The sequence below is a fragment of the Cupressus sempervirens genome, chromosome 8, assembly GCF_028749045.1.
Source record: "Cupressus sempervirens isolate cs-2001-9-10 chromosome 8, ASM2874904v1, whole genome shotgun sequence".
Taxonomy (NCBI): domain Eukaryota; kingdom Viridiplantae; phylum Streptophyta; class Pinopsida; order Cupressales; family Cupressaceae; genus Cupressus; species Cupressus sempervirens.
In genome coordinates, this window is record NC_143125.1 from 846,563,452 (window position 1) to 846,635,540 (window position 72,089).

Genomic DNA, 72,089 nt, shown 5'->3' on the forward strand with positions numbered 1-72,089 from the left:
TCTTCATCCTATTCCAAGTGGTGATAGTCTCCTTTCCATCTTCAACTCTTTCATTTTGCACAAAGTTCCACCAACTAAGTGCAGGCCCTTTCAATTTGGCCTTTGCCATCTTCACTTTTTGGCTAGGAGGGATATGATCACATTCAAAGTGATTATCTAAGGCTTCAAGCCAATCAACGCATTCATCTGGGTTCAACTTCCCATAGAAGGTAGGAATTTCTCCTCCTTTAACCCCCATCCTCTCCAATGCTTGCAAAAGGGGTCTTTGGTCTGGTGGGACTATGGCTTCATAGTCTTCTCTCTCCACCTCTCCAGCCTCTGACTCATAACCATCTCCTTTCTTAAATTTTCCTTTCAGTTTCTCCAATTCCCTCTTCATGGAACAGTTCTCCTCCCTAGTAGCTCTACTCTTTGCCATTTGTTCTTGCACCAACTTGGCAAGCTCCACATTGGTGATCCTAAGAGGTATGGTCCTCTCTTGCTCACCTTCTCCCTCTGACATGTCTGTAACCACCAATCACCAGGCCTAACCTAGCTCTGATACCACCTGATGCAGAGGTGGTAGTGGAAACGTTTCACAAGATGCCCAATCACTCTAGGCACTCCTATCAAGGCAAATTCACAAACCAACCTTGGTTTTGGTTCAGAAACTATAGGAACTCCTTCTCAAATGAACTATGATGATTTCCAAGCCAATCAAATGATCACAAGACACAAATCAATTCAAAGCAAATTCCTTCTCTAGGAACACAACTCCTGAATTTTGGCAAAATGGGAATCTAGAGTATAATGACTTATCCAATTGCAAAAATGTATTCCAAACACCTTAATATTCCCAAATGACACAATCCAACCTATTAGATTGGTTCCCAAAACACTACATTGACAAATGTGGGTTTGGACCTAGAACTCCTTGTAGGTCTCCCAAACCTATTTTAGGGCAATAACTTTGTATTCTTTTGAATGACTCTGCAAATAAATCCTACTTTCAAATACCCTTTTGGATGTTCTAACAAATCCCAAAGACTTAGATTCTAGAGCTAATCCAGCATATGGCAAATTCACAAAGTTCAACAGGCCTAATGTGCACCTTAGGCTTGGATTTCAAGGGAAACTTGCTAGGGATGGGTTCTCAACTCCAAATCTGGTCTTAAGATGACTTATCTTGATCAAACAACAACAATTCCACCAATTTCTAGGATCCTAACAATCCCATACACTCAAAATCTGCAAATCCTACAATTCCGGGTCCAAATCAATGGTTAGATTTGGCCTAGGGCTTGAGTGTTCTGATCCTCCTTGCTGAAACTATGACTCCTACTCCTAAAATGATAAAGTACATTCTGTTTGCTAGCAGATTCATTGGGTTTGATCCAATTTGAATGGTGCAGTCGCGACCTACACATCCATCTTTGACCAAATCCTGGTTTGTGAGGGTTTGCAGGCTGTTTGGAAAGAAATGAAGATAACTTTCAGCACCGATCTCCTTTTGCCTCCAAACCAAGTGCAGAAGAGAGGTAAATCACCAAGGATTATAAAAATGTTACTGTGCCTTCATCTGGTGTCCGTACCACACGTGTGGATCCCAAACAGCAGAGAAAATGACAAGAAAACAACTGAATCTTTATTATTTCACAAGCAAAATGAGTACAATGTCATCTGTTCTGAAGGGGAAGATGACTTAGTGTTTAAATAGGCCCATAAGACTGATCAACTACTCAGAGGATGGTTGGAATCAGTTCCATACCAATCTGAGCAACTTTTCCAAAAACTGCTCAGCAACTTTTCAAAGTTGCTTGACAATGTTTGCAACTTTTTGCAATTTTGTTTGTTTGATCTTCAAACCTTATGAAACTTGCCCAAACCTATTCAAATGACTCTAAAAACATGAGAAATGACATTTTCCACTAAGTGGAAACAAAACATAACTTATTTCCTAATCTAGCCCTCTAAAGTACTATTTAGCCCTTTAGGCTACTTGGCACATGGTTTATAGAACACCAAATTGTACCAAGTGCCTTTACAATATGGGCACATTATTCCAAGACTAATCAACCTATCTACTTTCCATTTATACAAGGAAACAAGATCAATTAGCATTTATAGGTCCATGACCCATGATGTCTAGGTTTCATTGAGACCTTGCCTCCTTGTCATCTTCTTTGTATGCCCTTTGGTGCTCTGCACCACAGTGACTACAGTGTAGTGGGTTCAGATGATGATTATGAGGATGTAGTTGTGCAGGATGGTGAGATACCTAGTAGAGATGAGAAGACATTGAGCATTCATGACTTTGCTGAGAAAGAGTACCAGGTACAGTTAGATGCTTCATCACATGAGGTTGAGGCAGGTAGTACTTCACATGATTTATCCCGCCAGCTGAAGGTGAGTGAAGATAGTATTGTGACTTCATTACCTCATCATGAAAGGTATGTGGAGTTAGTTGGTATTGGTCATATTACTCAGGTGAGGAGTTTTCTTGAGTTACCAGTTGATTCTAGTTTACGAATATCGACTCGAGATTGTTATATTGGTGTTTGGGATTCAGTTGACTGGAGATCTTTAACACTTTTTGGTAGCAGTGTTTGTTTGGGTGCTATCATGGATTTGATTAGCAGATTACACGACGTTGTCTTTTCTTGTGCCAGTATCTTGTCTGATGTTGGTATTAGTTCTTATACATTGGTGTTGGGCTTTGTTCATATATCCAGTCGACCATACTTGCTGGAATGTGTTGATGATCTTTCATATTTGGCAGTGTGTACAGATGAGTCCCAGGATCATATTGGCATTAATGACATCCAGGAGGATGTAGTGGGCAATTTTGAAGACTTAGTTTCTTCGGGTACAGAGGAGTTGGACAGCAGTGCTACAGTTTTTGATACTCTGTATGTTGATATGAGCTTTAGAGTTGATTTAGAGGACATGGATGGTAATACTCTAGAGACTAGTAACTTTGAGGATACTCCTTTAGACAGTGCATCAAAGGAGGTTTGTAGGAGACAGTCAAGCCAATGCCATCATGTGTCTAATCAGTTGAGAGTTAGTGACCGAGACATTGCTATCACTTGCCAACATTTTGATGCTGCTCGTCAGTTATTAGCAATTTATGGATGGGGTTCTCCTACTAGTGATGAGCAGGAAGGAAGTTATCTTTCCTTGACAGAGATCCACTCTTTATGGGAGGCTATTCGGATTTTGAGACATAATTATATGCAATTGGTAGCTGACAGAGATTATCTTATGGAGTGGGGTAGTACAACATATGATACATTGTTGGCCAAGGAAGATGAGGTGAGTGAGCTTACTGAGCAGCTTGAGGTGACTTCTGAGATTCTTGAGAGTACACAGTTGGCTTTCAAGGAGTCACAGTTTCATTTGGCTAAGGTGACCATGGAGTTAGAGCGACTGCAATCTTTATCTAATTCTATACAGTCACAAGCTATGGTGTTTGGTGATTCGAGGATGTCCATGGCTGAGATTGTCAGAGACAGTGGAGATGGGGATGCATCCATCCTTGATACTAACATTGGCATATCAGGTTCATTCCCACTAGAGTCAAGTTTAGTTGAGTTGGGTATTGTAGCAGATTATTGTATGCCTGACAGGGTGGTGGCCTCTAGTACTGAAGGCACAGAGACTAGAGATGTATCAAAGGTCATGTGTGATGTTGGTGAGTCGACAGTTGGCATGGTTCCTGCTAGTAATACTACTCCCTTGGTGATATCTTTGGAGGTAGTAGTCAGTTCCAACATGGTTGATGATCAATTGCAGTTAGTTTCATCTAGATTATAGTCTGAGCCACTGACTGAGATTGGTGCATTCTATCAGCATTACACTGTGAGGTATGCTCATCAATTTACCTTTGATGACCATGTTGATGAGATTATGATACAGAGATGTACTTTGGTTCCTAGTGCTTATCATCAGTTATGGAATAGTTTGATGCCTCGAGATGAGAGTTGTGATGGGCACGACATGGCGACAGGTTCTGTAGTTGATAGCTTGATAATACATGACTTAGAGAAGGAGTTTTGGAGTGATGCTTCAGCAAGTGTTGTTATTGATTCTACTCCTTTGGCTATGACATCTCCTAACTTAGCTAGTGATCAGTCATAGTGGGTTGTATCACTTGTTCATGGTGAGCTGTTGACTGAGGTTGGTTTTTTTAATCAACATTATATTGCAGGGTATGTACATCAGTTAACAATTGATCCTTATGCTGAGGAGTTGATGGCAGGAAAATTTGGTTTGGGTTCCATTTCTTGTTGTTTATCTTATGATGGCTTTTCACCATCAGGGGTGCATGGGAGTTATGGTTATGAGACAGTGGCCAATAATCTACAGAGTTGTGTTGACTGCAGGAGTTGTACAGTGTGTGGATTCTCCATACTTGGTATAGTTTCATTTGAGAGCATTCACCATTGTTGCGGAGTTAGATTGTACATTCCATATAGGCCAGTGGAATGCATTGATGGTATTTACTATGTTGGTAGTCCACTTTACTTGGGTTTTGATATTCTAAGAGTTTGTGTCTCATGGGTTTTTGACTGTGGTAATGGTGATTTTGGAGTTTGGTTGAGCTATAATTGCCAGTTTGATTATGGATTCCTCTTGGTCATATTGCAGAGGATCTTGCAAGAGTCTGTGTTAATTGGTAGTAGTATAGTTCATGACTACATTTGGGATCCAGGAGGATTGATTGGTTTATTGTTCAGCCATTGCTTAAGGACAAGCAATTTTTGGGAGGGGAGGACTTGTCATGTCCCCTTTTCAAATAATTAAAAAATAATAATCTTTGCTAAGACAGGCAGGCCCAAGAAAGTGAAGTTTCGGAAAAAGGGAGTTAATCTTTGGAAACTGTTGGACTAATAAATGATAATTATTATTAAAATATGTTTCATTAACCTCTCTTGGATGTGAGTTACAGTTATGCCCTTTTTAAAGAGGTTTGGAGGCATTTTGGGGGGGATTCCAGACTTGATTTTCGCTCATTCTTTGTTATTCTTCAGAGGCTGCCAAACCTATGGAGAAGGAGACCCAAGAATGGGAGTTTGCAGGTATCCAGGGAGACCCAAGAATGGTAGTTTGTAGGTTTCCAGGAAGGCTAAGGATGGGAGTTTGAAGCCATTCCATGTGCATGCTCATACAGAGTTTGCCTTTGTGCTGAACAGTGTAGATTTGTGGGTTTTTGGGTGTGTTTTTTTGCATGAGTTTGGTGTTTTCAGTTGAGCACTTCATATCAGTTTTGGTTGCTGCTGTATTTCATAATTTAAGCTGTTAAAATAGAGCTGAATATATGTATTGGGATGTGATTAAACTTTTGAGATAGTTTATTAGTGTTTTTGTGGTGTTTCCGGGCATTTTGTGTTAATTTCGGGAGCCCGATGAGCATAGTTTTTGTCCTACATTTGTGAGCTATTGTGTAAAGGATATATAGATCTGGAAATTTCATTTTGTAGGCTGTTATACTGCTGAACTTTCTGTAAAAATTTCCACTTTCAGATTTATTAATAATAGGTGAAGCTGTGAAGCTTTTTGGCACTATTTTCGGCATACCCGATTTGGGGTTTCTTGAGAAATTTGGTGGATCTTTGTGATAGCAGTTGTTTGATTTTGAAAATCTGATTAGAGGTGTGAAATACCATATCAAATCAGAAAAGGGGACATTTCACTATCATTCCTTGATCATATCCTTCATATTCCAAGACATCCTTGGTCCCTTATCATGGCTCACGAACTGGTTAATATCCTTTGTTACCTTGCCTAAGCATCACCAGTCTGAACACACACTTTTTCATTGGCCTCTGTACATAATTTGCATCTTGTTTGTGGGAATATTACCTACATGGTGCGTAAGTTTGAATTTGAACTAGGGGCATACCTCTAAGTTCTTTTTATCCATTGGATCTATCGCATAATGGATTGGAGCTAACACTTGTATATGCTTATATGGTCTTGAAAAAATCCCTAAAAATCATAAAATGTCCTGAAAAAATCCCTAAAAATCATAAAATGTCGTGAAAAAATCACTAAAAATCACATAATGTCCTGAAAAAATCCTTAAAAATTCAAATATGATCCTAAAAAAATCACTACAAATCACATAATATTCTGAAAAAATCCTAAAAATTCAAATACGATCCTGAAAAAATCCCTAAAAATCATAAAATGTCTTGAAAAAAACCTAAAAAATGTAAAATGACCTAAAGAAATTAGATACACAAAAAAATCAAATATCTCCACAAAACCCTAAAAATCACAAAACTCATCAAAAATTGGCAATAAACCTTGTACATACTCACTATGGATAACCACCCCTTTTGCGTAAACACTCGCACTTTGTAGGTTGAAATCCAAAGCACTACACCTTCAAGACAATCATGCTATCTAGACAACGTGACCAACAATCAATCCAATAAATCACTACGAACCTATCAATTGAATCAACAAATAGTGCTATCACATTATCAACCTGTCGAACACCATCTAAACACCTAACACACTAAAAAGCAAGTGATAATGGACAAGGATAGCTGTTGGCTCACACTGTTTAGTGAGTGATTTATTTTTTTCTTTTTTTTTCTTTGATCATGTTCCTATGCCACTCGATGATATAAAACTAATCTATGAGACTGGCTGGGATGCTTCATCGTTATCTTTTTTCCATTTTTGTCTGTTACAATGTACCTTTGAGAGTCTGGGGCATGTACATATGCTTCAGGAAGGACAAGGTCATTCTCTGTTTGCATCGTGCTTGCTTATGCAAAAGGCTTGCATTTGCGCTCTGGCCTTTTATGCCATGATGCATTGCATTCCATTTGCCCTATAAAAATAAAGCTCCATTTGACATATAGTGCACTTTCTAGAAGCAAAAGTCTTTCCATCATACTAACATCTCCTCATCTCATATTTCTTCTTCATCTCATGCTCTATCACCATAATCATGTCTTCCAATCCACCAAATCATCTTCATCTCACATTCATGCATTCTTGCATCATCCTACACTGTCAATCAACTTTCTGTGGCTTTCCACTTGGTTCAACCTCAATCTTACATTTGTCTCATCATATTTGACCAAATATGACCATTTTTTGATGATTTCACTCATGATTTGACATCTTTCCATCATTTTGGGCATCCATGCACAGTTTTGGGTCATTCTGAGTCCAATCGGGTTGATTTTGGGCCCCGGAGTCTTCTCGGGCACATTTTTCACTTTCTGAGACCACTTGGGCTTGCCAAGTGCATCATTGATGCACTTGGTACTTTCATGGCACACTTGGGCTTACCAAGTGCATCAATGATGCACTTGGTTGAGTTTTGGGCACAGTTGGGGGACCTAGGATACCTAGAACTACTCTCGTAGCCCCTATGTTGCACTCCGGAGCCCATAACTTTTTCTTTTTAACTTGGAATTGCAATTTGTCAGTTGTGTTGGATTCATATCTTTGTTATGGACAACATGAAATATAATTTTCATCATTTTGTGTTTTTCTTGAGCGGTAACCCATGCAAATATTCTCGGGCTACAGATTGACCCTATTCTACACTATAGGCCTCATAACTTTCACATTTTAGCTCTAATTTTCATTCTGTCAGTTGCTATGGTTTTGTCTTCTTCTTGTTGATAAATTAACTTATCATATGCTTATCTTAGTAAATTTCTTTAGGGGGCACCCATATATATCATCCCTACTGGGGCATGTTCTACCTTTCTCATCAGTTATTCTTTGATACAACGCTCTAAATCACATTGTATAAAAGAGGGATAAAATGTAGATGCTCAAAAATGGTTTGCATCTACAACCTCATCACTTCTTCATACTAACTTGTCCCATTTTCTCATTCTACTAACTTTGATCTTTTGGCCAGATTGACCATATTTCATCATTTGTATCCCCTTTCACATCAATTTCATATCAACTCGAAATCATATCAAATCAACTTGGAATCACCCCAAATAAATCCTAAATCACTCAAAATCAGTCCTAATCAACCCAAAACATATCAAACATCCCAAATCAATCATCATTTATCTGCTCCTAGGCATTGTTGTGGCTTTCAGTGCCTTGGAAACCTATCAACTTATCAATCTTATCAATCTAACCTTAGTACTGTCATGACTCTCAGTGCTAGGTCAAAATATCATTCATGTCATTCAATATTTGATGTTGTTGAGGCTTTCAATTTCAAATCATGGCATCATCAACCATTTTAATAATATTGACAATGTTTGTTAGTGTTATTATGATCAAACCTTATCAATCAATTTCAATCCTGTAGAATTTACAATGTCAATTAAATGTTACATATCAACCAATTAATGTCATGTTTCCTTGGCATATTATCAACTTCAATCAATCAATCTAATCATGGCTTTGATCTACTGGTCATCATCTTATTCCATAACCATCATCATTACATTTTCATCAAAGGATACTGTCGCATTCATTTAATCAATTTGGCCAATCATTTACTAATTTTCTCTATAGGATTAAATAACTCATAATTTAATCCTATTATTCCTTCTAATTATTCTTCCTAATTATCATCCTCAATTAATTAATTTCATTAATTAATTGGTTTATCATCTGCAAACCATGGAAATTCTTAATTTCCTAAGTTCCATTTTCCATCATTAATTCCATTTTCTACTAATTCTTATTTTGTGGAATAAGAGGATTTTTAATTCAAATATTCCATAAAATATTCCATCATCATGACACTTGGATATGACACCTCATGGATTCTCCTTTGACATTTGGCTGATATTTTTCATAATCAAATATTATTACCTCTTACGCATGTCTCTATTTGGCTTCTTCGTCATAGATTCCTGGCTTTAAGTGGGTTGAGGAATCTTATGACATGTCATAGATTCTCTTCCAAATTTGACTTGCATGTGTCATAGAATCTTACTTTTGGCATATTCTGTCATATGCATCATAGGAATCTCTTGCCACATCACATGTCTATGGGTGATGAATCCAATGCTCTCACTCTACATGGAAATTATAAAATGGACACCCTTCCTCTCATTTTCAGATCCGAATGCTTAAGTTTTGAAAGTCCAAATCTTTGAATCTTTGAGTCTCTACTTCTTTGCATGTTGCGTTCTCTCGCTCACATAAAATCACACTTCAAGTATTCTCATGGCATTATCCACATCATAGACTTTTGCTTCAATTTTGTGTGCACTATAGGAAACTTTGGAGCTACAATCATTTGGAGAAGAAAGAAGGACATGGGAGCTACAAATTAAAAAGGGGGTTTCTATTGCTTTCTTTATTAGTTTGGATTTCATGGTAGACAAGTGGGTGCTAACGTATGTTGATTGATTTTTGTGATTTTCTCATAGTATGTTATGCATTTAACTCATTTTCTGGTCCTACACATCCTTCAAGTCCTTTTTTCTTCTTTCCCTCCTATGATCTTCTTGTTGTTATTGTACCTTCTTTCCATTTACAAAATTATCTCATATTTATAACAATACTCTACTTTATAGGGCTTGTTGGTGTTAAAAATCTGATTGAAAACCTCATTGTTGTTGAAGATCAAAGAGGGAGAATGTTTTCAATCATTGTTTTGTCATTGATGTCAAACTTGCTATTTATAGGGATGATATTTTCTTATAAGATCCAAGTACTTTCATTTAGTTTATTGATGAAGAGGACTTGATCAACAGGATGTAACAAGAGCACCTAAAGGAAAGGTTGAATTATGATGTTGTAATGAAGTACAAGGATCAGTTAAGACAAGGGTTAAGTAATGTATTGATGACATACTAAAGGATGCAAAGGTTGGTCAAACTTAGAAACATTGGAGGAAGAAGTTGTAAAAAGGTTGACTGCAAAGTTTGAACAAAGATCATTAGTGGGTGTCGAGAAAGTTAGTTGAAGCCAAGAAAATTCTCAGTTTAAGTTGAGTAACATAAATTTATAGTGTGTGCTGAGTGATCTTCATGTGCCAAGTGAAGATCAGGTGATGAGTATCAGAAAAAATTTAGTAGGTCCTGAATAAAGATCAGGCACTGAATATTACAAAAAACATAGTTGATGCTGAGTAACACAGTATGTGTTGAGCACTAGTATTTCAATAGTGTCAATTTGCTACATTATTTCAAAAGATGAAGATTTGCCAAATCTAAGCTGACATAGTGGTTATATTGAATTTTTTGAATCAGTTGGCAGATAAGGATGATGAGTTGGTGTCACAGAATCCTATGTAAATGATTTTTGGATAAATTCTAAAGGATTATTCAAGAAGTTTCTAGAGAAAACATAATATGGGTTAGATGCAATGAATCCTACCTAATCCATGCAAATTGAAATTGAGAAATGGAAGAATCAAGCAAAAAAAGGTCCTCCAAGACTTATATTTAAGAATTCATAGACCAAGATGCAAAGAGATGCTGATACTATTGCTACTGAAGAGCCAAATCTGCGAAGTAGTTAGAAGCGTGTCAAGGAGGAGACGTCTAGGAGAAGGAAGATTATAGAGGCTCTTCTTCTATGAGTGGTCATCAAGAGATGATTGCACTAGTACATTGAGCATGGAGACTCAATGAGACAAAGCTTGAAAGAAGGGCAAGCTGTCAAGAGTTGCAAAGATTGAAAGCTAGGTAAGGGTATGAGCTAAGAAGAGATCTGAGATCTGCAAAGATAAGTTGTATGTTGTAGTCAAGTCAAGATTTTCTAATACTCTTTAGCAGTTGTATTAGATTTGAAAATCTTATGGACATAGGTTGGCCTAATAGCCATTTGTAAATCCTTTAACAGGGTGACATTCCAAGCAAATGTTCTAAAGTCCTCTAACTAGGCCCATTTCTAATAAGGTGGTTAAATCCTCTAACAAGGTCACATTTAACAGTGTGTTGTAAGGCTTTAACAAGGTAGGCCTTTCATTGGGCATCACTTTAGAAGAGTGAGAATTGAGTAGCATGTTACTAGTGGTTTTTTCCAAATTGAGTTTCCATGTAAATCATTATGTTATGTGTTGATTTCTTAATGCTTGCATGTTGATTTATAGTAACTTGTTGAATAGATAAGTTAAAGCTTGGATGAATGAATGGTTGAATGGGTTCAATAAACTTAGTGAAAAGTTTGAATAGGACATTTGGACCTTGAATAAATGATTCACCAGCCCCCCTCCCCCCCTACCTCTCATTTATTCTAAAGAAATTCTAACAATTGGTATTAGAGCCATCTGTTGATTTAGTTTCAAGGTACTAGAAGCAAAAAGATCAAGATGTCCAAGAGAGAAGTTCTCAAGCTCAAAAAAGACAACTTTGCTGCATGGCAAAGTTTGATGAAATTGCACCTTAGATCAATAGGTGACTATGCACAAAGATCAATTGGAACAAAACATGTAACTCTAGCAAGACCTCTTACTGCAAATGATTTAAACAAAAAGAAGGAGCATAACCAAACAATGTTGGAAATTGCCTCTGCACTTAACTATGCAGAATATGATGACATCAAAGACTATGACACTGCATTCAAAATATGGAAAACCTTGTCAAAAATCTATGGAGGAGATTAGAATGTCTAGAGAGAAAAGAGAGAAAGCCTAAGAGGAAAGTTTGATGACATGAAGATGGAAGAAGGTGAAAATGCTACTCAATACACTGCAAGGATGAAAGAAGTGGTGAGTGAAATAAGAAGTCTAGGTTGACAATTGGAAGAAGAAATAGCCATCAACAAATACTTAAGAACTTTGCATCCTTTCTATGCTATTAGAGTTTCAGCCATCCAAGAGATGAGGTGTGTACAAGGGAACACACTAACCTTTGAAGGAATAGTGGGAAGACTTATTGCATTTGAGCTATTCAATTTGGATAACTATAGACCTAATAATCTTGAATCTACTTTCAAGGCTGAGATGACAATAAAAGAAACTAAGGAGGACACATCAAACAAGAAAAGAAGAAAAGGAAAACATGCATCCAGTGATAGCAGCACAGATGAGGAAGATGTGGAACAATCAGAAGCACTACTGGCTAGAAGATTCTATAGAGGCAAAGGTAAATTCAAAGGTAAGCTCCCTATTATATGTTTCAACTACAATAAAGTAGGTCATATTACTATAAGATGTCCCCAGAAGAACAACTACAAAGAAGGAAACAAGTACAGGAATAAAAGAGAAGATGACAGCAAAGAGAAAGGCAAGAGATGCTACATTGTTGAAGAAGACTCTAATGAGAATGATGATGAAGTAGTCTATGTAGCCATGAATGATGAATTAGATAAAGATGAAGATGAAGAAACAACATTGGTTACCTATGTGAACAAGAATGGCAAGTGGATCATAGATAGTGGATGCTCACATCACATGATAGGAGACAAAATTAAGTTCATTACCTTTACTCAATATGATGGAAATAGTGTTAAATTTGGTAATGATGCCCAATGTCAAATAAAAGGAGCAGGATCTATCAAACTTACATAGAAAATTTCATGTGATAATGCATACTATGTTGAAGGATTAAACTAAAACTTGTTGAGTGTATCACTGTTAGGCAATGTAGGTTGTAAACTTGAATTTGGAAACAAAACTTTTAAGATCTATGATACTGCTGGAAATCTGATAGGAAAGGGTGAAAAAACTAGGAGTAATTTGTTTTACCTAGATATGGAAGATGAAACATGTCTTGTTGTTAGACTCGATGATGTGTGGTTATGGCATAAAAGGCTATGTCATGTTAACTTTGATAATCTGATTAGCATCAACAAGGAAAAGAAAGTCAGAGGATTGCCCAAGTTGAAGAAACCTGAAAACACAATGTGCAAACAATGTCAACTAGGAAACATAACCAAGTCTAGTTTCAAAAAAAAAATAGACTTCCAAAGAAGTACTAGAGCTAGTCCATACAGACTTATGTGGCCTAATAGAAGTGCAAAGCTACCTAGGACATAGATACATAATGCTATTTGTAGATGATTATTCTAAGATGATGACTGCTATGTTCTTAAAGCAAAAATCTGATGCATTCCAAATGTTCAAGTGGTATTGGGCTAGAGTTGAGAAGGAAACATGAAAGAACTTGAAATGCCTAAGGTCAGATAGAGGAGGTGAGTTGACATCAAGAGAGTTTAAAATATTTTGTAATGACAAAGGTATCAAAAGGCAAACATCAGCACCAAGAACTCCACCACAAAATGGTATTGCTAAAAGGAGGAATAGGTCAATAATTTACTGTGCTAGAACCTTGATGATGGAGAAAAATGTTGCACTAAAGTACTAGAAAGAAGCTATAAGTACTACAATCTACACACTGAATAGAGTTCAAGTAAAAAAAGGTACAAATGCAACACCTTTTGAATTATGGTATAGTCATTCACCTAATGTCAAACATTTCAAAGTATTTGGTTGTAAATACTATATTCTAAAAGATACTGGAAATAGAAATTTCGATGCAAAAAGTGATGAAGACATATTCCTTGGATACTCCACTAGAAGTAAGGCATATAAGTGTTTGAATACTAACACTAACAAAATTGTGGGGAGTGCAAATTTAAATTTTGATGAGCATGCAAAAGTTTAGGTTGATGAGTCAAAAAAAACATAGGATTATAGATCCTTTGTATACTTCTATGAAGGAATGACAGTTGAAGACAATGTAGCAAATCAAGTTGGGAATCAACAACAAACTTTAGTATCTGTTGATTCCTAGCCCATGAATGCCGAACTGCATTCAGATGCTGAGTTGCAGAATGAAGAAAATGCACATTCGAATTCTGAAAATAGCATGAAAGAAAGGAATGATGAAATTCCAGATGAAGAAGAATGAAATGACTCTGAAGCTAAAGGATCAAACATGGAAAGAAGGATTGAACCTAGATTAGCCAAGTATGTGAGAAAACATCACCTTACAGATCAAACCATTAGTGATAAGAATGGTAGACCAATGGCAAGGAATAGGCTCAGAAGTGAATCATGTCTGCTGAGCAAGGTTGAACCCAAAATAGTGAAAGATGCACTACAAGACAATGACTAGTATAAAGCCATGAAAGAAGAGATAGATTAGATTGAGAAAAACAAAATATGGTCTCTAGTTCCTAGACTAGCTAATAATAATGTGATTAGTACAAAATGGGTGTTTAGAAATAAACTTGATGAGAATGGTGAGATAATAAGAAACAAAGCTAGATTAGTTTGAAAAGGCTATGCATAAGAAGAAGGACTAGATTATGGAGAGACATTTTCCCCTATTGCAAGAATGAAAAGAATAAGAACATTACTTGCATATGCTGCATATAAAGGTTTCAAAGTTTACTAGATGGATGTGAAGTCTACTTTTTTGAATGGTATACTGGAAGAGGAAGTTTACATAGAACAACTAGAGGGATTTGTTGATGAGAAGAACAAGGACATGGTCTACAAGCTACATAAAGCACTTTATGGATTGAAGCAAGCACCTAGAGCATGGAATGAGAGACTGCACAAATATCTTGTGAAGATAGGATTTGAACAAGTAGATGACAACAACAACTTGTACATCAAAGCTGAAGAAGGTAGAGACATTTTGATATCAAAAATCTTTGTTGATGATATAATATTTGGAGGAAAATATATTTTGTGCAAAGATTTTGTTGATCAAATGAAGCATGAATTTGAGATGTCAATGTTTGGAGAAATCAAATTCTTTGTTGGATTACAAGTACATTAGTTAAAGGATGGCATATTTGTGACCCAATCCAAATACATCAAAGAAATAATCAAAAAATTTGGGCTAGAAGACTCAAAACTAGTCAACACACCAATGTCAATAGGCCATAAACTATCCAAGAATGATGAATTTGCTGAAGTAAATCAAACATTGTATAAGTCAATGATTGGAAAGCTGCAATATGTTGTACATAGTAGACTAGACATTGCATTAGCTATTAGAATAGTAGTAAATTTTTTTGCAAATCCAAGAGAAAATCACTTAATGGTAGTGAAGAGAATAATAAGATACTTGAAAGGAACTGATGACTTTGGTTTATACTACAAGAAAAATGAGAAGTTTGAATTGAAAGCATACACTGATGCAAATTGGGGAGGTAATATTGATGATAGAAAAAGCACTAGTGGAGGAGCACTTTTCTTAGGAAAAAGGTTGATTACATGGAGTTGCAAAAAGCAAAGTAGCACCTCACAATCCACTGCTAAAGCTGAATATGTGGCAGCTGCTATAAACTGCACTAGTATTGTATGGATCAAACATTTGTTGTAAGTTATGAAGGAAAAGGTAATTGAGCCGGTGATACTTTATTGTGATAATACAAGTGCTATCAATATATCAAAGAATCCAGTAATGCACGCTAAAACTAAGCATATCGCAATCAAGTTCACTATGTAAGAGAGCTGATGGAAAAAAAAAGTGAAGATGGAATATGTTAGCTCAAAGGAACAAATTGCTGATATCTTAACAAAAGCACTACCGAAAGATGCTTTTGAGGATCTTAGAGGTAAGTTAGGGGTGATACCCCTAGCTAAGGCTACTTGAACCAAAAAGCAAGTATGCCCTACATCAAATAAGTTGAATGTTGAAAATTTTATACATTGATGCAAAGGATGTTTACTTTGGGATCCATGCCTAAATTAGTAGAAGTGCTAAAATTTCAAATCAGTTACAAGCAAGGTGACAGAGGGAGACATTGAATAAACCTATAAAAGCTACACTTGCATATTAAAGATGCTAATATGTATTTGGCATTGTTGTCAAAGAGGGAGAAGTAGATAATTGATCAAAAACTGTTGAAGATAAAGAATCAAAAAAGAGGGAGAAGATATTTAAAACTAATCAAAGAAGATAGAAGGATAAGTTGTAAGATGTTGATCAAAATAGCAAAAGTTGAGCAATACTGAGGAAGAAAGTCAAAGAATAGGGATACAACAACAAAGAGGGAGAAGTTGAAATAAAGAAATCAGAATTATAGAAGGAGATGTGATGTTACAATTTAATTTTTGGCATTTGACTCACTATTCTAACCTAGCTAGCATTTGGTTGAATAGTTTAGTCTGATGGTTGATCAGTTAGGTTTTCCATCAATGCCAAAGAGGGAAATTGTTGGAAATCTGATTGAAAAGCTTATTGTTGTTGAAGATCAAAGAGGGAGAATTTTTTCAATCCTTATTTTGTCATTGATTTAAAACTTGCTATTTGTAGGGATGATATTTTCTTATAAGATCCAAGTACTATCACTTAGTTGATTGATGAAGAGGATTTGATCAATAATATGTAACAAGAGCACCTAAAGGAAAGGTTGAGTTATGATGTTGTAATGAAGTACAAGGATTAGTTAAGAAAATGGTTAAGTTATGTATTGATGACATATTGAAGGATACAGAGGTTGGTCACACTTAGAAACATTGGAGGAAGAAGTTTTAACAAGGTTGACTGCAAAGCTTGAACTAAGATCATTAGTGGGTGCCAAGAAAGTTAGTTGAAGTTGAGAAAATTCTTAGTAGAAGCTGAGTAAAAGAAATTTATAGTGTGTACCAAGTGATCTTCATGTGTTGAGTGAAGAACAGGTGCCGAGCATCAAAAAATTTTCAGTAGGTGCTGAGTACAGATTAGGTGCCAAACATTAGGAAAAACACAATTGATGTCGACTAACATAGTATGTGTCGAGCACTAGTATTTCAATAGTGCTGAGCTGCTGCATTATTTCAAAAGATGAAGATTCACCAAATCTAATACAACATAGTGGTTACATTTAATTTTGTGAATAAGTTGGAAGATAAGGCTAATGAGTTGGTGGCACAAAATCCTATGTAAACCTTTTTTGGGAAAATTCTAAAGGATTATTTAAGAAGTTTCTAAAGAAAATGGAATATGGGTTAGATGCAATGAATCCTACCTAATCCATGCAAATTGAAATTCAAAAATGGAAGAATTGAGAGAGAAAAGGTACTCCAATACTTCTATTTAAAAATTCATAGACCAAGAAGCAAAGAGTTGTTGATACTATTGTTGCTAAAGAGCCAAATCTGTGAAGTGGTTAGAAGGGTGTCAAGGAGGAGACATCTAGGAGAAGGAAGAGCATAGAGGCTTTTCTTCTATGAGTGGTCATGAAGAGATGATTGCACTGGTACATTGAGCATGGAGACTCAAGGATACAAAGCTTGAAAGAAGGGAAAGTTATCAAGAGTTGCAGAGATTGAAAGCTAGGCAAGGATATGAGCTGAGAAGTGATCTGAGATCTACAAAGATAAGTTGTATGTTGTAGTTAGGTCAAGATTTTCTAATACTCTCTAGCAATTTTATTAGATTTGAAAATCCTATGGACTTAGGCTAGCCTAACAGCCATTTGTAAATCCTTTAACAGGGTGGCATTCCAAGTGAATGTTCTAAAGTCCTCTAATCCCACCCACTTCTAATAGGGTGGTTAAATCCTCTAACAAGGTCACATTTAATAGTGTTTTGTAAGCCTTTAATAGGGCAAGCCTTTCATAGGGCATCACTTCAGAAGAGTGAGAATTGATTAGCATGTTACTGGTGGTTTTTCCCAAATTGGGTTTCCACGTAAATCGCTGTGTTATGTGTTGATTTCTTAATGCTTGCATGTTGATTTATAGTAACTTGTTGAATAGATAAGTTAAAGCTTGGATGAATGAATGGTTGAATGGTGCACTACACTTAGTGAAAAGTTTGAATAGGACATTTGGACATTGAATAATTGATTCAACTACCCCATCCTATCCACCCCCGCCCCCCCCCCCCCTCTTAGTTATTCTAAAGAAATTGTAACAAGTAGGGGCTGAAATTTCTCAAATTGATGGTGCCATGCTTTTTGCCATTAACTTTTTCCTTGAGATCTATGTAGTATCATAGCTTGCACACCTATCAAGTTTACAATTTGAGTTGAACTCATGATGTGTCTTATTGATTCCTCTTATGTTATATTTTTTTCTTCTTTAGCGTACTCCACATAGCTTGAGGTCTGGAGGAAAGGAAAAGAAATCAACAAGAACACCAAAACAAAAAGAAGTATTAAATACAAGTCAAGTTTATATTTTTAAATTTAATAAGAATGAATGTATATACATGTACTCAATATTGATGAATACGTGTTGACTTGTTTGTTGAATAAATGTAGAAACAATTTAGTTTTGTAGAGTTGATGAATGCTCCAAAGACTATCGATGTTAAGTCAATGGAAGAGGTAAAATTTCATATTTTCCTTCTCATAAATTTTAGGTTATAGTATGCATTTATTCTATATACATATTAAATAGTTGCATTTACAAATGAGTACATGCTTTTTTGTCCAATTTTATAATAATTATCAATAATTTGTCTTATTAACATGCGTTATATATCTTTTACCTATTAAACCAATCTTTGAGACTTTTTGCAAATCCTTTCCCATTTCATTTTGTTAGGAGTCTCGAGCATCAAAGATAGGGTCAAACATAATAGAGGCCAGAGGTATGCATGTAGAGTATTAGTTGAAGCCCTTTTGTGATCTCAATTTGGATTGCTTATGTGTGTGATAGAAATCCCTAACACCTACTCTACAATTCTAACATTTTAATGCTTACCATATAGGTTGTGCCTCATAGCAACATTGATTCATTAGTGTTTGTACATCCTGCTAGCACTAGAGATCTAACTTAGGATGCAATACATTTTTTGTTTTTAACTCTATTTGTAATCCCTAATGCCACTCTATAATGCTAGCATTTTATTGCTTATCATACAGGTTGTACCTCACAAGAGCATTGATTCATTAGTGCTTTTACCTCATCCTAGAACTAGAGATCTAACTTAGGCTACAATACATTTTTTGTCTTTTAAACTCTATTTGTAATCCCTAATGCCACTCTGTAATGCTAACATTTTATCACTTATCATATAGGTTATGCCTCCCATGAGCATTGATTTATTGGTAGTTGTGTCTCCCATCGTCACTCTACGTCATCATTTTGTGAGGAGTCCCACCCATCAATGAAGGAGCCCATTACCACTTTCATTCAGTCCAACTATGGGAAAAAGGGATGAGCTAATGAACAACTCAACTATCCACAATTTAGAACCCAATTTCTAGTTATTTTCATATTACTTATACATAAGATATTTGATAGTGTATTTTAATTTTTCTTCTATAAACACTTGGTAAGCCACAAACTCCATCAAAGAGGCTCAATTTTGATGATTCTGCACAGTCATAGATATTGATAGTGATATACATATGTAGTTGTGGTCATCACATGACATTGACATATATTTGACTTTTGTATTGTATATATTCGAGATTTGTATTGTGAAAATTTGACATTTATATTGTACACATTCCACATTTGTCAGGTATTCAACTTTTGTATTGTATATATTCGATATTTGTATTGTGCACATTTGACATTTCTATTGTACACATTCAACATTTGTCAGCTATTCAACTTTTTTATTGTATCGATAAGACATAACATCTTTTTGTAACTATATAATTGATATGACATAATATATTATTCATTTTGATATACATTAAACTTGGATTTCCATCCAACTTGTTAAATGTGTGCATACAAACTTGTATTTCACCTTACTTTCTTGCAATTAATCAAACACATGAACGTTAATTATTTTATATAAAAAATGTAACAAGTTTATCAAATTCATTATAACATGTAATCATATGTCATTTATTTCGATGCAATCAGATATGAAAAGTAAAAATATGTCATATTTTTTTATTTTCGTCAAAGATCATAGCTCGATGGTGCTTAGAAACCCTTAAGGATGCTTTTGTTTAGTGTGGTCGATGTCTTCAGAAGGACGATGTGGCTAAAATGAGGTTGGTCCTAGCCCAAACCTGACATATTGGAGCTAATGGAGTAGATGATTCAATCTTAGGACCAACAATTTGAAATATACACAACCTTGCTCATTTTAACTAAGCAACATTGCAACTTTTGGCAATAGGTGAGATACAGGTGTCAAATCCAAACAAAGTGGAATCTCTAAAAATTGAGATAGGTTGTTGTGCACCTAGATAATGCGATCCTGTAGCACCTAACAGTTTTTCAATATCCTACACAAGCTCAAAGAAATTCTCAATCAAAGATCACAACCCAATGGTGCTTAGAGACCCTTAGGGATGCTTCTGTTCAGTGTGGTCAATATCGTCAAAGGGACATTGTGGCTGAAATGAGGTTGGTCCTAGCCTAAACTTGACCAACCAAAGCTAACAGAGAAGAAAATTCTATCCTAGGACCAATGATTTGAAATATACACAACCTTGCTTTTAACTGAGAAACATTGCAACTTTTGGCAATAGGCAAGATGTGGGTGCCAAATCCAAACAAAGTGGAATCTCTAAAAACTAAGATAGGTTGTTGTGGGCCTAGATAACATGATCCTATATCACTTGACAGTTTGTCAATACCTTGCACAAGCTAAGAGAAATTCCTGATCAAAGATCATAGCCCAATGGTTCTTAGAGACCCTTAGGGATGCTTCTACTCAATGTAGTCAATATTGTCAGAGGGATTTTGTGGCTGAAATGAGGTTGGTCCTAGCCTAAACCCGACCAATTAGAGCTAACAGAGCAAATGATTCAATCCTAGGACCAACGGTTTGAAATATACATAACCTTTCTCATTTTAACTGAGCAATATTTTAACTTTTGGCAATAGGCAAGATATAGGTGCCAAATTCAAACAAAATAGAATCTCTAAAAAATAAGATAGGTAGTTGTGGGCCTAGCACCTGACAGTTTGTCAATACCTTGCACAAGCTCAAAGAAATGCCCAATCAAAGATCACAGCCTAATGGTGCTTAAAGACCCTTAGGGATGCTTCTAGTCAATGTGTTTGATACCTTTGGAGGGACATTATGGCTGAAATGAGTTTGGTCCTAGGCTAAACCCAACCAACTAGAGCTAACAAAGTAGTCGTGGATTGCTAGGAAAAGCCAAAATTGCTGATTAGGTCCTAAGTTGTTCAAAAGTTTCTCAATGAGCTAAAAGTTGTTGAATAGGTTAAAATTTGTTAGGGATGGGCAACTGAGGTATTAGGTTACTTAATACATCCTAAGAATCTTAACCAAGGTCCTAGAATAGTCCTAGATGGACCCATTCGACCAAAAGATGTCAAGAGCAAAAATTGCTCAAAAGTTGCAAAGTTGCTCAAAAAGTTGCTTAAGAAACTTTTGCAATTTTATTGACCCTACCTTAAACTTAACCACAAACCTTACCTATGGAAAAAATGTAACCCTAACTCTTCATGGACCCTATTGAACTCATGATGATATCATCATCATGTCTTGTGCCAATCAGAGGGCAATTTTAAGCCTAAAAAGAGGTGACATAGTGTGACAGCAAGGACATGGTCCATAACAACTCTATCCAAGTTTTGCATATGTTGTAGAGAAACCAAATGGGTATCCAAATCTATAATTTATTTTCCTAGTGTTTTGAAAAATTTGGAAGACAAATGCAAGAAGAAAACCATCTAAGTCCATATAAGTTGAAGATAATTAAATATTTTTTTAAGGATATCATCAAACCCATAAAAAGGAATATATAGCATACAAATATGCACATGTTACATGTTTTCTCTTTTTTTATATACAGAATTTGGCATCTAAATATGCACATGTGACATCTCTTATCATATTTTTATAGAAAATATGGCATACAAATATGCACATGTTTTATGTCTTCTCTTTTTTATATACAAAATTTGGCATCTAAATATGCACATGTGACATCTCTTATCATATTTTTATACAAAATATGGCATACAAATATGCACATGTTACATGTCTTCTCTTTTTTATATACAAAATTTGGCATTTAAATATGCACATGTAACATCTCTTATCGGATTTTAATACAAAATATGGCATACAAATATGCACATGTTACATGTCTTCTCTTTTTTATATAGAAAATTTGGCATTTGAATATGCACAGGTGACATCTCTTATCAAATTTTTATACAAAATATGGCATACAAATTTGCACATGTTACATGTCTTCTCTTGTATATATATAAAATTTGGCATCTACATATGCACATTACTATGAAGTTACGACATTTCGCATTACATATATACAAAATTTTCAAAATTATTCTACCATATGTAGAATGATTCAGCTATATAGCACACAATCAATCAAAAGAACCTTCTAGATCAACTCTAACCCTTATTGTATCAAGTATTTCCTCGTGATCAAATTCACGTACTTTCCACAACTTCTTGTTAAGAGGCCTACCATGATATGATATCAATTGAATATTTTTTGCAACAATAAGGTTAGAGTAATGAAAAATATGTCTGTCTATCTCAAAATCCTCAAATAACCATGTGGTAGATTTCTTGATAGGGTACCTACATTTAATTATAAAGACAATTTAAAGTCAGAATTTCAATAAATTATACATAACAAATTGACTTAAATAGATATTCATGGTAGGGGATAAAAATATACTACCTTCTAAGCCATGTTCCTATCACAATGACAAAGCCTGATGGGTACTCAATATCCTCACTATCAATGACTGCAGAGCTATCAGTTTCTTTTTGGGCACAATACACTGACATAGAAAGTAATATGTTCCTTCATCATTATTCTCATATGCAATAATTGCATATACATAACCTGCATTATATAGAAGGATAAGTTAATGGAAAAATTGGAAGTAATCTATTTTAACCAAGTATTAAATTGATAACTTAGTACTTTGTTCAACTAGGTTAGATACATGCTCAAAATCTATCGATGCTTCAACCTGGTTGAGTTGTAGTGCTGTAGGAAGTTGATATTAATCAATTAGATGCAAAGGTCAACAAGACCATTAGTCAACCCACTCTTTTGATTCACATTCATCCCATAAATGATACATACACAAAGAGAAAAAGCATGCAAGCTTTCTAGTATGAATAGCTAGTGACGCTACATTTAAACTTCAAAATGAATGTATCTCACTTTATCCTGTAAGTGTACAAAAATATTGCAAATTTTCAATGTTAGGTTTACGTATCAACAAAAAATATCTAGAAATGATAGACTTACCTGTATTACCTGGTCCTATCATATAATTGCACCATTGAAGAATTATTTTAGCATTTTCTAATATTGCACCACCTTCATACTTTAATTCCTCTCTATTAAGGGCTCTTTTCACACATGCTCCAACACCATCATGCTCTCCCTTTCCATTTCCTACCTCAATGAAATTCCAAAAATGTTGCACTCCACTTGTCACATGCATCCTACTCAACCAATAGATCATCCTTGCATTCTTGAATGGTGCAATGCAATTGTCTAACCATATAATGTGTTGATTGTATCTTTCATCTCTTTCCCTCAAATTTTCATAGAAAATTCTAAAACATCCTTTCACAAAATTTGATGAATGAGTTCAATAATTGTTGATGTAGAAGTGATACTATCTTAAAAAATTTCTATCATCCTCTGTGCTATCATGTGCATGAATAAATGCTATGTGTACAAAAATTGACACTTGTATAGAGTTGTAATACATTGGTTGTACTCCATTTTGAGGTTTTAGTGTGTAGTTTTTAGTGAAGTCAAAAAACAACACAATTGCACCCAAGGGAAAAGTGTCCTTACACAACTTGAATTACTCATCTAACCATCTAGCTCTATGTGTATGACCTATGTAGTCATAAACTATTTTCTCTTGAAATAATTTCATCAAATCAGCTACACATACATCACTTTTCACTAATTCACACCTCTTTAATTCTTTTCCATCTTTAACACCATATATAACTAATTTGTACTTTCCAAAAGAAACTAGTGTATTACCAATTTCATGTGTGCTATCTAGATGTAGGCATCTATGCAACTTTTTCAAACCACCACATTGAGGGAAAAAACTTTTCAAACACATGGTCTTATAATAAATGCACGCATCATCTCATTTGCATAGTACACTTGCAATAAATTCTCTCGATGACTTAGGAGGTAATTGTAGACCACATTCCTGCAATATTTTGTTAGTATACAAAGTACAAAATATATAACGATAAACATCATAATGCATAGAAAACTCAACATGAAACCTACAACAACATGTAGTGCATGTATGATTTATCTTAACATAGAATGGTTTTGTCATCTCAATAAACCTTTGGCTGATTTTAATTTGAGGAAATCTTTGAAGAAGCATTTCATAAAATTGTGTTTAAGTCATATCCAATTTTTTTTTTTGCATGTGGCTCACGGTTTGTTTTTCCAATTCATCTTTTGACAACATCTTTTTGGTTTAGTGAAGCCCTTGTGTTGTCATGCGAAAATTTTTCTATTAATATTTTTAGTGCATCAACAATAATTTTATCCTTACATGGAAGTCTACCTTGGAGTGACAAAAAAAAAGTCTCATTAGAGTTCTCAATTTTCTCTCACCTCACTAAGGCTTTGACTAATGTTGTTCTATTTATCCTTAATAATTTACTTGTTTTTCTTACCATATGATTTTTTTCCATTTCCTTTCCCATTATGGTTTATGTGAGGACTTTTCGAGTTGTATTAGCATCTTTACGACGTTCTTTTGAACCAATGGATTTATATGCATCAAAGAAATTTCTAACAATGGCTCTTTCACTACTATTTTCAGATGTTCCTAACCTCAAAATTCTCATTGTCTCTCTAAATTTCAGATTTTTAACCATTTCAATAAGTTGGCATCTTCCACTTTGATTTAAAATTTGAAAATAGTTATTTCAAATCTTTTGAACAATTCTCCTACAATTTCTTTCTAACATTTTATCATGCATTGGCTTCAAAATATTTTCATCAATGTCAATTAGAAACTTTTTTTTTCTACGAATTATTCTAGGACATGTTGATGTGCACGCATGCTCTATATTTTCATTACTTACATCATGTGCATTCATCATTTCAACTTGAGATGTCACATTATGGGCATCAAGTGACGTACATGTATTTTTCATAATCATTTAAATTGGGGTCTGGTGAACATTTTTGTTTGTCAAATTAGGTGCATTTTTGACATCAATATCAATAGGTAGATTTTCATCACTTTCATTGGAGGAATTTGATGACATACCTTCACGTAATCTCCTAATACGCTCCCTTGCTTTTGCCTTTGCTACCTCTCATTTTTCAATCATTCCTTTCTTGTTCTTTCCCATGATTGTAGATGCAAATTACCTTACAAACAATAACATGAATCAAATAAATAATAAGATACTAATATGATTATTTTTATGCTCAATCATAAGATACTAACATAAAAAAAGATGTTGGCACGTGAAAAATATAAAGTTTAGCATATCAAAGCACAAAAAAACTTAAACTTGCATACTTGGTATACAAATACATGTAAACAATAGTAGAATCTAGTACAAACCACACTGAAACAACATAATAACTGTTGACATGCTATTTTATTTACAGTTTTCAATAACCTGATCGAGTTTTGTATAACTCGATCGGGTTATTCAGTTCTAATTACATTGGACAAATAACCCAATTGGGTTTTCTATAACTTGATCGGGTTATTGAGTTCTAATTGTAATGGACAAATAACTTGATTGAGTTTTGGTTTACTACTGCAAAAGGGTAGATAAAGAGATAGAAGGGGATACAAAGAGGGAGAGTGAATGGGGGTGAGTGAGAGAGAAGAGGATAGGAGAAAGAGAGAGATAAAGAGATTATGGGATATGAGGGATGGAGAGAGAGATAGATATAGAGAGATTATGGGATAGGAGGGATAGAGAGAGAGATAGGTTAGGGGATAGGAGACAGAGAGAGAGGGGATATGAGAGAGAGAGAGAGAGAGAGAGAGAGAGAGAGATAGAGAGAGAGAGAGAGAGAGAGAGAGAGAGAGAGAGATTAGGGAATATGATAGAAAGAGTGAGAGAGATGGAGAGAATGAGAGAGAGGAAGAGAAAGGGATAATAGAAAGAGACGGGGGATAGGAAAAAGAGAGAATGGGAGAGAGAGAGAGAGAGAGAGAGAGATTAGGGGATATGATAGAAAGAGTGAGAGAGATGGAGAGAATGAGAGAGAGGGAGAGAAGGGGATAGTAGAAAGAGAGGGGGGATAAGATAGAGAATGTATGTGAGAGAGAGGGGGGGATAGGACAAAGAGAGAATGAGAGAGAGGGGATGGGATAGATAGAAGAATTAGAGGATATGATAGAAAGAGTGAGAGAGAGAGAAGGGGATGAGAGAGAGAGGCTAGGGGATAGGAGAAAGAGAGAGGGGATATTAGAGTGTGTGTGAGAGAGAGAGAGAGGGTGGGAGAGAGAGAGAGAGAGGTTAGGGGAGAGAGAGAGAGATGGATATAAGGAGAGAAGGGGATAAGATAAAGAGAGGGAGGATAGGAAAAAGAGAGAGTGTGGGTGCACATGCATGCATACCTCTATGTGTGTGTGTGTGTGTGTGTGTGTGTGTGTGTGTGTGAGAGAGAGAGAGAGAGAGAGAGAGAGAGAGAGAGATTAGGGAATATGATAGAAAGAGTGAGAGAGATAGAGAGAATGAGAGAGAGGGAGAGAAGGGGATAGCAGAAAGAAAGGGGGGATAGGACAAAGATAATGAGAGAGAGAGAGGATGGGATGGAGAGATGGGGGATAGGACAAAGAGAGAGAGGATGGGATGGATAGAAGAATTAGATGATATGATAGAAAGAGTGAGAGAGAGAATGCGATGAGAGAGAGAGAGAGGATGGGATGGATAGAAGAATTAGAGGATATGATAGAAAGAGTGAGAGAGAGAATAGGATGAGAGAGAGAGAGGATGGGATGGATAGAAGAATTAGAGGATATGATAGAAAGAGTGTGAGAGAGAAGAGGATGAGAGAGAGAGAGAGAGAGAGAGAGAGAGAGAGAGAATGGGATGGATAGGAGAATTAGAGGATATGATAGAAATAGTGAGAGAGACAGGATGGGATGAATAGAAGAATTAGAGGATATGATAGAAAGAGAGAGAGATACAAAGAGGAAGGGAGAGAGTGAGGTTTGGGAAAAAGATAGAAAGTGTGTGTGTGTGTGTGTGTGTGTGTGTGAGAGAGAGAGAGAGAGAGAGAGAGGAGGGGGGGGGAGGGGAGATAGGAGAGATAGAGGATGAAGAGAGAGATTAGAGGATAAAATATAAAGAGTGAGAGAGAAGGGGATAAGAGAAAGAGAGATGAGAATAAGATAGAGAGCAAAAATGTGAGAGCGAGAGTGATGCAGAGAGAGGATAAGATGGAGACAAGGATAATAAACACTTTTTTATTAGAATACATAACATGATAGATCTCTCTCTCTCTCTCTCTCTCTCTCTCTCTCTCTCTCTCTCTCTCTCTCTCTCTCTCTCTCTCTCTCTCTCTCTCTCTCTTTCTCTCTCTCTCCCTCCCTAAAACCTGATTAGGTTTTTTGAAATTAGAAAACCCAATCGAGTTATGGCTTGGTGATAGCCTAGGAAAATAACCCAAAAGCTTGGGAGACTATTTTCCCTCCATTTTGTTTCCTTTAGACATTTTTTCATCTTCTAAGATGAATTCTTGTCTTTGCCTTCATCAGGTGTTCAAATGGTGAAGTGGGTATCTCTAAAATCACCACCATAATCTTACACGTCTTCTTAGCTTTCTAACCATATCAAATTTTCTTTTTTTGGACAACATTAACATTGTTAAGTTTAATTACTTTTACCAATGCCTTGACATTCCTCACAAACACATGTCTACCATTTTAAAATAAATTTTTATATACTTAACCAAATTCAAAATAAATTATATATTACTGTTCTACACTTGATTTTGTTGGTGTTTTCAAACTACCAAGCAACAAAATGCTTAATACCAAGATGATAATACTCACACAATCTAAAGATTAGCCAATTCTTATTAGCAATTATATGTGCAAAAACCATTTGGGCCCAATTTCAACAAAACCAAGGGTGGTTTTCTACTCTTCAGGCTCTACAAAACTAGGGTGGGTATACCTTGGGATGATTCAAGACTATGAAAACTATATGAGGATTAGTTTTAGTTTCATTCTAATTCTCATCTCAAATCCTCAAATACATACACAATTCTTGATAACTTGATAAACACATCCCATATAACAGATATGGCCAAAAATTATTTTATAGATCTGCAGGTGTTCTCAGCAATAGTGGCTAACTAAAGCTAAAATATTCCATGCAGACAAGTACTGGCCAACTTTTAAGATCTATAGGAAATAAAGTAAATTTGATTTAATTCTACATTTTTTGAAAACCATTTGTGACACATTTTTCTTACAGCTGGATCAAATTTTGATTAGTGCCTAATCCATTGGGGTTCATAGTCTACAGAAAATTCTTAGATCTAATTTGTTGCCTTACAACAAATTTCATCAGCAATTCTTATCAGAACTCATCATTCAAAATCCTTTCCCCTACTATAGTAATCTTATCATATTCATCAGATCTTTTACTTAATCCATTGAATTAATAGTAGTGATAAACAGATATATAACCTAACTGGATTGCATTCAATTGCACAAGCCTTTACCTATACAACATCAAGATAACCAAGTAATCAAAAGGAGACAAAGTTCTGAAAGAACTGATATGGGGATAGTTCATAATTTGTATTCATTTTCCTTGAAAATTGTATACAATTTACAATAGACTCAGAATGACCTTCAGAAGAAACATAGCTCATTCTATATTCATGTATTCTCAAGATTTGATAGAGAAAATGCACCACCAATTCATTCAAAAAATAATGGGCCAAAAATAAACTAAGTATATCACTTAGAAAAATAGAATTCAGACCCTCACATTGCCTTGAAAACTCACTTATATAGGTGTGAGTTGCAACAAGAAAAGGGAAAATGTGACTGACAGATGTCCTTCCAAGAGGAAAACACATAAATTTGTCAAAAAGAAAATGACTAATAGGAAGTTATGCCAATCACACATTCTCTTGCAGGCTTTTTTCTATCACCTCCTTTTGTTTATTTTACTCCAATGGTGATTTTTTCGTATATGTAACTGCTAAGCTTGTCCCTAACAAAATCTATTCTGATGATTGCATTCTATCCTCAACCTATGGGTTTTGTCAAGATAAATGCTTTGTGAAATTCATCTTTACTTCCCACTCTTCACTAATCATGCCAAGCTTCAAAAATAATGGAAAAATTACTTAGTGTGCAACCCTTGAGCAGGGAGACAATGTGGCTATCAAATATAACAAAATGGGTAACTTCTGATTCCCAGCCACATCTGCTTTCTTAACCACCTTTTGACCAAAATTTTCCATCCACTGACATAAAAAAGGTGCATGCTAACAAAAATCAAGAATGACCATACTCATGAGTATGAAATCTTCTTCACCTTCCTCAAAAACTATGCAAAGGATCCCACACATTTCTGTTACCCTGGCATCAAGCTATGATATCTTGAAAATTTGTTTAAAGGATGATGTTACCACTAAGAGGGTTGTTATCTTACTAGGTTCATTCATTATCCTTCTCAAAACCTTGGTTACTTGACTATGACATCTTACCATAGTTTCAAAGAGATGAAACTTTAAGAAAACACTGAGGATTACTAGTTTTCCTCTATCAAAAATCCATATACTTCTATACGGGACAAAACACTTCTTTTCTGCAAACCAATTTGAACTAGTATGTGGGATATTACAATCCCAAGCCCAAGTATTTTTACCTAGTAATCCCTCTGCTATCCACAACCCAGGATCTAATGAACTCTTTAGAACCATCCTTTGATTAAAATATACAAGACTAATTTTTTTTCGAAAACTATGGCATGAGAACTTACTTGGAGTTTTTTTCTCTTCATAACTTTGCAATTTATCTTTGAACCAATCACTTCACACTCATGCTAGATTTATCTCAATCCTTGGAGTAATTATCTTCATTTAGAAAAGATTTCAAAATCTTTATTCGTGCAAGGTGAAACTAGGAAAATATTTCCTATTATACTCTATTATTAACTTCACATGCAAAAATTTTCACATCTTATTAATGTGCAAAGTGCCACCACCTTCAGTATTTAAAACTTTTCTTTCAATCTTAAAAATCATACAATCATGGGGTATAAAGAAAGACAACTAGGTGTTGCACTCAACAAGTTGGCCCTCTAATCCAATGAAAATTTCCCTTGTACACTGCTCTTTCATTGGTGGCATATCCACTTGGATCCATTAGTGACTGAGGATATGTGTCAACACCTCGCTACTTCACCATACATAAAGAATGAGCACATTGCCATAGCAAAGCAGCGATATCCATTGATTCACTCTCAATCTTGTAGATGATATGTTGTTTGTATTTCTTAGAAGATAGCGGTGAACCCTCGTTCACTATCTTTCTATACATATTGTTCGAGCAACTTTTTATGGTGAGACAGTGATGACTAGTGATCTAAGGTTACATCAAAGGTGGAGAAACTACACCAAGTACCCTAAGGAATAGTGGGTCCTACACTCACTATGTTGCAAAGACTAAACATCATGAAACTCTTTATAGCAAGATGGTGAGGATCGTAGATTGAAACTTGATCGGATGATTGGGGTCTCTTGAATTCTTTATGAGTGAGGAATGAGTTCGAGGCATTGATGATGTAGGAAGTTCTGCACTGCTGGCAATCAAAAAATCCTTTGCTTTAGTCTTAGTCACCATCTACGTCACTTGAGGTCCCATTGGATGTTCATTTTATGGAGCCTCTCTACTTTGCTAATGGTGATATGGAAAACTTTTCCGATAGCAAGATAGCGAGACATCAAAAAAATTATCATTCCGGCGTCGATTTCTAATTGTCTCCAACTGGGTCCCTTTTCCTGTTATAGCAATATTTTCCAAGTGTCCATGACTGAATGATCAGTTAGAAAACAATTTTTTGACTATCGTGTCTTCATCTTGTGGTCCCATCTTACAACTTTTTGGCACTCGCTACCTCGCTATACATAAAAAGTGCCCATGTTTTCATAGCGAGGAAATGACAATGGTTGATCTACTTAGATCGGATGGTTGGGGAATCTAGAAGGAAAATTAGCTCAGGGCACGAAAGATATAAAGGGAACAAAATATTCGCCTGATTTAAAATTTCAAACATTTTGTGCTTGACTGTTTACGAATGGAAAGAAACGTAGGGTTTTCATAAAACTTTCAAAGGCTTTCAAATAGACAACTTATCTAGAAACCATATTATCTATTAATGGGCACAATCTAAAAATTTCTATTCCTAAATAGAGGACTTCCATCATGTGAAAGTTCAGACCAATAGATTCTATACACTTAAAAAAAAAAAATCATTTTCAATTATTTTGATGCAAGTTATGCTCAGCACATGAATTGGTACCAAAATTTTAAGATGTAGTCAGTTTAATAATTCATAATCAAAAAAATACTCATCAAAAAATTACAAAAAAATACACAACTTCTAGATATGACTCTTAACTATCATCCTGAAAAAGGGATATGCAAGATACTAAATATGACTTGGTCTTTTGTATTGCACATGAAAACATCTATGTTATGTTTTTTTTTTTAAATCAGGAAATATTTTCCATGTGTGCAGGGTTTGACCCACCTAATCTTATCCATTTCATAAAAACTCTAGTAGTTTAGAAAGTAGATTCCATGTACTACAATTTATATGTTTTACAAATCTTGTTATTTTTAGTGTATGACCCTCAAATGTCTTGTCCAAGTTCAGGTTTACTTGATTTCAGAGAAAAGGTGTCCACTTATACCCCCCTTTTTGTACTATAAAAATTTGGTATAGCTTTGATACCATGTAAGAATTTTCTTAAGGCAAAAATTCAATGCCAAGATCAAGAAGCTCAGTAGATAGCACAAGAGAGACAAATTATGATCAAATGAGAATGGATTGATCAGATAATTGGATATCAAATAATTGGATGAATATATTATAGAAGTGCCTTGTATATAAAGGCAACTAATATGACTAGGAGTCAGCAAAGAGATAAGCATAACAACTAAGCACATGTCCACCAAGAGTGGATTATCCTCCATTGTGCATGAATGAGAGGATAAAAATGCAACAGTTAAGCACATGTCCACCATAAATGTACATGCAACAATGAGAGGATAATAATGCAAAGGTGTATCCCATAAAGAGATGTAGTAGAAAACATCTGCTCAATTGGAGTGCAAACTACTGTGTTGTCTACATGATAACTCATATGAATATGCAAACTCCTAGGTGTCTACATTACAATTAATATGAATATTAATTATCCTAAGTAAACTTAAGTAAAGTGTAAATAGTAAATACTTATTTACACCAACACACCACCTTAAGTGCAACTTAGGGGAATACACTCAAGCTTACAAAAGCTAGATGATAATGTAAGATGGATCCCAGCTACTAGGCCATGTTAGGTACCCATGTACAATATGCAAGTGCAAATAATATGCAATGCAATCTCTCATAAAGAAGAGAAAGAGGGAAAATGACATGGGAAAAACCCTCCCCCAAAAAGAGAGAAGAAAATAAAGTAAGATGCATGTATGGATGGAGTAATAAAGACCCCCCTATTAAGACACACATCATGCATATACAATAGAGAATCCCTCAATAAGAAGGAATATTTAAGGAGAAATGAAATTACCCCCATAGTGAATGATATCCTACAAGAATCATGAGTGCTTGAAAACAAAAGACAATCCAATGCCTACAAATGAAATTTCTCCCTCTAGGAAGAAGATACACCAAATAAAAATGCAAGAAGGCTTCCCATTATGGATAGGAAGATGGAAGGGGAATCCATATGAATTATGTTGTCTCTGAAGTCTGAAGATGTGTCACCATGTCCTTGAATAATAAAGATGTCATGAACAAATCAAGATCAAGTCCAATATAAGATGGTGACAGACAAGGAACCAATGGCAACTGCTCCATATAGGAATGTGGGTCAAACTCTAAAGACCAAGATGCCTCCTCAAAAGAAGAAGTAGGAAGAGAAATGAAGAAGGCCCCCCCTCAATATAGAATCTATACCCATGAAATATGCTCCTAGATTAATGTAGAAGATGCACCATGAAAACTAAATGATATTTCTCCCTCGAGGAAGAAATGGTGTCATGGGTGTACAAAAAAATCCTCCCCAATCAATAGAAAGTACTCTTAGAATGTAATCTGTCTTAGCAAATTGTATAGGAATCTACAACACATGAGTATGATCAACCATGCAATTTGAGATCTCAAGTGAAGTTTTTGATTCATGTAAAGCAATGTCCAAAGACTCAAGTCTATTCTATAAAGTGAAAGGGACCTCCTGCAAATATTGTAAGAAAGTATCCACAATCATGTCAAACTCAAAAGAAAGATCAAGTGGAGAATAATGAGGGTTAGAGTGTTCTCTCACAACAATTGAAGAAGGATCATCCGTAATAAAGAGAATATGTATATCATCAATAGTGTCTCCAATATCCTCAATGTAGGACTTCACAAACAAGCCTACAATGTTTGTCAAGAAGTCATCCCAAGGAACTGAGTCTAGAAGACAATGAATATCTTGTTGTAATGAATCATGTGAATCCACGACTATGTAAATACAAGCATCATCAAGAGAAATAGTAAATGAAATATCAATAGGAGAATTAGTAGTTGTAATTAGAGGTAAAAGAGCTTTTGGGAATAAAGGAACATGTGGAACTCGATACATCTCCCAAAGATAGATCCAAATATCATAAAAATTAGTTGACTTCATGTCATCAAGTGAATCCATAACCTCCATATCCATATGTAGAAAGAGTGCACGAAAAATGATTGTAATAATGTCACCATTGTATGAAAGTCCTTTCACATATGGCAATGCATTATTCTCACTAAGGTAAGTGAGAACTAATTCACTCCATTGCTTATAATTTTGTGTTGTCAAGGTAATTAAATCTTCCTCATCAATTCAAGTCCCCCAAAATAGATGCTTTGGCACTTTATACTAAGTGTTTGTACAATTGGCCACTTGTAAAAATGAACCAAAGTGGACTTCTAATTTTGATAGTTACAACAAAAAATATGAATCTATATATGACTCATAAAGATAAGACACAAGATCTCTCAAGGATCTAATTAATTACAAGTGCCAAAAAATGGCCAAAAATGTCCAAATGCTGAAAGTACTATGTCCACTCAAAATTACTCCAAACTAACCAAAGGTAATGTACTAATCAATTCAAGGCCCCCAAAATAGACACTTTGGCACTTTATACTAATTGTTTGTACAATTGGCCACTTGTAAAAATGAACCAAAGTGGACTTCTAATTTTGATAGTTACAACAACAAATATGAATCTATATATGATTCATAAAGATAAGACACAAGATCTCTCAAGGATCTAATTAATTACAAGTGCCAAAAAATGGCCAAAAATGACCAAATGCTGAAAGTACTATGTTCACTCAAAATTACTCCAAACTAATACTAGATCTGGAAAGTAGACAAAAAATTATACACTTTCAAAAACAATAGCACTTGAATATGTGTCCATATGAGCCCGAACAAAGCCTTTGAAGTTGTAAAAATTGGGATTGGCAATTTTAAGAAAAATTTAGGAACAAAGATCACAAACAACCTACACCAATGTTTAGATCACGAAATTCTACCCCAAAACAAAAAAAAAATGTCTTGAAAAAAGGAGTCCATATGAGGGAGATATTGTTGTTTGAAAATCACCTTTGTAATTATTTTTTCTGAATCATCGCCATTGCACCTCAAAAATCAAATGACTCTAGATTTTACCTAAAATGTTCAATTTTGATGAAACAAAAGTTGATTTAGGGGTTTTTTGACCTTCTAAGTGTGATACCAATATCTAATTTGCACCAATAGGCTCCAATCTTGACTTGAAAAAAAAACTCTTCAATGGGTATGTAATGAAACTCCTATGGCTTTGATACCATGTAAGAATTTTCCTAAGGCAATAATTCAATGCCATGATCAAGAAGCTCAGTAGATAGCACAAGAGAGAAAAATGATGATCAAATGAGAATGGATTGATCATATAATTGGATATTAGATAATTGGATGAATACATTGTAGAAGTGCCTTGTATATAAAGGAAACTGATATGACTAGGAGTTAGCAAAGAGATAAGCATAACAACTAAGCACATTGTTGGTGTAAATAAGTATTTACTTATTACACTTACTTAAGTTTACTTAGGTTAATGCATTATTTAAGTATTTTGCATTATTTTATTATTAGTTTAGGTGAGGCACTTAGGAGTTTATGTACTCTCATTGAGTTACACAACTCTAATTATGCACATGGTGTCTACAACATAGGAGTATGCATCATTCACTGAGTTGTCATGATGACAACATAGTTATCTGCACTCCTTATTTAGCACATGTTTTCTACACCACTGATTTACGTGCTACACCATTGTAGGCTTATCCTCACATCATCGCACTTAATCCCATGCTTAATGGAGGATAACTCATATTTGGTGGACATGTGCCTGGTTGTATGACATATCATGATGCTAACTTCTATGCATTCTAGAAGCTCTCTTGAGGCCTTTATATTCAGGCACTCCTAGTGTACTCTAAACTAGTTATTGAATGAATATCATCATTCTGATCATACTCTGTTTATTTTGGTCTACTGTGTGCTTGTGTTGAGTTCTTTAGTTCTTGGATGAATTTTGGCCTAAGCCAAATTCTTACATGGTATTAGAGCTAAGGGAGATTCCCATCACATAGCCATTTGAGACCATTCATGCTTCAGCACCTCGACACAAATTTAGAGGATCTACAAAAATTAGGAGCGTCTAGAGCCAAATTTGACCTCACTATTGCATCCAGAGTGTCAATTTGGTGAAGATCAACTATAAATTTGCCTATATTTGGTGAAAGTTGATCGTGAGGATAAATTTTTTTGTGAACCAGCACCTGAAGGCACCGATTTACAATCCAGGTATGGTCTTTTTCGAAAATATTTTTGAATTTATTAGCCAGGTGTGGAGAAATTTTTTTGACTGAACCAGGCAGTGACACCCTAGCTCGGCTCTCTATTTTGTTGGTGGAATTTTATAATTATGGTAGGGGTTATTATTCATAACGTGGGCCTCTATAACCTACTCCTATGGGTCATACTCTGTGATCAAATCCGGCCAAGCCAACCTCAGATCGGCGCTACCACAAATTTCATCGACTGAGTCAAGAGACCCATTGACAATATTCATCGACGTACTTGCATTCTACATTAAGCCCATGGCCATTTGCTTTGACATCTATGGTGACTATTATTTAAATAGTTAGCAAATCCTTCACCCCATGAATGTGGGATTTTGCAAATAAAAACTCCAGCAGTGAGAAGGAATATCCGGTGCTGCTTTGCATTTCTAGCACTTGCAATGACTAACAGGTGTCGACTCCACGTCTAGTCACTCCACCACGTGGAAAACCACGTCATAGCTAGTCATCTGCTAAGTGAGCTACGATGCTGTATTTTTTGTACCTTTTTCATAGATCTATATAATGATGATGTCATCATAACATTATGCTGATGTCATTCGAGGCCAAAGGGTCACTGACATCATCAATTCATTTTCTCAAATTTGATGCTTGTTTGGACATCATTCAAGGGAAAATTGAACTGCAATGATGGTTGTATGACCATCAAATTTAACCCCGTCATTCACTAATGCAACCCCTCTCCAGGTTGATTTTGGTGTTTGCAGTCTGACTTTGGGAGGCCATTACTCACACATGTAAACTCCAAATTAGCTGAAATTTTTTTTGAAATTGGGTGGAATTTTCTAATTTTTTTAGTGGTGTAGCTATTTTCTAGTTTTGGTTCAAGAATTGTTCAGAATTTGCATTTTTTGGCGACTATACATGGATAATCCTACATTTTGCAACTTCAAATGCTCCATTTAGGCACATTTTTAGTCAAAAATAGGTTTCATTTTTTTTGAAATTATGTATGTTTTTGTCTACTTTCCAGATTTGGCATCAAATTGTAGGGTTTTTTGGACAAAAGTGTCACTTTCAGCAATAGGGCGTTTCTTTTCTTTGTAATGCTTCAAAATTGTAGCACATTGTAAAGTTTCAGATTTGTACTTCATTAAGAGGTTGTAACAAGTAAAATTAGAAGTCTACAAAGGCCAAAATTGGCAAGTGGCCCATTGTAATTGCACTACTAATAAAGTGCCCAAAGCATCTATTTTTTTTTTTGGGGGGGGGGGGTCTTGATTTAGTGACAAGGGGGGGTGTTCTTAGTTTTGTGTTCTCTCTTTTTGGCACTTTTCTTTCATTTTTTGCATTATGGGCAACCTTAAATTTCCTAAATTAACTTCTCATAACTATGCTTTGTGGTCAATCAAAATGTTGTATCACTTAATGCATAATGGAGTTTCACAATATGTAGATGGTACTCTTCCTAAAGCAGCAGGTGATAATGTATCAACAAGTGAAATTTTAGATTGGGTAGCCATGGATAGGAAAGCCCAGGTGATATATGTTTGGTGGTAGATGATAAAATCATGTATCAAATCAAGAAATGTACTACATCCAAGGAAGCTTGGGATACCCTCAAAATCCTTTATGGTAAAGTGTCTAAAGAGGATGTTTTCAAAATTGAAGATGAGCTTGTTTCCTTAGATCCTAAGTCATATGACTCCATACAGGACTTCATCATCAAGGTGAATGAATTAAGGACAAAGCTTACTGATTGTGGGAGTTCTATCAAAGATGACAGACTGATCTCTCATCCATAACAAATTACCATTAGAATATTCCACATTTGTATATTCTTTTAACACCTCTAAGACTATCTTAGGGTCTGCCTACAAGAAAGTCACTTTTGATGAATATGCTAAACTGTTGGATGATGAAGAAAAGAAGTTGAAATCAATGGGGATTCTCAAATCACCTTAGTCCAAAGAATTGGTGGCCAACAATGAGGGTTCTCAAAATTCAGATGCACCATCTTCAAATAAAGGTAAAGGTAAGAAGTAGTGGAAGAAAGATAAATCTGAGGATGCAAAAAAGACAACACCTCAATCCAATCAACAAGGCAAGTCCTCGAATTCCAAAAAGAAAGGGGACAACAATAAGGAGAAGAAGAAGTGTACTTATTGCAAGAAATTAGGTCATGAAGAGCATGAGTGTTATCTCAAAATGATTGATGAGTTGACCAACATCATGAAGAAACATAATGTTCCATTTCCTAATGCTTACAAGGAGAAACGGTCTTCTTCAGATTCAAAGAGCAAAGGGCAAGCACTATTAGCTAATTCAAACTCTTCAAAGGAATGGATATTTGAATCAGGTGCCTCTTATCACATGGGTTCTTCAAGGGATGATTTTTCTTGATTGAATCACTCAAAGGTACCACACATCTTCATAGGGAATGATAGCAAAATGGAAGTTGAAGGAAAAGGAAACATGGAGATGGAAAATGAAGAGTTTCAAGAGGTTCTCTATGTTCCAAACCTAAGTTCAAATCTCCTTTCAATCTACCAAATCACTCACCTTGGAGATGGTCATAGAGTTAAGTTCCTTCTAGACTCAATAAAGGTGCACAATCTTCAAGATAATTCCTTGGATGCAGTGGAGAAAGTGAATGATAACAAAAGGTTGTACTCTTTATCTCATTTTGTACCCAAGTCTCCTTCAAAGGCCTTGTTATAACAATCTAATTCAAACATGCAATTATGGCATGAGCAGTATGGTCATCTTGACTACCGCTAGCTTCAACAACTTTGCACATACCACATGGTGAAAGGCTACCTCAAATCAACTTTTCTAAGGGTGAATTTTCAATAGATTTAGTGGATATGCATCTAGAGGGGAAGTTACAAAGAGGGAAGTCTTCTAGAGCAACAGGTGTTCTATAAATGGTTCACATGGTATTAGCAGGTCCTTTTGCATTCAGCCAAGGTCACTACATACATACCTTTGTTGATGACTTTTCAAGGTTCACTTGGGTCTACTTTCTTCATAACAAAAATGAAGTGTTGGACACCTTTCTAGACTTCAAGACTCATGTAGAACAAAAATCTAGGAAAGCCATCAAAGTACTCCACATGGACAATGGAAACATGGATGTGAAAAAAAGACATAAAGACTTTTGTAGACATGAGGGCATTGATCTTTAGACTCCTTTAGCATTCAGTCTGCATAAGAAAAATGTTGCCGCTCTGAGGATTAGAACTCTTAAGTCTATGGAAAGTTGTGTGATTCATGCCAAGTCTCTCAATCCATCATTAGAAGTTGAAGCAATCTCTAGTGCCACTCACATTCTTAATCATTCTCCTCATCTAGTCTTAGATGGAAAAACTCCTTTTGAGGCATGGTGTTGTAGAAAACCTATTGTGACACACTTCAAAGTCTTCAGTTGTCCTAAATGGGCAAAGACATCTTCTAGGGGATGCAAGGCACAACCATCTTGGCCTTGTACCTTCATTGGTTATGAAGATAATGTGAAGGCATACATACTTTTGGATCTTGAGACACATCAAATATTTGTGGAGAAGGATGTACATTTTGAGGAAAGTTCACCTAGCTTGTCCTCTACTCCTCTTCGCAAATCATACAGTGTGGTTACTGATAGTGATTTCAGTTATAGTGCTTCAACAGATTCAGACACATGGGGTTCTATCAATAGTTACAATGAGAGGTCACTTCATTGGTTCAGTCCACATGCATACATTGCCACAATGATAGGTCCAGAACATCAAGGTACATTCAGTCTTTTGGATATAGGTTCAATGACAGGTTTGGGGGACAGTATTCATGATCCACCTCTTCTTCTTGATGCTGAATTACCTTCTTCAGTTGTCATGAGGGCTCCATAAAACTCTCTTGTTCATTCTCTACATGATCAATCATCATAGGTTGAAGTTATTGTGGATACTTATGATCAACAGTTGCAGTAGGGTTCTTCATCAGGTGCAGAGATAGACAGTTCTTTGAGATAGGTTCTTTAGCCAGTTGAGCAGGTTTTAGAGACATCACTTATCCATGGGATTCTTTCCCCACACAGTGGAAGTGTCTCATTTGTACCCTTGGCATTGTTTCTTCCTAAGGGGAGGGACACCATTTTCTAGTGTTGGATTAGCTTCTTCATCGGAGTAGTCACTATTCGACATTCTTCTTTGGGGGGGGGGGGAGCCCATCTTGTCTCTCTTCCTCTTCTCATCATTCTCTTATGTATATACTAGATGTATGTCGTAATGGGGGGGTTCTTGATTACTCCATCCATCCATACATCCCTATTTATCTCTTTTTTTGGGGGGACGGCTTTTCCCATGAGGTCTTCCCTCTTTTCCCACTTTATGAGAGATTGCATATCATTATGTACATGGGTACCTAACATGGCCTAGTAGTCGGGACCCATATTGCATTGCATCCTAGATTTCATAAGCTTAAGGGCATTCCCCTAAGTTACACTTAAGGGGAGGTGTTGGTGTAAATAAGTATTTAATTATTAAACTTACTTAAGTTTACTTAGGGTAATGCATTATTTAATTATTTTCATTATTTTATTATTATTTTAGGTGAGACACTTAGGAGTTTGTGTACTCTCATTGAGTTACGCAAATCTAATTATGCACATGGTGTCTACAACATATGAGTATGCATCATTCACTGAGTTGTCATGATGACACCACAGTTATCTGCACTCCTTATTTAGCACATGTTGTCTACACCACTGATTTGCATGCTACACAATTGTAGGCTTATCCTCACATCATCACGCTTAATCCTGTGCTTAATGGAGGATAACCCATATCTGGTGGACATGTGCCTGGTTGTATGACATATCATGATGCTAACTTCTATGCATTCTAGAAGCTCTCTTGAGGCCTTTATATTCAGGCACTCCTAGTGTACTCTAAACTAGTTATTGAATGAATATCATCATTCTGATCATACTCTATCTATTTTGGTCTACTGTGTTCTTGTGTTGAGTTCTTTAGTTCTTGGGTGAATTCTGGTCTAAGCTAAATTCTTACACACATGTCCACCAAGAGTGGATTATCCTCCATTGTGCATGAATGTACGTGTAACAATGAGAGTATTAGAATGCAAAGGTGTATCTTATAAAGAGATGTAGTAGAAAAAATGTGCTCAATTGGAGTACAAACTACTATGTTGTCTACATAACAACTAATATGAATATACAAACTCCTAGGTGTCTACATTACAACTAATATGAATATGCATTATCCTAAGTAAAATTAAGTAAAGTATAAATAGTAAATACTTATTTACACCAACATGTACACCATCTTGGTGCTCTCACCCAGTGATTGCATTCTCTCAAAAAAATTCCTAAGTCCTTTCCATTACTACATTCAATAAATATCTTGTAATTATTTCCAACCATAAGATGGAGTTCCCTTCAATGAAATCATATGAATTATGCACATGGCTGTTCTAGAATCCCACATTTCTTTTAAGCATTTCAACAAACATCTTGCACTTCACAATTTGCATGCATATCTACCATTAAACTTGATTCTTGAGTTTTAAGCAAGATTAATTAAGTACATTTTTAATCCTTTTGTTTGAGTGTTCAATTTTCAAGCATTCAAAATTAGTTTGATTTTGGTTGTTTAATTTTTTTTTATAGCATTTTCAACCCCTTTTTCCCGCTCAATTTTTGAGTATTTCTAACTTAGATGTTAGAGTTTTAAGAGCTTTGAGCACTTTGATTGGGAAAAGATAACTCCAAAAACTTTAAAATATTTTCCTGCAAAAAAAACATGTTTAATGAGAAATAATTAAGAATAATATGTAAAAGTATTAAAATATTTTGGAAAAATAGTATTAATTATTTTCATTGAAAATAAATAATCCTTGTTCAAGTAAGCATAAGGAAAATTATGAATGTATGAGAACACCTATGATAGAGTTCACAAATGGGCTTCCGGTTATTAACATGTGTACCCACATCATATGCTTTCTAAAACAAGGCTTTGAATTTGACAAAAATTTAAAAAAAAATTGTGTTAATAAAATTTTGGGCAATACATTTTTAGTGAAAAAAATATAAACATTAATATCCAAGATACAACTAATGAATCTAATTGTTAACATGTAAAGATAAATGATGGTTTGTTCTTCATGGGTCACTTCCTTTGTTTTGGTTGCTTTTAATTTCAAAAACATGTAAAGAAAAAGATAAATATGGAACCAACTCATGTCTCTACAATAATACAATAAAGCTAATAGAAAATGAATATGATGTTGAAAGTGATGGAAATATGAGGTAGGCAATGTTACTGAGAGGGGAGGGGTGAATACAATGATCATTCTATTTTCAATTCAAATGGCTTCTAGTTTATAATGTAATCCAAACTACTTTAGATAGTTACATGTTAATTAAAAAGAGGACGAGGAGTGCCAATTGCACTCATCAAAAGCAATGAAGGTTATATCCTAGAATGTTAGAGACATTAATGCCTCTAATAAATGTGCTCACATCAAGAAAGAGTAGATGTGGTTTTATTTCAAGAGACTAAACTATCACAATAATCATTTACTAGCCCAATCACAAAATGGTAGAGATGGAACTCTTTACATGTACCTTCTTTTGGTGCTTTTGGGGGTCTTCGCATTTTATGGAATCCAAAATCTATTGTGATGTCCCTAATATATTTTTCGGTTAATGATGTGGTTGATAATCAATTTTTTTATCTCTTAGGCCCACTATTTTATTCTTTTTTGTAACTTGTCAACCTATTCGCATTTCTATAATCCTTTGGGAAGCTTCCCCAAAGCCCTTTATAAGGGCATCTTGTAGGTTTTTTTAAGTACGTGATTAGGATTTTTCTTTGTAATTGCAAATTCTTGTTGGGGTTCTAGATTTTTTTTCCATTTTATAAGTGGAAGATCTTCCCTACTTGGATTTTCAGTTTCAGTGTGATTCAACGCTCACCCTATTCCATTTCCTATAATACCTTTCTCAGATCTATCAAATTGGAGCACCATCTTCATACATGAGTATCATTTGGAGGTTATCTATATTCAATATCTATTCATGCTTGGTATTTATTTGATGAATTTGGCATTCTAATATTATTTGCATATAATTCTATACTCTCTTTCCAATCTTCATGAAACACCTTCCATTTTGTGCACCATACTACCTCCCTCCAGCCATCGTACTACCTCCCTCCATACTCCTCTCTCCATTTGTACTCTTCCCTCTATCCATCGTATTGCCTTCCTCTATACTCCTCCCTCCATCCACCATACTTCCTCCATCTGTAATGCTCCCTCCATCCACCATACTACATCACTTCCTACTCCTCCCTCCATCCATCGAACACTAACATTCACTACACCTATCTCCTAGCTAGGTTGGAACATTACACCTGTCAATGTATCTCTTGTAAAAAGTGAATTAAATTGGAAACAAGTAATAGTATCTAGTTTTGATCTTAACTTCACCTTTTTTAATGTCCATGGTTCATATTCATGCAATGACAAGGAAACTCTATGGGATTGTTTATCCTCAATAATTTTTTTGGTATCTACAAAAATTTCCTTTTGGCAGGGGATTTCATGCTATTTTTTCTCCTAGTGAGAAGCTTGAAGGTATTCTTTTGGCTCGTAAAACTATGACATATTTTGTGGCCTTTACAAATAATCACGCATTGTTTGAAATTCCTCCTAACAATGCCTCCTTTACATGGACAAATTAGAGGAGGCATTTTTTAGACTTAGGTAGTCACAATGTCATGTGGAATGAAAAATGGTGATGACTAATCCTTAACATCCCAAATATTTTGAATAAGACTTTGAATGTTGTCATTGATTGACAATCAATTGTAGAAGATGAAGATGTTGCAAGTCAGTGCAACCACTAGTAGAAGAGTTTACTAGTTAAGATGAGTATGGTGACTTAGTTTAAGTCATAACATGTTAATATTTTAAATAGGAAATACTAGGAGGGGGGGGTGGTGGGTGTGTGGGGTGAATTAGTATTTCACAAATTTTTACCCAACTATGGATATCTTTTATCATTTTTAAAACATGCACATGCAAATAAACTAAAAAATAAACATAATAGTAACACAATGAAACTCATAACACCATTATTTGTTAACTAGGGAAATCCTGGCCAAGGGAAAACCCCAGTGGGGATGGTACCCACAAAATGATCCACTAATCAAAAATATCTTGTGAAAGATACTGACCCTGTTAGGAGTCTATTATATCTGCATAGTGTCTCAATCCTTGTTAGAGGACTAAGCCTTGTTAGAAGCCTCAACTATGTTAGGAGTTTTTATTAAAATTATACAATGGATGGAAGATGAACCCACTATCCAAACATGCAATATAAAATAATATTTAATATACAAAAGGTATAGATACAAAAACCTCTTGCCAATGGTTTTATCTTCAATATCTGATTTGATTTTTGTAGCTCACTATACAATCTACACATATACTCCCTGTTACTACTCTCAACATCAACCTAGCATCACATAACAATAGCATAATCATCAAAAATGCATTACAAAACTTTGGATCCAAAGATCTATCCTTTATATCATATTTTTCTTTTTTTTAAGCCTTCATACATGTCACAAAATGCAAAACTGACTTTTCTCACTTAGGGTTAACATCTATGATGTCATCCCTGATAAGTCAAGTATATTTTTTTCTAAACAAAAATATTTCTTGACTTAAAATATCCAATTCCTTAACTCTGTCCTACTATACCTATGCATACTTATTACTAATAAATCCTTCATATCTCTGTCCATATTTCTCATACTGGCTCACACACTCAGGTATAATATCTTGACACTTGGTGCTATCAATAGGTAACTCCACACATGTTGATTCTATTTATGTGAACTACGCCAATCAAAACCATGTCTGTGTTGATTGATAAACTTCATAATACTTAGACAAATTTCTAAGTCCTACCAAAACTTTATCTTCATAGTCTTCTCACTTAATATTGAATATATGTTTCCATAAATGACAACTATATACTATCTACCTAGCCAAATTGACAACAATCTCCCCCTTTGACATTGATGGCAACATATGGAAAAATTGGCTAAGCCCCAAAAAGAAAAATCTCAAAATTTGTGAAGTTCTTCACATGACCATTACAAAATTTCAAAATGTGGATCATTTTCTATTTATACCATCTTACATCCTTATATATCCTAATTACAATAATCATATTACTTTCCCTTTCACCATAATTTATCTTATATCTCCCTTTTACATATTACATATACAATTTTTCATACTATACATCCCCTTTGACATCAATGACAAATGTGAGTCTAAAATCAACATTTTGGGTCTACCTTTCTTTCCTTCATGCCGACTAGGTTGATATGCATGAAATGAAATCATCAAATTTAGTCTTCATATTTTTGAACTCCTTGTCCCACATGTCTTAGACTACTTCAGATATACTGATAAGAGCACATAGTCCATAAAATACACCTTCTATAGTATTCAAGTGTGAATAGACAAATTTCTCATAAGATGCCTTACCCTTAAGGCATTAATCCAACTACTTATAAATATGAATGATCTTTAAAGTGAGATTTCCTATCAATAGTGAACACCTCTTTACTATCCTTTCCTTCTTCAACTCTATCAAGCTTATCTCATTGCTAAACTTTCCAATTCTGCTCTCCAAATCCTCAATCTACATGTTTGGTAGCTACAATTCATTGAAAATTCCTTGTAACTTTGTTTGTTTTCCTTTAAAATATTCACTAATATCATTGATAAATTTGTATGAAAAGCACACTATCCATACAAATTCTTTCCTTTAGCTAAGCACGTTCTTAACTCTTTAAGGCAAGAGTTGAGATTTGCTAAGTCACTTCTAATATTTTTGCATATGGTTTCATATAATTGTGCATCATTCTTAACCTATGCCTTGGTAGATGTAATTTCCTCAAGCATACTGAATTAACTATCAAAGATCTTAATCACTTCTTCAACTTTCTTCTTAGGATCTAATTCAACGACCTTTATGTGAATGATATCTTGCAATTTTCTTGTCATTTTTTCAAGAGCTTCTTGTATCCTCTTTATGCTCTTGGTCTTCTTCACAATTATATTGGTTGTAAGCACTGCTATTTGGCTAAATATTTATATCTCAGGATCTCCATTAGGTGTCAAAGGTGTACTTCCTATCATGCTAGCTAAGAATAACTCCATTGGATTATTTAGCATGCTTGTATTGAGATCTCAGAGCTAGGTGCCTTAACAAGAGTAACTGATTGAATTTTCATATTCTATTATCCTCTTGATATTTTCTCTATCTTTCCTCCTCTGCTACAAACTAATAAATCATTATTTTCCCTTGTCCTTTTTAATTATTTCTTCTTGTTGTTGGGGCTGACTGTGAGATGCCTCTTTCTCTATTTCAACATGCTTTAACTAGGGTACACATAAAGATGTTTCTTGTGTGATTACCTTCCACTCAAGCTATAATTTCTGATCAACTTTCTTGAGATCATCTGAAAAGTAGTTAGATCTTCATTTTTCTTCTCTTCTCCTTCTTCTTTCCTTTTAACTTCTTTTCATTTTTCCTCTTTTTCTTCCTTCTCTTCATGATCAAAATTAGTATACCCTACCAAATATTTAACACTAGGGCCATAATCCCTAAAAGGATCTTCAAATATATCAACAATAATGTTTGTACTATCAATATTCATTGTATCTGCACTGATTGTTACCTATGAGGCCTATAATGCAGGCATCTCTAAAATATTGCTAACTGATGCATCTCTCATCTTTGTGTCATTTGTTGTAGTGAGAGTAGAAATAGCAGATTCTCCCCCTTATATAATGCTCTCTTGTTCTTTGCTAGGCTCAAAAGTAGTTGGCATTATTTTCTCTTCTAAAGTCTTCTAAAACTCTATCATAACCTTAATGACTACTTCCTCTATTTTATTATTTACGTCCTCATAATTGTCTCCTATGATAAAAATTTTTTGTCTTGTTCCTCAACAATGACTCTATATTCTTCATTATTTTCTCAAAGTGCTCATTTTTAATTTCATACAAATTCAAGATAATTCTTTCCCTTATTGCCTAATCTTCTTCTACTACCCTCTTCTTTCTATTTATTAACCTTTCATGCAAGTCTTTAGGTATTTGTCCCAAATATTAGTGAACTTCTGATTAGACAAGATCATATATCTAATAATTGCATTTTCTAACTATAGTTTCTCAAAGGTATCATAGAGATCATAAAATTGGCCAAGTTTGGTAAATTTTCCCTCATTGATGATCATATTGTTCATGTTTTCTATCTTTGGCTTCCTTTTATTTCTACTCTTGCTGATAGCCTCAAGTTTGTCCTGTTCAACTTTTTCTTCCTCTATTTATTCCTCTTTCTCTTTCTGTGATTTAGATTCATGTTCTTTCTATTTTTGTTTGCCCAAATAAGTGACTATAGTCTTTTGTCTTTTACCTAGATTAGTGGAAATCTCTTTAACTATCTTATGTCTTGCTGGCTCTACTAGTTCCTATTTAACCTCTACTAACCTCATAGACCTTTTTGTGCTTGGTAAATTAGTTGTCTGAAATTTCACTATGCTTACAACCTCTCCTCTTTAGGCCAAACTGGTGGTGCTAGAATAACTTGTGGCAATGGTGCAACTATTGCATATGTAGCTCATACTGATGGTCTTGCAATTGTAACTCCAACTAATCCAATTTCAATTGCTAATGGATCTGCAATCAAAATATTTATCTATCCACTAGCTCTCATTTCTCTTGCAATACCCATAACTTGTCTAAATTATTCCTTGTACATACCATATTATTTTAATATCTCATTCAATTTCACCCTTTAAATCCTTTCAAATTTACTTTTGCATTAATTACACAAGTACTTATAGATGAAAAAGCTATTCTCAATAACCAATAAACTTGTTTCTCTTTGCACACTTACATATGAACTTATAATCTTATACAAACCTAACCATAGCTTCCTTGCATCCACATCTGGCTCATATTATCTACATAAGACTTAATTCTTCATCCAAGGGTTCAAATAATTTTTCGATGTAATTTCTCTTCTAATTCTCTAATGAAATGATCTCTTAGATTGATAAAGGCTGGCTTGAAACTACTACTAATTTTAACTTATTTTCAAATGTTTCACTTGTCTTATGTTCTACCCAAGCTTGTGAAGTTTGTGGTGTCTTAGTTTTAACAAATGTTTCAATGAGATTTTCTACATTTCTGACTATTATTGTTATTCTCATTGCCTCTAAAGTTTGGCATTCTCATATTGTTCATCCTAAAAAATCTTGTTGTATGTCCCATATATAACAATATGGCATGCTATCACATTGTTTCCACATCTAGGTCCTAACTGATTTATCTTTAATCTCCAATCTCTAGCAGCATGTCTAAAGTTATTACACTTATAACACATGACTCCATTTCTTATAAAATTGGTTCCTCCAATAGGTCTACTAGCTACAGGGTTAGTACCTTGATGCATATTATTATTGAATCTAAGTCTTCTACATTCACTAGCTCTATGTCCATAACCATAACAATTATAACACTAACCAAAAATAGGGTTAGTATATTCACCTTTACAATCCTTCTTTACAAGACCAACTTCATTGCATACATAATATGTTCCAGTAAATTTCCTCTTCACTCCTATAGGTGATTCAACTTATTTAGATACACCTTCAAATTGATTAGATTCAACCTTGTTCAAATATTCTTGGTGGTGTTGAGGTTGTTCTTGTTCCTCTATAGCCTCAAATATCTTTGATGATGCTCCTTCATGATAATGAATACCAGTCTTTTCATAAGGATGCATTTGTGACATGATCTACTCATCAATATTCTCACTACTTGAATACAACTTCTCAATATGTTGCTTTGCCTGTATAAGATCTCCTTTAACACTAGCATTGCACTTGTCAAATTCTACATATTATAACTTTGAAGATTCAAGTTTAGATGTCATCTTGGTAAGTTTGGATTTCATATCTACATTCTCAAATCTCAAATATGATTCAATCTCTTTGTCATCATCCTTTAGGCTCAACTTCTAATTTGTAATCTCTAACTCATGCTTCAGGATCTCATTTTCTTGTTAAGCCTTGAAACTTCATTACTTGTTCTAATCTTTAGACTCTTTCTTGGATTTGTGATGCAGGAGCATCTAGAGGTATAAGGGCAATCCTGTGTCACCCAAAAAAATGTACTTACACTTAGTTTTTGTTTCATGTGTTTTCATTTTTGGACACCCATTTGGGTCAAATAAAGGTTCCAACTCTCACAGTTCAACTATCAGTGTGCTAGAAAATCTTGAAAAAATAGGAGCATGCAATTTGGCCATCATTTTGGTGACCTAGAAGGTGTGAATTGGCCAAATGAATGTAATTGTGATTTAGAGCATTCCAGAAAAAGAATCAGGTCAAAAGGCCCCACGGTTTGAAAGTTATTGTAGTTTTTTGGGTTTTGGAGACTTCTTAAGAATGCTTCAAAGTCAAGTTAGGGGCATTAAATGACCTCAAAAATGGTCAAAAAATGGGGTATGAGCAAAGCTCATCCATAGGGCTATAGAGCAGTTCGAGAGCTTTTCAAAAATGTAAACGGTTTGTCAATCAGAGCTACGGTTCAAAACTTATGCCTCCTGAAAGTTCGGTTACCATTTTTGGATTCTTCTAGATTTGCACCGACTTCTAACGTAGCTTCTGGAACCTTCTATTTGGTCGATGGATGCCTACTAGCACTTTCTAGAATGTACTCCTAGTTCTTAACCCTTCGGGGTCTATTTAAGGAGATTTCTAGCATTGTAAAAGGCAGTTCAGAGTGGAGTTTGAGAGGATGTACTGAAAGGAGAAATTATCTCCAGATTTATGCTATTGTAAGCCCTTAGGCCATGTTTTGAAGTTTATTTTATCTATACTATTTGTACTAGCTTATTTTCTTAGTTAATATAATTTCCCCTTTTCTGTTGTGTCCATTCTGTTCTTGGGTTGCCTATTCCATCAAGTGGTATCAGAGTAGGTTTTCCTGAGTATATAGATAGAGCGTCGACTGTGAGGTAGTTTGCACCAGGACTGTGTGGTTGTGGGATCGAGTTAGAAGATGGCTCCATGAAGAGAGTGTGGTAGAAGGGCTAGAGCTATTAATCCTGAGGAGGTTAGAGCCCTCCAAAGGTAGGTGCAGGCATTGCAAGAGGAGTTTCGTAGAGGAGCAAATGTTGTCGCAAGTGACGACAGTGAGGATGACAATGAAGAAGAAGTAATGGGACCAGAAGGGGAATTTGATGGGGAAGTTCTAAATCATGCAGAGGAAAGGCTTTTTAGGGCCATTATTAAGTTTGGGAAAAGACCCACAATTGAAGTGGGTGTATTTTCAGGAAATCTGAAACCAGATGAGTTGATCGATTGGATCAATGAACTGGAGGAATACTTTGAGCATGACGATATCAAGGACCCAGATAGGGTTAAGTTTGCAAAGGCCAAACTGAAAGGCCATGCCAAAATCTAGTGGCAAGAGGTTCAATTGGAAAGAAATAGAAGAGGAAAGGAGAAGATAACAAGATGGGATCACATGGTGGACAAATTGAAGAAGCAGTTCATTCCTGTGGACTACGAGCTTGATTTGTTTAAGAAGATGCATGGGTTAAAGCAAGCGGGAAGATCAGTCCAAGAACATATAGAGGAATTTTACTGACTCTTGATTAGAGCGAGACATGTAGAAGCAAATAAGGAGAAGGTTTCTCATTATATCAGTGGGTTGTGACCTAGCATCCAGGAGGAATTAAGTCTGGTAAGAATGACCAGTGTTGAAGAGGCATACCAGTTTTCCCTACGAGTTGAAGAGAAGCTATATAAAAGGTTTGAAGGAAGACAAAGAGGGCGTGGTCAAGGAGGAAGGGGAAGCGGTAGGTCATCTGGAGGTCGCAATTAAATCCAAAAGAAAAATGAAGATGAGGGTACTAGTAGGAACCAGAGGAATGAGGGTTTCAACCGCTCCCATGACCAAGACTTTGGAAATCAGAGAGGAGGAGGTAGAGGACATGGACAAGGAAGAGGAGGCTTCCATGTTACCTATTTCCATTGCAATGAAGAAGGTCATCATGCCTTTGAATGCCCTCAATGACAAGGAAGGACAGATAGGAGAGCTGAGGGCCAAGCTAGGGTTGCTCATGTGGATGAGGATGCACAATCATCACATTCAGAGGATGCAGAAAGAGGAGAGACCTTGGTAAATGAAAGAGTCCTGCTAAATGGTGAGATTGAACTAGGACAACGGATGAGTTTGTTCTGTACCAGATGCAAGTGTGAGGATAAATGTTGTGACATGATCATTGATGGTGGTAGCACTGATAACTTGGTATCAGAAGAGATGGTCTCTAAGCTAAAGCTCAAGAGGGAGAAACATCCCCAGCCCTATCGGATTGCTTCGGTAAAAGATGATCATAAGGTCCTGGTAAGTGAACAATGTTTAGTAAAAATCAAAATTGGGAGTTACCATGATGAAGTTCTCTGTGATGTTATTTTGATGGATGTTTGCCATCTATTGTTCGGTAGACCATGGCAGTTTGATAGACATGCAATGCATGATGGACATGCAAACACATACTCTCTAACAAAGGATGGAATTCACCACAAATTGAAACCCATGAAAAAGGAAGGTGAAAAGGTATGTAGCAGTGCTAGGATTTGTCTTGTTGATGGAAGGAAGTTTTTAGATGGCATGAAACATCAGCATATGTGCTATGCTTTGATTCCTAGGAAAGATAAAGAAGGTAATAGTGAAATACCACTTGAAGTTTCAGATTTACTAGGGGAGTTTGGAGATATTATCTCTGATAATGTTCCAGATGGATTCCCACCAATAAGGCAAATAAGTCATCAAATAGATCTGATTCCAGGAGCTAGTTTGCCTAACAAGGCTACTCACAGGATGACTCCTACTGAAATAGAGGAGCTAAATAGATAGGTTCAGGAGCTGTTGAGGAAGGGCTTGATTCGAGAGAGCCTGAGTCCATCTGTAGTACCTGCAGTACCTGCACCAAAGAAGGATGGAGAGTGGAGGATGTTTACAAATTCTCGAGCTATAAATAGGATAACCATCAAGTACCAATTTCCTTTTCCAAGGATGGATGACCTTATGGACTGCTTGAGTGGAGCTCAGTACTTCACAAAGATAGATCTGAAGAGTGGTTATCATCAGATATGGATTCGAGAAGGAGATGAGTGGAAAACAACCTTCAAGACCAAGGAGGGTCTTTATGAGTGCTTAGTCATGCCCATTGGATTGACAAACGCCCCAAGCACCTTCATGCAGCTCATGAATGAGGTACTTAAGAAGTTTTTTTGGATGATATTTTAATTTTCAGCAAGATTTTGGAAGAACATTTACTGCATATTCATAGTGTCCTTGAAAGGCTAAGAGAAGAGAAACTATTAATTAATCTGAAGAAATGTATCTTTGCAAAAAGGGAGTTAGTCTATTTGGGGTTTGTTATATCACCTGAAGGTCTCAAAATGGATCCAGAGAAGGTAAAAGCCATCTTGGAATGGCCTACTCCAAGGTCTGCTACTAAGGTAAGATCATTTCATGGTCTGGTTAGTTTTTACAGGAAGTTTATTAAGAATTTCTATGGCATATGTGCACCCCTAACTGATACAATAAGAGGGGATAGAAAAGAGTTCAAATGGACTCTAGCAGCTGCGAGAAGTTTTGAATTGTTGAAGAAGAAGGTAATAAAATAGCCTGTATTGGCACTTTCAGATTTTAGAAATGTTTTCCAAGTAGATTGTGATGCTAGTGGCAGTGCTATTGGGGCTATATTAAGCCAAGAAGGTAAGCCTATTGCATATTTTAGTGAAAAATTGAATGATGCAAAGAAGAAGTATTCTGTTTATGATCAAGAGTTCTATGCAATAGTTCAAGCATTAAAGAAATGGAGGCATTATTTATTGCCAAAGGAATTTGTTTTGTATACTGATCATCAAGCATTACAGTACCTAAATAGCCAAGGTAAATTGAATTAAAGGCATATGAAGTGGGTAGAGTTCTTGAAGAGTTATACATTTGTGTTGAAGCATAGAAGTAGAAAATCTAACACGGTTGCAGATGCACTAAGTAGGAGACAGTTGTTGCTTACAGTAATGAAGGTTGAAGTAGTTGGGTTTGATGAACTCAAGAATTTGTACCCCAAGGATCCTAATTTTGCTGAAGCATGGAAAGCTTGTAAAGAACCTGTTGTTGTAGATAGAACCAAGTGGTTAGACTATTTGATTCAGGATGGTATGTTGTTCAAGGGTACTCAATTGTGCATTCCAAGAAGTTCCATGAGGGAAAATCTGATTAAGGAGAAACATAGTGGAGGGATGGCAGGATATTTTGGTCGAGATAAGACCATTTCCATTCTTAGAGAACATTATTTTTGGCCTCAAATTTCACAAGGTGTGAAGAAGTTTGTACAGAGTTGCCAAGTTTGTCAAGTTGCCAAGGGGTTTAGTCACAATACTAGCCTATATCAGCCATTGCCTATTCCATCAAGGCCATGGGAGGACATAAGTATGGATTTTGTTCTTGGATTGCCAAGGACACAAAGGGGTAATGACTCAGTATTCATGGTGGTTGATAGGTTCTCCAAAATGGCACATTTCATTCTATGCCACAAAATTCATGATCTTGTCCATATTGCAGACTTGTTTTTCAAAGAGGTGGTAAGACTACATGGTCTTCCAAGGAGCATAGTTTCTGATAGAGATACTAAATTTGTGGGGTATTTCTGGAGGACATTGTGGAAAAATTTAAGAACTGACTTGAAATTTAGTTCCACGCATCACCCACAAACTGATGGCCAAACAGAAGTGGTAAACAAAAGTCTAGGCAATTTGCTGAGATGTTTAGTTGGGGATAAGCCCAAGGGATGGGATTTGATTCTACCACAGGTAGAGTTTGCTTATAATAACTCTATAAATAGGAGTATTGGAAAATCACCATTCCAAATCATATATGGGAGTAGCCCAAGGACTGCACCAGACCTGAGGAAGATAGAACAAGGGGAGAGGACAAGTGCTAAAGCTAAAGAATTTTTTGAACATATCAAGCATCTACATGAGGAGGTTCAAGCACGCATTACCAAGATGAATCAAAAGTATAAAGCTAGGGCTGATCAAAGGAGAAGACATAAGAAATTCCAAGTAGGAGATTTAGTCATGTACACTTACGAAAAGAAATATTTCCAGCCAGTACTTACAACAAGCTGAAAATGAAGAAATTTGGCCCCTGCAAAATTTTGAAGAAACATGACTTAGGAAATGCATATGAAGTGGATCTGCCAGATGGTATTCACATTTCTCCCGTTTTCAACATTGCAAATTTTACAGAGTATCATGATGATGGTGCAGATGAGGAGCTAGTGTTAGAGCCATGTCTGATTCCTGCTTCTAAGAAGGAGGAGATAGAAGACATTCTAGATCATCGTGTGGGTAGGAGTACCAGAAATAGGTAGTATGAAGAGTATTTGGTGAAGTGGAAAGGATGGCCGATCGAGGAGTCAACTTGGATTTCAGCAACTAAGGTTTCTCATTTGGGATTTCCTCTACCATTCATAAAGTGACAAGGTCACTTTACAATCTACCCTGGGTGTCTGATGCAGGAGCATCTAGAGGTATAAGGGTAATCCTATGTCACCCAAAAAAATGTACTTAGACTTAGTTTTTGTTTCATGTGTTTTCATTTTTGGACACCCATTTGGGTCAAATAAAGGTTCCAACTCTCACAGTTCAACTATCAGTGTGCTAGAAAATCTCAAAAAAATAGGAGCATGCAATTTGGCCATCATTTGGGTGACCTAGAAGGTGTGAATTGGCCAGATGAATGTAATTGTGATTTAGAGCATTCCAGAAAAAGAATCAGGTCAAAAGGCCCCACGGTTTGAAAGTTATTGCAATTTTTTGGATTTTGGAGACCTCCTAAGAATGCTTCAAAGTCAGATTAGGGGCATTAAATGACCTCAAAAAGGGTCAAAAAATGGGGGACAAGTGAAGCTCCTCCATTGGGTTATAGAGTGCTTCGAGAGCTTTCTGAAAATCGTAAATGGTTTGTCAATCGGAGCTATGGTTCAAAAGTTATGCCTCCCGGAAGTTTCGTTAGCATTTTTGGATTCTTCTAGATTTGCACTGACTTCTAATGCAGCTTGTGGAACCTTCTATTTGGTTGGTGGATGCCTACTAGCACTTTCTATAATGTACTCCTAGTCCTTAACCCTCTAGGGTCTATTTAAGGAGATTTCTGGCATTGTAAAAGGTAGTTCGGAGTGGAGTTTGAGAGGAGGTACTGAAAGGAGAAATTATCTCTAGATTTATGCTATTGTAAGCCCTTAGGGCATGTTTTGAAGTTTATTTTCTCTGTACTGTTTGTACTAGCTTATTTTCTCAGTTAATATAATTTCCCCTTTTTTGTTGTGTCCATTCTATTCTTAGGTTGACTATTCCATCAATTTGATAGATTCTATCGTGTCTTTCAACTTCTCAATGTAGTCTTTTGCACCTTCATATTTATCCTTTAGTATATCTCTTTCCTCTATGATTACATAAAGTTTCTCAAGATATTCTTCTATGTTCTTCTATGTATTTACTTCTCATACTGGCTTACACACTGAAATATGATATCTTGATACTTGGTACTATCACTAGGTAATAGCGCACATGCTAATTATGTGTATGTGAATTGTGCTAATCAAAATTGTATATGTGCTGACTCATGAACCTTATATACAGATAACTTTCTAAGTCCTTCTACCAAAACTTTATCTTCATAATCTACTCACTTAATACTAAATATATGTTTCCATAAATGACAACTCCATACTATCTACCTAGCCAAATTTCCTACAATTAATAGGAAAAGTGTACAATGAGTTAATAAAAAATCATCAAAGATCCTTTGTGATGTGACATTATATGAGGATAGTAAGATGAAGTGATGTGACAAATTTCCTAGTTGAAATGACTAATGAGTAGGGTGATTGGAAGACAGGTAGTTGTTTGTATTTTGTGGCATGCTCATCTATGGGGTTCAACATTTGAATTAATGATTTGAGTGAGATTTTTGAATTGAGTATTGGTGCCCAAATATTGCAAAAAAAATAAGGGATCAAACAAGTAGTCATGTGTGGTTGGTAATTTTGAGAATAAAGAGTTGTTGTGAGAAAAGAAAAACAAAACCAGTTGCAGAGAATAGAGCCGAGCAATAGAAAGGTGTGTGAGAATGGAGTGCTATAGAAAGAATGGAAAGTGATATAGAAGGATCACAGAGAAAGCTAACATAGACACAACATATTAGAGAATCTTAAAGGTATTCACAAAAGATCTTCAAAGCAAGGTGTGCCAAATTTGAGAACTTGGTGTGGGATCACCTAGTCCAAGTCTTCATTTTTGGTTTCATAGTTTCTTTAGATTTTGGGCTTGTACTAACTCTAGCCAAGTCAGGGATGTGAGTGAGTTAGGAGTTTCTAGGTAGATGTTTTTGGTGTGTATATGAGTCTTAAATTGTGTCAAGAGACATATGCCTAGGACCTTGAGAAGTTTGAAGAAAGTGTGCCTTTAAGCCACCTTGTCATATATGGTGTGATTTCACTCTCTTGTATGGATAAAGACTCCTAGCATGTCATTTGGAAAGTAGGAATGAATAGATGTCAAGTTGGGGCAAAATTTGGTAGAAGTTGTCAAGAAGGCAAAAATGGCCCAAACCATGCATGTTGATGTCTTAGGGGAAAAATCATATTTAGAGATCATTTTTGGTTCAATCTAGATAGGTCAAGAGGTTTCCAAATGAAGAAGAGCAAAGTTTCTCAAGGATACCAAAAATTGTCAAGATTGTGCAACTATTTGAAAAGTTGCTTAACAACATTTTGGCAAAAAAGTTACAAAGCACAAGGAGGAAGTTGGTGGTTATGAAAACATCCTAAAACCTCTTTGGGGACCTACAAAATCATCATTAAAACACATCCCAAGGGTTGTTAATTGTAATAAGCAAGTTTGAACAAGTGAATGCACATTTTTCCAGTTAAAACCAAGACCATTTCTAGTATTTGAGTTACCTGTACAAACAGATGGATTGAAATGTCCAATATGGTGTTGGATTTTTGTTGCTTATGTTTGTATAGTAATTTTCTCCTCAAATTTCTAGGTTGCAAGTGTTCATCTAATTAGGTTTTTCTATTTCAGTTTTGGTTTCTTGAGTAATAATGGCTCTCCCATGAATTCTTGCCATGAGTTCTTCATGGTTTTAGAGGAAATGGAAGAAGAGCCTATGTACATATTGTATATTAGATTTGGGGCCCTGGAAAGCATGGAAAGCAATTTTAAGGCGATGCCCTAGGTAAGTCTACTACACTTGGTTAGGAAAAGTACAAATTTGAAGGAGAAGTTTTGAGGTTTGAAAGTATTTGATACTTCAAACCAAGTGATGTAGAATGAGGAGAGTTGAGTAAGGTCAACTTATACCAAGGGAAAATATTTTATGATATGTTTTCAAGAGGGAAAGAACATGCCCTAACCAAATCAGTAAAAATTAGGAATAAACCCTTAAAAATAGGCTAAAAAGTTGCTTTCTAGTGTATAGACACTTTAGAGATCTAAGACCCACAAAATATTTAAGATTTTCCCAAGTTGGAGGGCTAATCCTAGTAGCCTTATTTTAGCCAGTTTGACTTAGGAACAAAAAACTTGGTGTTATCATGCAAGATTAGTGTCTAGAAGTCCAAGAGGAGTCCAAGACTATTGGTGACAACCCTCATTCTACATGGATGGAGAATTTGGTTAGAAAAATATAGGAAAAAGGTCATAAAATGAGTTATGAAAAGGTATTTGTGTGAGAAAAGAACCATAACTATTGGTGTATCTAGGTGGAGAGTGGAAAGAGGATAAGATGGAGGTCATCTAGGGATTAGGGCATCAACGGAACCTAATAGGCTAGTATCAAGCCTGAGTAAATCCTTGGAAAGGTAAAAATTTAGAAGTACATCAACCTAATGTTACATTAGAACTAAACTTTAGTTTTCTAAATTATCATTGCAACTATTGTAAGCCTTTAACTAGGTAGGTTGGAATTTTAGTCTTTGTAAATACTATAGCAAGGTGTCTAAGAAAAAGAGATCTTAAATCCTCTAACAAGGTATCCTTATTTAATCTTAATATATTATGTACATTCCTAATAGAATGTATTGGGTATGTGCAAGATCATGGTGTACCAAACTATGGCCTTAAGTGGCAGTGAAAAATCAGCAAATCGGGTTTATGTCAACTTGACACATAATTTTGAAGTGGTTATGGACTTTATATCCAAAATTTGTAAGAAAATAATTTGTAGAAAATTGAATGTAGTTTCTAAACTACTAGGCCTTATCAGGAGAAAAAAATAATTGATTGGTCAAAAGTTTGAATTTTAAAGCAGTACTAAGAAAATTTCAGGGCGAAAATAAAAAGTAGGTGTATGTCTGACCACCTTAATCAAAATCAAATCATAATATTTTTTTAATATAATTATAGATATGAAAACTAGACTCATGCCCGGATGTGACGCATATTTTTTGATATTTTTATTCCAAATAAATAATTAAATATGAATTTTCTACCAAAACTTTTTCGGATTAAAAAAAGTGTCGTGTCTGACCACCCTAACTAATAGAAAATTTGATCAAATTTTTCTTTTTTTATTTTTTTCTTATACTAGGTGAAGTATAGAATGTGACGCAACTTTTAGATTTAAAAAATGTTATACCGTTTGAAAGTTATAGCTATTTTTCATTCAGTATGTCAATCAACACTTTACAATAATCTTAATTGATAATTAACTAATAAATACTTATCAAACTCAGAATTTGACAAAAATTATATTGATGGAATCTAGAGAGCGATATTAAAAAACCCATTTCGTTTCATTCAATTTCGATCAAAATAACATTGTCAGACGGCTACCCGAAGTCTGAGTATCACTAAAACTCTCTATAAACACGTCTTTGGGGTTGACCGGGCAGGCTTGGTAAATACCAAGCCTGATCGGATATTCGATTCAAAATCGGATATCCGATATGGCTCGGTAGTCAAATTCCAAAAATCTTCAAATTTTGGAGAAAAATTCGATTTAAATGTTCTAGTTTTTTATTTTTAAATTATTTCACTTATATTAATATGTAAAGGCATATTTTAATATATTATATATATATATATATATATAATAACGTAATGTAAACATACAAGATATAATCTAGTAATATATAATAATATCTTATGTTAATCTTATTACAATCTACAAATATAATATATATTATTATTATTTTTACTAAATATAATAACGTAATTTATATATATATAAAATATGTATTATATATTATTATATTAATATGTATGTTGTTAATATATACAATAACGTAATATTTTCATTAAATGTAATATGTATTATATATTATTATATTAATATGTATAATAATATAATATTTATATAACAATGTAATATTTTTATTAAATATAATATATATTATAAATATTATTATATTAATATGTATGTTATTAATATATTTATATAATAACATAATATTTTCATTAAATATAATAATGTAATATGTATATGTGTATATATATATATATATATATATATTATTATATTGATATGTATATTATTAATATATATGTATATTATTAATATGTATATTATTAATATATAAGAGTCAAAGGGGGTCATAGGGTGACCTATAATCCTCTTTGACCCATTAAACGATGATATATGTCTTTAGGGGTCCTAGGACCCCTAGGGACATATGTCGTCCTTTAATGGGTCAAAGGGGGTCCCTTTGACCCATTAAATAACGACATATGTCCCTAGGACCCCCAGGGACATAGCCGAATCATTCATATCGGTCAAAGGGGGTCATAGGTCCCTATGACCCCCTTTGACCCATTAAACAACAACATATGTCTCTAGGGGTCCTAGGACCCCTAGGGACATATTCGAATGGGTATTATGGGTCAAAGGGGGTCAAAGGGTGACCTATGACCCTCTTTGACCCATTAAACGATGACATATGTCCCTAGGGGTCCTAGGACCCCTAGGGACATAGTCGAATCGTTCATATGGGTCAAAGGGGGTCATAGGGTGACCTATGACCCCCTTTGACCCATTAAATGATGACATATGTCCCTAGGGGTCCTAAGACCCCCAGGGACATAGTCGAATCATTCATATGGGTCAAAGGGGGTCATTGGGTGACCTATGACCCCCTTTGACCTATTAAATGATGACATATGTCCCTAGGGGTCCTAGGACCTCTAGGGACATATTCGAATGGGTAATATGGGTCAAAGGGGATGATAGGGTGACCTATGACTCTCTCTGACCTATTAAAGGATGACATATGTCCCTAGGGGTCCTAGGACCCCTAGGGACATATTCCAAACGTTCATATGGGTCAAAGGGGGTCATAGGGTGACCTATGACCCTCTTTGACCCATTAAACGACGATATATGTCTTTAGGGGTCCTAGGACCCCTAAGGGCATATTCGAATCAGTAATATGGGTCAAAGGGGGTCATAGGGTGACCTATGACCCTTTCTGACTCATTAAATGATGCATATTTCTTTAGGGGTCCTTGGACCCCTAGGGACATATTCAAATTGTTCATATGGGTCAAAGTGGGTCATAGGGTGACCTATGACCCCTTTTGACCTATTAAACGATGACATATGTCCCTAGGGGTCCTAGGACCCCTAGCGACATATTCGAATGGGTAATATGGGTCAAATGGGGTCATAGGGTAACCTATGACCCTCTTTGACCTATTAAACGATGACATATGTCCCTAGGGGTCCTCAGACCCCTAGGGACATATTCGAATCGTTCATATGGGTCAAAGAGGGTCATAGGGTGACCTATGACCCTCTTTGACCCATTAAACGATGACATATGTCCCTAGGGGTCCTCGGACCCCTAAAGACATATTTGAATCGTTCATATGGGTCAAAGGGGGTCATAGGATGACCTATGAACCTCTTTGACCCATTAAATGACGACATATGTCCCTAGGGGTCCTAGGACCCCTAGGGACATATTCAAATCATACATATGGGTCAAAGGGGGTCATAGGGTGACCTATGACCCTCTTTGACCCATTAAACGATGACATATGTCCCTAGGGGTCCTTGGACCCCAAGAGACATATTCGAATGGGTAATATCAGTCAAAGGTGGTCATAGGGTGACCTATGACCCTCTTTGACCCATTAAATGATGACATATCTCCCTAGGGGTCCTAGGACCCTAGGGACATATTTGAATTGTTCATATGGGTCAAAGGGGGTCATAGGGTGACCTATGACCCCCTTTGACCCATTAAACGACGACATATGTCCCGAGGGGTCCTAAGACCCCTACGGACATATTCAAATGGGTAATATGGGTCAAATGGGGTCATAGGGTAACTTATGACCCTCTTTGACCCATTAAATGATAACATATGTCTCTAGAGGTCCTAGGACCCCTAGGGACATATTCAAATCGTTCATATGGGTCAAAGGGGGTCATAGGGTGACCTATGACCCTCTTGACCCATTAAACGACGATATATGTCTCTAGGGGTCTTAGGACCCCTAGGGACATATTCGAATGGGTAATATGGGTCAAAACTCTCTTTGACCCATTAAACGACGACATATGTTCCTAGGGGTCCTCGGACCCCAAGGGACATATTCGAATGGGTAATATGGGTCAAAGGGGGTCATAGGGTGACCTATGACCCTCTTTGACCCATTAAACGATGACATATGTCCCTAGGGGTCCTAGGATCCTAGGGACATATTCGAATCATTCATATGGGTCAAAGGGGGTCATAGGGTGACGTATGACCCTTTTTGACTCATTAAACGACGACATATGTCGCTAGGGGTCTTAGGATCCCTAGGGACATATTTGAATCGTTCATATGAGTCAAAGGGGGTCGTAGGGTGACCTATGACCCCCTTTGACCCATTAAACGACGACATATATCCCTAGGGGTCCTAAGACCCCTAGGGACATATTCGAATGGGTAATATGGGTCAAATGGGGTCATAGGGTAACCTATGACCCTCTTTGACCCATTAAATGATGACATATGTCTCTAGGGGTCCTAGGACCCCTAGGGACATATTTGAATCGTTCATATGGGTCAAAGGGGGTCATAGGGTGACCTATGACCCTCTTGACCCATTAAACGACGATATATGTCTCTAGGGGTCCTAGGAACCCTAGGGACATATTCGAATGGGTAATATGGGTCAAAGGGGGTCATAGGGTGACCTATGACCCTCTTTGACCTATTAAACGATGACATATGTCCCTAGGGGTCCTAGGACCCCTAGGGACATATTCAAATGGGTAATATGGGTCAAAGGGGGTCATAGGGTGACCTATGACCCTCTTTGACCCATTAAATGAAGACATATGTCCCTAGGGTTCATATGGGTCAAAGGGGGTCATAGGGTGACCTATGACCCCCTTTGACCCATTAAATGACGACATATGTCCCTAGGGGTCCTAGGACCCCTAAGGACATATTTGAATCGTTCATATGAGTCAAAGGGGGTCATAGGGTGACCTATGACGCCCTTTGACCCATTAAACGACGACATATGTCCCTAGGGGTCCTAGGACCCTAGGGACATATTCGAATGGTTCATATGGGTCAAAGGGGGTCATAGGGTGACGTATGACCCCCTTTGACCCATTAAACGATGACATATGTCCCTAGGGGTCCTAGGACCCCTAGGGACATATTTGAATCGTTCATATGACTGAAAGGGGGTCATAGGGTGACCTATGACCCCCTTTGACCCATTAAATGACGACATATGTCCCTAGGGGTCCTAGGACCCCTAGGGACATATTCGAGTGGGTAATATGGGTCAAATTACCCTATGACCCTGTTTGACCCATTAAACGATGACATATGTCTCTAAGGGTCCTAGGACCCCTAGGGACATATTCGAATCGTTCATATGGGTCAAAGAAGGTCATATGGTGACCTATGACCCTCTTGACCCATTAAACGATGATATATGTCTCTAGGGGTCGTCGGACCCCTAGGAACATATTTGAATGGGTAATATGGGTCAAAGGGGTCATAGGGTGACATATGACCCTCTTTGACCCATTAAATGACGACATATGTCCCTAAGGGTCCTAGGACCCCTAGGGACATATTCGAATGGGTAATATGGATCAAATGGGGTCATAGGGTAACCTATGACCCTCTTTCACCCATTAAACGATGACATATGTCTCTAGTGGTCATAAGACCCCTAGGGACATATTCGAATCATTCATATGGGTCAAAGGGGGTCATAGGGTGACCTATGACCCTTTTGACGCATTAAATGACGATATATGTCTCTAGGTGTCCGAGGACCCCTAGGGACAGATTCGAATGGGTAATATGGGTCAAAGGGGGTCATAGGGTGACCTATGACCCTCTTTGACCCATTAAACGACGACATATGTCCCTAGGGGTCCTCGGACCCCAAGGGACATATTCGAATGGGTAATATGGGTCAAATGGGGTCACAGGGTGACCTATGACCCTCTTTGACCCATTAAACGATGACATATGTCCCTAGGGGTCCTAGGACCCTAGGGACATATTCCAATCATTCATATGGGTGAAAGGGTGTCATAGGGTGACCTATGACCCCCTTTGACCCATTAAACGACAACATATGTCCCTAGGGGTCCTAGGACCCCTAGGGACATATTTGAATCGTTCATATGAGTCAAAAGGGGTCATAGGGTGACCTATGACCCCCTTTGATGCATTAAACGATGACATATGTCCCTAGGGGTCCTAGGACCCCTAGGGACATATTCGAATGGGTAATATGGGTCAAATGGGATATTATATCGAATATCCGATATTATAATATATATAATATAACATATATATTACATTTTATATATTTTTATATTATATTTTATATTTATTATATTAATTTACTATATATTATAATATAAAATATTATTATTTTACTATATTATTATAATTTATAATATATTATACTTTTTTATTATATATTATATTATAAGATATTACTTTTTATTATTATATTATATTATATATATATATATATATTATATTACATTACTATATATTATAATATATGAAATATTATATTATATTATTATAATATAATATGTTATTATAATATTATTATTATAGTATAATATTATACGACTATAATATAATAATAATAATAATATTATTTTATATCAATAATAATAATATTAAATAATATATCATAGTATTATATGATTTTAATTATTAGTCAGATATTGGATTTAAAATCGGATATCCGATATCAAATCGGATATCCGATATGATATCGGATATCTGATAAGGCTCGGCTTAACCTTCCAGGTTTGGTTCCTGGATAGGTAAAAAAAAGTCAAAGTGGATTTTGAAGCGCTTTTAGGCGTCTTCAAACTCTTTTTTTTTTTCACATCGCCCCTTTTTGGCACAGCATGATCCTGCACGTACCCTATTCTCACAAAGAATAATTGTAGTCTTTAACATGACACCCTTTTACTTCAAGGAAAGGCTTGTGGGTAAATTATTCCCACCATAATTTTCATCCTCACATCAAGGGTTTCCACACACTTAAAACTATGGTGTCATTGATGTATGCTCTCTTATGTGATCTTTTATGGTTTTATTGGGTTTCTTTCTTTAGTATTTTTTATATTAAGAAACTGGTAGTAGGAATATGGGATAAACTTACTCAGTTGACAGATAAAAAAGTTTGCCTTGACTCACCTCCCCTCTTAGTATCAGTTTGGGACAACAAGATTTCTTGTAGATTGCAAGAATATTAGATCAATTTCTCCTTTCACACAATTGGATTTGACTAGGTTTACTTTATCTTAAGACATTCTCTCTTTAGTAGCTTTTGATCACTTTTCCAATTTGTTTCATATCAATAATATGGAGCCTTTTCATCAAAAACCTGTCTTTACGTTTGAAAAGATGTAGTTTAGGGACCCAAATTTTCTACCTCTCATGAAGCAATGGTGGGTGTCTTCACCATATGTTAAAGGATCCAATGTATCAGTTCCATAAGAAACTAAGACATCTAAAATCAAAGATTTTTATTTGGATTAAATATGTGCCCAAGAATATTTTTAAACAAAAATATTTGATTGAAATGGAATTATAAAAAATCCAAGAATACATTTTTCAACCTTGGCTAGATCACTTTTCCTATGAAAAGAAAAAATAGTTACAATCTCTTTGGGGGGAACTTGATGTTCATGAGGATATATATTGGCAATATAAATCTAGGGAATTTTGGCTACAAGAGGGAGATAAAAATTCTAAGCTTTTTCATAATTCTACAAAGATTTTTTTTTTTTTTAAACCATTTTTAACATCAAATGTTCAGCCTTTGGTAAGCAATTGGTCGCTTAAGAATACATTGAACAAGAAGGGATTTATTTCTTTCAAAACTTATTGGCTCCATCACAAGTGTTGCATCACAACTAAGATTTGGAGGAAGAAATTTTTATATCTCATATTCCATCCATCATATCTACTAAAGATAATCAACATTTGTTGAAGCCCTTTTCTCTTGAATAAATAAAGCACGATTTTCTCTTTTCTAGTAGATAAGGCTCTACGTTTGGATGGCTTTATGACTTTATCTTTCCAATAAGCATGGGATTTTTTTGGCTTTGATCTTTTTCTTGCAATAGAGGTGTCTAGGAAGATGTTGGAAATTTAATTAGGAAAGTAAGATACTGAGTGGGGAGGCTGGGGGGGTGAATTAGGATCTATAAAACTTTAACACTTCAAACATGAATCACATTTGATGTCTCCATCATAAAACCTTATCAAACCTTAACCTTGTATCAATGAAATCATGTACTTCAACATAACATTAGATCTAACATCTAAGTGCATGAATAAAAGTCATAAAAATATAACACACTTGATTGAAGATTTGGTAATGCAGAAACTCTAAGGTGAAGGTAAAACTACAATGGGGATGAAACACACAAAACCTTCACCATTGTAGAAATTAAGTGTGCCTGTTAAGGCTGCAATGTTTGATCACTTCTGATAATCTACCATGTGAGGGATCTACCATGTTAAAGGCTTACAAGACTTTTAGGTCTACCTTGATTAAAGGATTTTACATCACAACTAAGTGAGTAATCTATTAGGATATTTACAAAGCCATGTTAAAGCCACTATGTTAAGAGATTTAAAACCTAAAATACCTATTAGAATGTTTAGTACCCAATCCTTTGGTATGAACTTCAATTATGATAACATATCTCCTCAATCCAATATGATGGCATGTCTCTATGGGTGACCTTCAATGAATCCTTACTACACTGCTTAGACACCTCTATCTTTCACCTCTAATTTGCCTCAAGAATCTTGCATCCAAACTATTCTCAATCACACACTCTTGAATTATGTCTAAAACTAACCTTATATAGCTATTTGGTGAAGCTTCTAGATCATGATCAATAATCTAGATTCATCCCTTTTTTTTCTTGAATATTTTAAGTTTCTTATTGGTGGATTTCCTTTCATAGGGATTAATGATCTTCATTATCATGCGTAATCTACTCCTTGATTAGATCCTTGATATGTAAGACATGCTTCCAACTCAACAAAAATGGTTTACATAAGTTTTTGTTCCATTAGAAACTCATTTACAAAAAATGTTTTACTCAGCACTAAAATCTTCTAATGCTTGACACATATTATTCTTAATGTTGTCCCTCGTCCTTAACTCTTCTTTTCTTATACTATAAAGTTTCTCTATCTTGCTCAACATATACTATATCCTGAATCACTTGACATTCACTGAACTATTTAGAGACTCTTGTGTGTACTTGACACTAGCTAGTGTTCAATATGAAATGAATATGTACACTTTACATTATACTTGCTAGACTTGTATAGTGGCTTGGTCATAGTGTTGACCGACCAACATTGCCTAGAAAATGACTAAGTGTTTTGCTCTAATAAACAATACCAAGATTGTCTTTAGGATAAAAAATATCCCCCTTTGGCATTAATGGAAAAAAAAACTTATCATGATCAACATTTTATGCTCAACAAAATTTCAAAATGCCAAAATCTACAAAAATTCCCCTTTAGGATGTGCTCCATACCTTTACTTAGATCGAAAACTATATACATGCACTTCTTATTGTCTTCCCCTTGAGCTTGACCATACATTATTTCCCCCTTATTTTTTTCATGATTTCTAATGGGTAGTAGAATAGGTTAAACAATACTTATCCAAAAATGGTTTATGTATCTATAAAATTACTATCAATGAGCCATCCCAAGTGGTTCTCAAAGACTCTATTGCTTGAATCTCAATCTCCAATTCAATTGCTAGATCTACCAGACTATATTCTATATTCAAATTTGGATCTCTCTTTATTAGATCTTTTACATTCTATAAATACATTTGAAAGACATCTAGATGAGGTGTTAGTATAACACAAATTGAAGTAATCTTTGCTCTTATTTTTCTATCTTTTGCCTGCAACTCGACTTATCTCCCTTGCAAAAATCTTAATTTGTGAAATTGTATTGAACTAGAACTTGTATTCATGTTAAGCATATTAGCACTATACCTCAAAACAACTTTATTATTTTCCATTAGAGATATTATTTCATTTGTGAAGATATATACATCACATAATTTCCTAAATAATATATGTACATTTTGAATGACTTTCTCTAAATTATCTACAAGTTTGGAAAGATCTACCCTTTTTATAACAATCTCTGCTACAATATTGTTTGTGACCACCTTCTCAAAATTCCTCTTAGAGAATTGCATTAGTTTTCATTTGTGTCAATTTTTGGGTCATTCAATCTTTTTCAATGATTGGAGATTTCTCATTCAAATTATCAACAATTGAGTCAAGGAATATATCCTTGATCTCATAAAGTACCTCTTTTTGTTGTTGTTCTCTTCTCATTTCCTCTTGTTTGTTCTTCCTAGCTAGAAACTCTTGAAGTGTCTTCATATGATAATTTGTTAGATTATTTGTGTCCCAATTTGGAATCAAAATCACTTTGTCAAGTGTAATGGGTTTTCCTTGTATACCTCCAAGACATTTCAACTTTCTATTCTTGGATTTCTTCCCCTTTAAATCCAGGGTGCTGGTGCTTAGCACAAATTGTTGTAGACTTTGAGTGGGAATTTTCATGCTTGGTCTTTGGGACTCCTTGAAACCTTTTTTCCTTATCTCTTCACTAATTTTTCTCTCTCTAGTTATTGTTACTCGTTGCTCAGGTGCAGTAACCTTACTATGCTCATTAGTGGGAATGAATTCACTTTTTGAATGTGGTTTCATAACCTCCTTTGTTCACTAGATTTGAGGTCCTAAAGATTTTTTTGTCACATATGTAGTAGACTGATCTACTATATCATGTGAACTCTCTTACTTCACCTCTCCTTATGTATTAATACATGCATTGACCTTATTGTTATTATTAATTTGTTCAAGTCCTTATGCACTATGACCTCCACTAGTTAGCAGAGTCAATTGCTCAACAACATGTAGGGCCCATTTTCCGTTGCACCAAAAGCCATGACTATTCAAAACTAGGCTCTGATACCAATTGTTAGGCCCATTTTCCGTTGCACCAAAAGCCATGACTGTTAGTGAACATGGAACACCACATAATTAACCACCTGTGGGCAGGGGAGCACGTCGCATCACCCAACACAACACTCACATTTGCATGTACTTGACTATCAAAAGGATTTAAAGTAGCAACATAAATAGGTGTTTGTTTAACCAATTAAGAATTTACCTATGTATCAATTTTAGGATATTCTTTCACTTGTACTAGCATAGGATTGGTGTCTTCTCTAGATCTTCCTTTCCATAAGTCCCATCTTTCTATTGATCTTCTATCAGTTCATCTTGTACAATTTTTGTTTCTATTTGTTTTTCACTTTCTTGAGCCATTCAATGAATTTTATCAACTAGTTTCTCAACACCATCATATATGTCTTCTTTTTTTGTTCAACTCTACTTCACTTGCCTCTTTCTATTCCTCATCTTTTCCAGCTTCATCATTAGGGACTAAAATATATAACTTCTTCCATATTACCTTGCTCTCTTCAACTACTTCTTCAACTTTGTTCTTTAGTAACATGTATGCTCTTCTTTTAGGAAAAAAAATGTTTGTATGGTTCCTCATTGCCAAGTAGATTTGTTGCTTTATTAGTTCAATGATAGTTTGAGCTAATGAGGCTTCCCTTATTTTCCTTTTAATCACTAGTGCCTATTTTTAGTTAGCATCAAATTTATTGCATAGCTCTTCTGGAATCATCTTACCTAATTCTATAGGTATAAATTTAAAAGTGACCATCAGATCTAACCTTTACTTTACTTATACCAACATTAGTTAGTGCATCATATTTTATGAAATCAAAACCTAATAGTCCTGCACTTCTCTGTTATAAATATATAATACTAAGAGAGGAGGGGGAGGGTGAATCAATATTCTACAAAATTTTTTTCGGAACTGAATATTGTTAATAACTTTATAGCATGCATATGAGTTTAAACCAGCAATGTTGAACAATAAATAAATCCATACACAAATAGAACTCATAATGCCATTTTTTTAAACTAGGGAAACCCTAGCCAAGGGAAAACCCCATTGGGGATCGTACCTACAAAATGATGTACTAAACAAAAGAATCTTGTTAAGGATATTGACCTTGTTAGGAGTCTATGAATTACATATAGTGTCTTGAACTTTTTTAGAGGACTAGGCCCTATTAAAAGCCTCAACCCTATTAGGAGTTTCTTATTACAAAATGTATGTGATATGATCCCACTACCCAAAAATGAAATTATATAATGCAATTCGATATACGAAAGAGATAGATACAAAAACCTCTTTACTATTGTCTATTGTACTTCACATATCTCTAATGATATATCAAAATTCACATCACATATGCATCTCATAGCCTTCATATAATTTCACATATCACAATTAACACATTCAAATATTACATATACTTTCACACTACTTCACATAATTTGATCTTTTACTTTTTCCTATCCCTTTTACAAAACTCACCCTATCGACCTTCAAGAATTCATACACTTGGTATGATACAAAATTAATTATTTATAACATAGGGTTGAATCTAGGATGTCATACCTAATTAGTTAAGTAATTATTTTGTCACAAAAATAATTTCTTAACATGTAAATACCAAAATACAGATGTTCTTTTTTCTTCTCTGTTCATTATCTTTATTGATGAAATTTTTATATTTGATGCCACACTATCCATACCATAATGCACTCTTTCACATGTTACCATAACACTCTATACTACCTATTTTGAATTGTGCACATTCCAAATATTACTCTCTAGATTGCACATACCAAAATTGTCTCTGGAATGACAGTAAAACTATCTGATACTTAGACAATTTTCTATATCTGACTGTGATACCTTTATCTGTAAACTATGCCATATCATTATGATATATATATATATATATATATATATATATATATATATATATATATATATCCATAAATGACAACACTAACTTATCCTACTTATTAATGTTTCCAATAATCTCCTCCTTTGGCATTGATGACAACAGATGAGAAAATTGGCTAAGTCCCAAAAAATTGTACAAAAACTTCTTCAATAGTTTACAAAACTTCAAAGTTCAAAATTTGTGGATCATACAATTGGAACCATCTTTCCTTATAACTCCTCATATTACTTGTTAGGATTAACCTTAGATAGAAATTATAGTTACATGCAATTATAACCAATACTAGAAAATAGAAGATCGCATAGAAGAGAACACATGGCACCAAGATTTAACATGGTTCACCCAATCCCTAGGCTATGTCCACCAAAAAAAAAGTCCAATATTATTATTATCCAGTGATTACAATCCTTATTACAATCCATAATCCATTATAGCTCAATACTTCTGCAAGAACTAATTTTGCATCACCATACATTATGATATCCCTAACCCTAAGCCTTTTTATATAAGCTTTTGCCACTTACAAAATTAGGGCTAGAATAATAGAAAAAATAGTAGCTGACACCTTTTATAATATAAGGACATTTTTGGCCTCAGCGGTGCTACCCCTAAAAACCCCCACAGAGGCATTGCCCCTCGACCCCACCCTATACTATGATAGGAAGCGCACCTAGGGTGCTACCCCTTGACATCGTCTTGGGGGCACTACCCCCAAAACCCCCATAGAAATAATATGGAGAGAAAATCACGTCAAATAAACCTCTAAGTCTGATTAGGCTCCACATCACAACAATCTCCCACTTGGAGACTAATTAGGCTCCACAATAATAACCTCCCACTTGGACACTGATCATAGCACTACTAAACCTGTAGCTCCCACTAAAGTATCAAACCACCCTAGACTTTGTTGTTTATTTATTTTGTTAAGTTGAGAAGACCAAACAAAGTAGAAGAGGAATGCAACTTCTCATTTATCATGACCTTTGTAAACATATTTTCTGGATTGTCATTTGTATGTATCTTCTCCAGCTTTAACTTTCCATCATCTAAAATTGACCGAATGAAATGGTACCACAACTATATGTGTTTGGCCTTTGAATGGAGAGCTGAGTTCTTTGCAAGATGAATGACACTCCAGCCATCTATAAACAAATAATTATCTCTCTAAGGATGTCCCAATTCTTCCAAGAAGAACTGAAGCCATATCATCTCCTTGGCTGCCTCTATAGTAGCAACATACTCTACCTTTGAAGTGGATAAAGCATTAACCTTATGTAACCTAGAAACCTAGCACATGGCTACCCCACCAATGGTAAATACATAACCTATAGTACTCCTCTTGGTATCAATATCTCTGGCCAAACTTGAATCTACATAGCCCTGTAAAATAGTAGTAGAGCCTCCAAAGTGAAAAAACTTACTTGATGTTCCTCTCAATCATCTGAGAATCCATTTTACTACATTCCAATGCTTAGTTATTCGATGACTCATATACCTACTAACAACTCCGACTACATGTGCAATATTTGGCCTTGTACATACCATGGCATATATCAAGCTTCCTAAAAAT